Source organism: Hyla sarda, chromosome 1, assembly GCF_029499605.1.
Source record: "Hyla sarda isolate aHylSar1 chromosome 1, aHylSar1.hap1, whole genome shotgun sequence".
In the NCBI taxonomy this organism is placed as follows: domain Eukaryota; kingdom Metazoa; phylum Chordata; class Amphibia; order Anura; family Hylidae; genus Hyla; species Hyla sarda.
Window position 1 is genome coordinate 486,773,363 of NC_079189.1, and position 63,839 is coordinate 486,837,201.

The 63,839-nt window shown below is 40.9% G+C and overlaps 1 protein-coding gene across 3 annotated transcripts; it reads left to right on the forward strand.

Annotated features, from left to right (window-relative positions):
- Positions 1-3,610: 3,610 nt before the first annotated feature.
- Positions 3,611-59,876, forward strand: LOX (lysyl oxidase). Of its 3 annotated transcripts, XM_056537355.1 has the most exons (7): positions 3,613-4,515; positions 18,493-18,601; positions 43,947-44,084; positions 47,766-47,922; positions 55,513-55,608; positions 55,710-55,825; positions 59,422-59,876. In XM_056537355.1, exons 1-7 carry the CDS (start codon positions 3,846-3,848, stop codon positions 59,426-59,428), a joined length of 1,293 nt encoding a protein of 430 aa, XP_056393330.1. In that variant the 5' UTR covers positions 3,613-3,845; the 3' UTR covers positions 59,429-59,876. The 3 variants fall into 3 exon arrangements, with proteins under 3 accessions (XP_056393331.1, XP_056393330.1, XP_056393332.1); XM_056537356.1 differs by lacking the exon at positions 59,422-59,876 and having other exon boundaries at positions 3,611-4,515; positions 55,710-55,829; XM_056537357.1 differs by lacking the exons at positions 3,613-4,515; positions 59,422-59,876 and adding an exon at positions 13,009-13,666 and having other exon boundaries at positions 55,710-55,829.
- Positions 59,877-63,839: the final 3,963 nt, after the last annotated feature.

Sequence of the window (63,839 nt, forward strand, 5' to 3'; positions counted from 1 at the left end):
AAAAAGAGAAGCAAACATGAGAAAGATCAACAGAATGGCAGATAACCGACTTAAAGGGTTAAGGGGATAATAAAATGTCTGAAAGGATACGAGAATAGGTGAGCCCCCACAGCATTGGTCCGGAGATAGTATCCTCAGCGCACCTGGGGGAAAAAAGGGTATATCATCAGCATGTTACAGCGTAGTCAAGTAAAGACACTCTACATATTAGTAATGTCATATTCCCGGTTGAGCCCATGTGGTTCCAGTGTCTGTAGTCTATGTATCCAGTATGCTTCCCTCAACTTCAACAGCCTACTTCTGTTACCACCTCTCCTATTTCTATGAATCTGTTCTAATACCTGGAATCTAAGCTGTGATGGAGTGTGATTATGTGTATCAAAGTGGTGAGGAACAGGTAATAGTAGGTTTTTCCGTCTGATGGTAGATTTGTGCTGTGAGATACGGTCGCAAATTTTTTGGGTTGTTTCACCTACATATGCTAGGCCGCATGGACACTTCAATAGATAAATCACAAAATTAGTATCACAGGTAAAAAATCCTTTAAGAGGAATTGACTCTCCAGATCTGGGGTGGTGTGTGCGATCTCCTTTTATTATGCTGTTACACTGTATACAATGGAGGCATGGGAACGTGCCATTTTTACGGGGTTTTAACAGAGTTTGTGTGGAATGTGTATTGGCACTGCCTATGTCAGCTCGTACCAAACGGTCTCTCAAATTCCTTGGTCTTCTGAAGCATGGCATAAATGGGTCTTTAAATTCATTAACATTAGGAAGGGCTTGGTGTAATAATGGCCAGTGTTTTCTTATTATGCCATGTACTTTGTATGAAAATGGATGATATGTGTGAACAAACGGTATACGGGCTGTATTGTTTGATCTGGGGGTTCTAGGTTGTTGTGCCTTGGCGAGGACCCGCTCGGGGTAGCCTCTTGTTCTAAATTTCACTGACATTTCTTCTATACGTTGTTGTTGTATCTGTGGGTTGCTGACTATGCGTTTAACTCTGTGAAATTGTGATCTTGGAAGGGATTCTATTGTGGATTTGGGATGATAACTGGTATATAGGAGTAAATTATTGCGGTCCGTGGGTTTAGTGTAGAGGTCAGTGGTAAGTTGTCCCAAGGAATCAACTATTACGTTGGTATCTAGGAAGTCTATGTGATCTGAATGGTAGTGAATGGTAAATTGTAACTCAGGCCAAATTGAGTTTATGTATTCATGGAATGATTGTAGGGTGGGCAATGGTCCTTTCCAAATACAGAATATATCATCGATATATCTTTTCCAGACCAAGGAGTGGGTCTGGAATGCTGGGTCAGGGTAAATGTATTGTGCCTCAAACCAAGCCATATAGGCATTGGCATAGGGGGGTGCCATGTTGGACCCCATTGCCGTCCCTTGTATCTGCAGGAAGAAGTCATCCTGAAATAAAAAGTAGTTGTTGTGTAAAACTAGTTCCAAAATGTCAGTGCAAAAATCTATGGTATCGGGTGTGAAGGCGGAATTAATGAGTAACTGTTTGGTGGCATGAAGTCCTTTTTCATGTTTAATTGAGGTGTACAGGCTGTTTACATCCAAGGTAACTAGAATAGAATCTGGGGGGATATTAGTGATGCCGTGGATTAGTTGGATGAAGGCTGTAGTGTCGAGAAGAAAAGAAGGTGTTGTCTTAATGAGTGGTGTGAGGATTTTTTCGAGAGTAATGGACAGGGGTGAGAGTACGGATTCAGTTGAGGCTACAATTGGACGACCAGGAGGGTGTTGAAGATTTTTATGAATTTTCGGAAGTGTGTATAAGACAGGAGTTATTGGGTGTTCTTTACGGAGAAATGTATGGGTCTTGCTATCAATGATGTTGAGTTCTAGATAGTGATCTATACATTCTAGTATTTTGTGTTCAATCTTTTTTACGGGATCTGAATCAAGTTTCCTGTATATACTGGTGTCGTTCAATTGTGAATGAATTTCACGTATGTACTCAGTGGTATCCTGTACCACTATTGCTCCCCCCTTATCCGTTGGTTTAATGATAATTGCTTTATCATTTTGTAAGTCCCCTAGGGCACGTATCTCACTGGAGGTGAAGTTATTTGGGTAATGGAGAGTGCCTTTAGAGATTTCCTTGCGGAGAGAAGAAATATCTCTTTTAATGAAATCAATAAAAGTTTCAACAGCGGGTGGTCCTCTCGGGGGCGTGAATCTGCTAGGGATTTTTATCCCGAGTGTTTGGGTGTTGATTGGGGTCAAAGTAGTGGTTTGGGTGAGAACCGTACGTGTTTGACTATCAAAAAATGCTTTTAATCTGATATTTCTAAAGAATCTATGTAAATCCAAATCTAGTTGGAAAAGATCAAATGAATAAGTTGGACAGAAAGACAATCCCCTTTGTAGAAGCTCTATCTGTGTGGGTGTCAGTGTCAATTTCAGGATGATACCCGTCTTAATGCAGTCCCTTGGCTTTGTTGTATTCTGTTAATCTCTCTAGTTTGACCTGTCTTGGACATCTGACTCTTTCTGGTTGTTTGGATTTCATGTACCTCGCTTTTTTCAATTGCTGCCATCTCCCTACCCTTCCTTACCCCATTGTTGATGTATCTAGCTGTTTATTTGTGACTATTCTGAAGTCTTGAGAATCTGACAGTTAAAGGGAACCTGTCATCATGTTTACACTGTCCAAACCACAAGCCATTAGGGCAGCTCCTGGTGGCTTATCTCTACCTGCCAGACTTGATTGGTAGACCTCTCTATGCTTGTCTGAGTATAGAAAGAGGTCAAGGTTGGTGGGGCAGGCATAAAACTACTGAGAATGCCTCAATGACTCATGGTTAGGACCGCATGAAAGTGATGATAGGTTCTCTTTAATTACAAACCTCCTTCTGGGGGGACTCGGTAAAGACCAGAATGACTCCACTCTTAATTTTAGAAAGCATGAAACTAGTTTCAAAGCAAAGTTCCACTGTTCAGGGTATGCTGGCCTAACAAGTAATCCTATTACCATGTTAGGTATACCACCTTTAATGTTACCACTTGGGACAATCCATAGTCTATTAATCTGGCTGACAGATGAGTGACTATATATGACATCCTGCTGAGATGATTGTGCAGGGTCTTGATATTACAAAAGAGGGAACATTATCAAATTTGGCAATGGGTCAGGCACAATGTAACAGGTGGATGTAGTTGGAGCCATGGATTTCTAAGTTTATGGATCTCTAAATAGAAAAAAAGTATGTAAACTGAAATCTCTAAATGATTGACTTCATGAGCTGGAAAGTACACAATAAGGACCCATATTTCTGTCAGTCACAAGTATTGGAATGTTGTATAAGTGGTGATTTAGCAGCATTGTACAGTCTTAATCATTGTGTTGTTAAACATTCACAATATTTAAATGTAAATTATCTCTGATAATCTACAGTAAATCATAACATGAATCTTTAGTTTAGATTACAGTATACTGTATCTGCAAGTGTTACTGTATGACCACTGAATAGACAGTCCTGCCGATAAGTTTTACCCCACGTTCTCAATTGTAATATAAGAACAAATAACAGAGAGGGCAGACAGCCAATAAACCTTGTATAACTTTTATAAATTGTGCCAGAAACTATAAAAACTCCCATCACTCCTCCCCTCGGTTCACCAGTACAAGCACCAGCAAAGCTATAGAAATATGAGAAGTGGCTCACTCGTCTCCTTTGCCTAAAAGACAGACGTGCTGCTAACCCTTTCATTTACAATAACTGCTTCTATTCTCAGCTCTTTACTTTTTTCATTTACTTCCAAGATTTATGTCACTTTTTAACTGAAACCTTAATACTTCATATTTTCATTTGGAAGATGGACTCCTCAAAAGTCAGTATTCTTTTACTGCATCTTCTTATCTTCCTTATACATTGTATTTTGGAAGGCACCTGCCAACACCAGAGAATAGCTGGTGGTCCAAACCCATGGAGGCAGAGAGTGCAGTGGCAGAACAATGGGAGAGTATACAGTCTATTGAGCCAAGGCTCTGAGTATCAGCCATCCAGGAGAAGAACCTCTACATCTGGTTCATCTAACAGCCCCTTGGTGCTACTAAGCAGCAGAAATAGTACATCTCCAGGAGCTTCAGGGAGACCACAAGCTTCCAGACCTGAAAGCCCTCAGACTGAAGTTCGACAAACCACAGGAACAAATCAGGCAAGTGAGACTGCAGGTCGACTCTGGTTCCAAGCCGGAAGACAAAGAAGTCAAGGTGAAGATGCTTCTCCTAAACAAAGAAATACACAAGAGAGTGCTACTGATAGGAGACATGCTCCTTCACAACGATCAAGTCCACAGCAAACACAAAGAGTAAATGCATCTGCTAGCAACAGAGACAGACTGGACATGATGCAAGGAGATGATCCCTATAACCCTTACAAGTACAATGATGACAATCCCTATTACAACTACTATGACACCTACGACAGACCAAGGTCATCCGACAGGCAACGACCTGGCTACGGTACCAGGTATCACCAGTATGGTAAGACATAGCAATGCATGGATAAATATTATTGGATATATATCTCAAATAAAGAATCAATACTACATGAGAATATCAAGAAAACTAAATTCTATTACATAGTAATATTACTGTTTTGACTGATAACATTTTGACTCATTTTGAGACATAACAGAGCCTCAAGGGGGCTCCAGTACACTAGGTTTGTCTCTAAATGCAGACTATTATTGATATTAAATGTGTCAGACATGACATATCTGTCTTGTTATGCCATATACAATTGTAATATAAAAGACTACAAAGTGGGTGTCATGGACTGGTTTTATTAGTAACATGATAGATATAGTTCCAGTATTGTATGGCATACACCATCTTACATAGTTTTGTAACTCATTCCTAAACAGTTAATAAAACGGGTCCGCATGTTATTAAGTCTTTGTAAAGAAAATAGTTCAGTACACTACACTGAAAATCCTAGAGAATATAATAAAAGGAGTTTCTAATCTGGCAAGAATTCTTCTATACATACCGCACAGCTATGGTTGTTCTATATCTACAAAAAGAAAATACCTTCTTTTCTGCCAACTACTTATACAATGGAATTGCGTAAATCCCTAGAGTTTGTTATCAAGCACATGCTACCATGATCTCCAGACATACAAAGTAGAAATAAGATGTATACCGCAATGAGGGACATTATGATAATTAGGAGCAGTAAAGGGAGCAATGGAAGATCACATCTATTCTGTTCTGTAGAATGACCATACAACAGTGCCGTGACTACCAGAACTGTGTCCTATTGGTCCATGTACTTGATTTTAAACATCAGCACCCCTGAAGACACGCCAGTCAAAAAGGGGAGGTGCAGAAATAAATTGGGTTAGATGTGAAATTTGGGGAAATTCCCTATGGAGCAAGGATTAGACATAGTTGGAGATAGGGTTGATAGGGACAAGAAATTAAGATATTCTAATGTCCTCTATGTTTTTAATATCCCAGCCTGATAGGGTCAGATGACCCATGCAATTGGTAGATATGGTCATTGTGAATAAAGAGAAATTGTAGTTGTCTTTTCTGGCCCAAGAGAAATAACTGAAACAGGAGAACTTAGTTTACAAATATGTTTGAGGGGATAATGCTGTTAGCAAAACCTCAAAATGTTGACTGAATTCTTAAAGGGATTATCCTAGTATGATAAACTATAAGAAGCCTAAAAACCCAGCTATCCATCAAACTATTCCCCATTGCTGTGTTGATAGTAATTGCCCCTAGACTTCACCTCTTTTTATTTTATGTAACAGTGGTTGGGTAGAAACAGATGTCGGCCCTCTGTCCTCTATATCTATCATTCTCTTTCTAGAGATAGAGTCAGAACACCTTAATGGAAGCCTACAGAAATGATCAGGATGGCTATGGACATGCGCAGAAGGCTGGAGGTTGCCCTAAGAATAGCCAACTTTTTAAGGATGGCAGCATTTAGAGAATGCACTAAGCAGAAAGAGTTGTTGGAGAATGCAGTTCAGCTGGTCTATTAAGTGACTGTACCAATAAAGAAATACATAAATATTTATATAACTCAACGTGTGTATGAACTCCAAACTCCCATAGGTGCTGGGCAGCAATACACACAGTACAGTGCATGCATCCCCACTTAAGTACTGTACACTTGTCTAGACTGTACCCACCCATGGTGTGTGTGAGGGCCACAGAGTTATACAGTACCATGATGGTGTGTCGATACACTCTTTACGGTTTGCACTACATCTATGATTTTATGGGATATACAAATAGAAGGTTTCAGCAGCACTTTTGGTAAAAAAAAAATGGAGGCTCCAATTTAAAAGACTATCAGTGTCCCACAAAACAACAGTTAAGAGTGTATTGTACTACTATACAGGGTGGGCCATTTATATGGACACACCTTAATAGAATGGGAATGGTTGGTGATATTAAATTCCTGTTTGTGGCACATAAGTATATGCGAGGGGGGAAACTTTTCAAGATGGGTGGTGACCATAGCGGCCATTTTGAAGTCGGCCATTTTGAATCCAACTTTTGTCTTTTCAATAGGAAGAGGGTCATGTGACACATCAAACTTATTGGGAATTTCACAAGAAAAACAATGATGTTCTTGGTTTAAACGCAACTTTATTCTTTCATGAGTTATTTACACGTTTCTGACCACTTATAAAATGTGTTCAATGTGCTGCCCATTGTGTTGGATTGTCAGTGCAACCCTCTTCTCCCACTCTTCCCTCACTGAAAGCAACACCGCAGGAGAAATGCTAGCAAAGCTTCCAGTATTCGTAGTTTCAGGTGCTGCACATCTCGTATCTTCACAGCATAGACAATTGCCTTCAGATGACCCCAAAGATAAAAGTCTAAGGGGGTCAGATCGGGAGACCTTGGGGGCCATTCAACTGGCCAACGATGACCAATCCACTTTCCAGGAAACTGTTCATCTAGGAATGCTTGGACCTGACACCCATAACGTGGTGGTGCACCATCTTGCTGGAAAAACTCAGGGAACGTGCCAGCTTCAGTGCATAAAGAGGGAAACACATCATCATATAGCAATTTTGCATATCCAGTGGCCTACATGATGATGTGTTTCCCTCTTTATGCACTGAAGCTGGCACATTCCTTGAGTTTTTCCAGCAAGATGGTGCACCACCACATTATGGGTGTCAGGTCCGAGCATTCCTAGATGAACAGTTTCCTGGAAAGTGGATTGTCGTCGTGGGCCAGTTGAATGGTCCCCAAGGTCTCCCGATCTGTCTATGCTGTGAAGATACGAGATGTGCAGCACCTGAAACTACGGAAACTGGAAGCATGTGCTAGCATTTCTCCTGTGGTGTTGCTATCAGTGTGTGAAGAGTGGGAGAAGAGGGTTGCATTGACAATCCAACACAATGGGCAGCACATTGAACACATTTTATAAGTGGTCAGAAACTTGTAAATAACTCATGAAAGAATAAAGTTACGTTAAAAACCAAGCACATCATTGTTTTTCTTGTGAAATTCCCAATAAGTTTGATGTGTCACATGACCCTCTTCCTATTGAAAAAAACAAAAGTTGGATTCAAAATGGCCAACTTCAAAATGGCCACCATGGTCACCACCCATCTTGAAAAGTTTCCCCCCTCACATATACTAATGTACCAATAACAGGAAGTTAATATCACCAACCATTCCCATTTTATTAAGGTGTATCCACATAAATGGCCCACCCTGTATAGTGCCACTGAGGGAAATTTATCAAATCTGGTGGAAGATGTGGACGTTATTATTTAGCAAAATTCATAGATAAAGTGGCAAACATGTGCCAAATTTATCAAAATGTGCACAGACTTTTATGGCTCAACACAGAACTGCTCTACTTTAGTCTGGTTAAAATGTCGACGATAAGTGGCAGGAGAGCGACAAATGTATGAAATGTCTAACGTACCTTAATACAATTGCCGTATAGAGTTATATATGACAACCCTGAGATTACTTCTAAATTTGGCATGTGCGACATTTCTAGCAACTTTTGTGGGTACTGTAAGGATTTCACCCTGGGGATTGCTCTGGGATCGTCCTTGACACAGCCACAGGACACGTTTCAACTTCATTCAGCAGGCAAACAACAGCAGGCTTATCACCAGCTTTATTAGACAGGTTGCAGGATAAATAAAAACATAACACAGGAACAAACAAAATCCTAGACCGTCCAGTCATTAACTAAACAACCCAGCATGCCCTGAATATCAACTGGAGGGATTTTCCCTGCCAGTTAAAACATAAGTTTCCTGCAACCTTTTACTCATTGCTCACACACAGCGTTTGGAGCCTCTTGCTGTGTGTACTAAGACTCCTTGTCTTGTTCACTTCACTGTTGTGGGTGTCACTCACAGCCCTGGCTGTGTGCTCCTCGCAAGGACCCCTGCCTTCCCCCAAAGCCACCTTGCTGTCTTCTGGGGAGAGCCCAGCTTATTCTGTTTCCTTTCCTTATATCTAGACTTCCCACATTTCTGCTGGCCACATTACTTAGGCATCTGATGAGCATCTCTGCTAGCTCAGCTAGGGTAAAGGATTGGGAAAAACACCCTTTCACTGCCCTCAATCCTGCCCCAATGCCACAGTACGTATAAAGTTGCAAACAACCTTACGTCAGCAACTTCCAATTTTCACAAATTTATGATGTGCTAATGTTGCATGTAGGGATAAGAAAAAAAAGTTGCAAACCCCTTCAAAAAGTCAACTCCAGGCCTGACCTGGCTCACAAAGCTGCCTTTGGTAAGCACTTACCCAAACAATTAAAAAAGTCTCAACTGCAACTTTTGTGTTTTGCTTATGTGCTCCAAATTTATGAACCCCCTGTGCTAGTATGATAAATATGTAAATATATGGCAAGCTTTAATGATGGTAAACAGAAGTGGGGTGGTTATTGAAGGGGTTGTCTGGTATAGAAAACCCACTTTGTTTTACAGAGTCTGATCCACTCTTTAGGACCCTCATGCACATAGCAGGGAAGGAAAGGGTCTAAAACAAGCCTAATATTTCCCCTGCAGTGGACTTGCAGGGAAATTGAACATTTATCACTTAACAAAAGTAAACCCTGTGATAAGATTCATTATTTGGGGTCCCTTCTAATAAAAATCAATTGAGCATTGCGGACAGCTCCTTTTTAGCAGGGTAAAGGTTATACTAGCATGCCCTGAATACTAAGGCTAGGTCTATCATTAGAACTTTTCCCCTCTCACTACAAAACCATTGTAAAATCACTGCCTACAATAATGCAGTGTGGGGCTCTAGAATCTCATTTTAATTGCTGCATTATGCGATTTCTGAGCTACATTTTTCCCCATAGAGTAATATAAAAAAAACTTGAAAATGCCCTAAAGGCAATCTGTCAGCTCTATTTTCTGCTAAGAGTGACAAACGCCATTGGATAAACGTAAGGATATAAAAACAAGCTTTACCCTTTTTGGAGCTGACGGTGGATGTCAGCTTTATAAAACCATCTTTTTATTTCTCAATCAAGTGTCAAAGTGACGGGGCTGAGCTGCTGAAGTGTCACAGCCTGGCACGTCTCTTCTCACTTATCCTCACCTTCCAGCCCCTTATTGATTGGAGTAAAGAGCCCAATATAGTGAGTGTGTCCTCCTCGACTCTTAAAAAGGTAAGTTTGGCAACCACCATCAGCTCAAGGAAGGTTACAGTTTGCTTTTATACCCTAACATCCATGTCTGCATCTATTAGCAGTACATACAGCTGACGGATTCAGACTATTAAAGGGGTACTCCGGTGGAAAACTTTTATTTTTTTAAATCAACAGGTGCCAGAAAGTTAAACAGATTTCTAAATTACTTCTATTGAAAAATCTTAATCCCTCCAGTACTTATTAGCAGCTGAATACTACAGAAGAAATTATTTTCTTTTTGGAACACAGAGCTCTCTGCTGAATCACGAGCACAGTGCTCTCTGCTGACACCTCTGTCCATTTTAGGAACTGTCCAGAGTAGGAGAAAATCCCCATAGCAAACATATGCTGCTCTGGACAGTTCCTAAAATGGACAGAGGTGTCAGCAGAGAGTACTGTGTTCCAAAAAGAAAAGAATTTCATCTGTAGTATTCAGCAGCTAACAAGTACTTGAAGGATTAAGATTTTTTAATAGAAGTAATTTGCAAATCTGTTTAACTTTATGGCACCAGTTGATTTAAAAAAAAAAAAAAAAAAAAAGTTTTCCACCGTAGTACCCCTTTAAGGTGTGAATTTATCTACTAAGAATAGGTCTTACTACAAAAAGTCGAGGTATAGCTCTATGCTAATGTAAATTTGATCCTTGATATGTAAACACTATATGGGCAGCCTGTGTATGGTTGTATGCACACTCTGTACAGCTTCAAGAAAACAGGTGTCCACCTTTAAATTTGCTTGAATATTGTTGAACACTACAACTTCTTAGGATACAAAATGCATACAAAATGTATAGCCTTTTAAACTTAGGAAGAATTCCTATCATCAAACTATATTTTCTAAACTAACTCAGATTATATTTCCTAACTATCCCTAACACCCCTCCTGCCCTTAAAAAAATTCTGAGCTCTAAAAAGCTCTGTATCATACCTTTCCCTTTGCCCACATTGTGTGAGCTCCCGGCATAAGAAAGTGGGCGTTCCCCAGCAGGTGCGGCATCACTGAAGCCTGTGAGAGCTGTGCCTCGCCATGCCCTGCACGCACTTCCTGAGTTTGGACTTCTGCAAGTCCAGATGGAAGCCAGACTAACTGTTTGACTTGTGGCAGGAAACCGAACAGAGCCACCTAGTGGCCATTTTTTCAGTCACATTAAAAATATAAAAAGGTTGAGAATTTTAACAGCAAGTAAATAGCAAAGTGTCTTATAATTACATAAGGAACAATATATTAAAAGTTTAGTTTGGCGACAGGTACTTTTTAAGGTGTATGTTCAATAAATACTCTATTAAGATGGAAGCCAATAGGCAGTGGATGACATCCATCAGAGGCATGGAAGCCTTTGTCAACTTGGGCTACTCATCTTATGATATGTTGAGCAAAGAGAAAAGTTTGAAAAAATATTGACATGTTGTAAAGACTGTAAACAGTTCAAACCAGGAGGAACATAAACAAATAAAACAAAAAAAAAAAAAACACAGAGAAACAAGAAGAAATTGTATAAATATCCAGGGTATCTATAACTTCTATGTACAGTGACCCCCCGACCTACGATGGCCCCGACATATGATCATTTCAACACACGATGGCCTCTCAGAGGCCATCGCATGTTGAAGGCAGCATCAACACACAATGCTTTTGTATGCCGGGGCCATCGCATAAACGGCTATCCGGCAGAGCAGACTGCTTCAGCTGCCACCGGATAGCCGTTTATAGTGTCCCGTGTGGTCCACTGACGATCACTTACCTGCCCTTGGGGCTCCGGCGCTTCCTCTTCGGGATCCTCTGCATCGTCGGCGCTCTCCATCGTCATCATCCCGTCGCTGCGCACGCCGTCCCGTCATCCAATAGGAGCGGCGTGTGTAGCGACGTGATGGCAGCAACGGAGAGCGAGGATGCCAGGGAAGCACAGGCCTTGCCGGAGCGCCGGGGACGCAGCAACAGTGATGGAGGGCGACATCCAGGGCAGCGGTGACGAGCGGAGGCGGTCCGGAGCGGCGGGGACAGGTGAGTACAACTTCCTCTACCAGTGGTCTTCAACCTGCAGACCTCCAGATGTTGCAAAACTACAACTCCCAGCATGGGTGTTGTAGTTTTGCAACATCTGGAGGTCCGCAGGTTGTAGACCACTGTCATATACTTTACATTGCACGGATCCCTCAACATACGATGGTCCATTTGGAACGGATTACCATCGTATGTTGAGGGACCACTATACATTGTATACTATTTAACTTACACGAGCCATTGTGTTGCAGAAAAGTTTTTACTCCATCTGCACGTAATGTTCACTTTATCCTCTCAATATAACAGCTTTTCCCAAGGGAAGAGCTGACAACTATGATTTCACTATATCTTATGTATGTGTTTACAGCTCTGATGGATTATCACTGCCGTAATTCTCTTCACATATGGCCAACTTAATGAAAGATTAATCCGGCACTCCAATACTAACTTAAGGTCAGGATATAATGTCTGTTTCAAATACAAGCTTGTGGCTAACATTAGAGTGAAGCTCAAGAGCAAACCATCTGAACTAGAATGTGGTCTGGACGACAGAAACACGAGAATTTCATTGCACAGTAGTCTTAAAGATGAACCTTACATACAGTGCATTCACAAGGAAACAATCATTGTGAGATCTAATGTTAAAAAATCATTGCGAGATCCCTGTTAATGAAAAAAGTAAAGTCTTTCTCCTCTTTCCAGCCTAGCTTTCCCAGCTGCCAGATGTATCTGGATATGGTTGTGTTCCTTCATAACTACCCCCAGGATACCCTAGAAGTAACACACTGTTCTCACCTTTGCATCTTGAGATGTGCCTTTCACAGTGTGCGTTCAGGAGGCTCAGCATGCAGGTCTTTATGAGCTCAGGGGGATAAGCAGATCTGGAAGATATGTCAAGTCACAAGTTCTCGGTCTATAATGTGAAAAATAACATGTGGGCACTCAGCCAAAATTCTCTTTTTTCCTAGTTTAAAATAACATGGAAACTCTGCAACCCCCATGTACAGGGTGCAGACCACTCCCAGAACTGGTTTCTACAATTTACATTACAGGGCTGTAAAAAATTAAGCTGGGATACCTGGATAGCTGTTTAGCCCCTGCACTTGTATGCTCTATAACCTTACAGTTTGAAAGGGAGGTCTGGTAACTTTACTCCATATCCCCCTCCCCTTTCCTTATTACCAGCACCAGCACAATATTAGAAAGATGAGAAGGGTCTAGCCTCTCTAGCTAACTACTAACTTATATATTATAAGCTTCTTTTCAAGAACTACCGGTAATTCTTAGCTAATTTGTAATCTACTATAATTTTAGTCAGAGCATAGAACATGGGTTGCACACTAGGTGGTATATTTTTACTGCAGATTGTTGTGTACTTTTATTGTACTTTGGAAGGCAGTTGCCAGAACCAAGGAGTCCGCAATGGAGTTAGTGCATTTTGGAGACATAGAATACAATGGCAAAACAGTGGAAGAGTGTATAGCCTGCAGAGCCAGGGACCTCACTACAAGCCTCCAAGGAGACAAGGAGCTGTAGCTCATACAGCAAATAGTTCTACGCTTTTGTTGAGCACTCAAAACCAGACAGGTACTTTGGCGGCTATAAGACCTCAGTCTTCAATTTCTAACAGCAATCAAAGGGATGGCTCACAGCAAACAAACATACAAAGGCCAAGGGAGAATCCTAACCAACAATGGTTCCAGGCATCAAGGTCAGGATACCAAGGAAATGATGTGACAGGCGGAAGCAGAGATGGTACTCGGGAAAGACTTCCTGGTGCAGTCCATCCTTCACGTAGGCAACAGTCTCAGAGAGTCAATACAACAACAGGCAATACAGCAAGATTGAATGTGATGCAAGGGGATGATCCACGAAACCCCTATAAGAACCATGAAGAAAATGCCTATTACAACTATTTTAATACAAATGAAAGAAGGAGAACAAGCCAAAGATGGCCAATCTATGGCACAAGATACTTCCAGTATGGTAAGATACACAAGTAACTTTATCAATTCAATCAGTACACTACAAGGACACTTAGTCCAGCATGTATCTCTATATTATATGTGTGGTAGGAGGCATTTTTAAACTTTAGAATAAAACATGGTTTGCAGAACTGTCCTATATATATCCATGTGTTAACGAAATATGAGCTAGATACTTATCTAGGAGTTTTTATGGTAGCATAAAACAGATATTGAGGGGCATTTATGAAAGTTTGCTTAGGTATGCAATTTTTTTTTCACTTCCATTCTGCTTATGTGCGACAAATTTACTATATTGTTGCACAGCGTTAATAAATTTTCCGCAGGTAAGCAAAAGCAGGAGTTTTTTCTCACCTAAGCGAAAACAATAGTCAGTTTCTGTTAGTTAAGCCAAGGTTCGGCTGGAGTATATATAGTAGGTTTTTAAAGCCTTAGCGACTTTTTTGCGAATGTTGCGGTTGATAAATTTCTGACTATGGCAAGTCAAAATAGTAAAAACGCTTATGTACGCCAATTTGAAAAAAACAAATGCTTCTCTCGCGGCAATTTTATGCGAAAAAACTCAGGTAAATCGGTTGATTAATGTCCGTCATTGTCTCTAATAGTTATCACCAGCTCTTCAAACCGAGCCATTCAAATCTAAATGAATGAACGGGGTATTGATTAAACAGTCCTTAAAATTTCTATCCACCAGAGGCTACCACTGTCTATACTAGAAAACAATGGTAAAGAAAGTTTGGTTTGGTCTAGATTGGTTGCAAGAGATATAGAAAAATTCCAACAATTCTCCTGAATAAGTTTATTTCGTGATTTACTGGGTTAATGCTATGATATTATTGGAAAGGGAAGGAAATTCCCTCTGCAAATCTGTAGCTAACATAAAACTTAGATTATATTATATTGTATTCCTAAAATGAATCAAAAAATATACAGGGAGATCATAGGGCACATTCCTTCATGTATTTACCAGTGTTAGTTGTATTGCATTCCACTTTGCTCCAGCTATGGTAAAAGAAACAAAGACTTAAAAGAAATGTATTCCAGGCTTTACTCCTACACATCTAACAAAGAGTCCTTCATGAACCAACTGTGTGCTATACATGACTGTATGATCATTTTATTCCACCTCTCTTCTACTACAAACATAACATTGTATGCTGGTCATATACTTCGGTAAAACAAATACTCCAGACACATTTGATACAACTACAAGTTGAAATTCTTTATATCAGGTGAATAAATATCTAGCGCTTCTATTACTATTAATCTTCTACTGGCAAGTCATGCTAGGACAGGTAGTTTGAGGACAGGTGTGTTGAGTAAATGGCAATTTATAGTCTATGGAAGCAGGACACCTGTCTAGTGTATTACACATTTGTGGTATGTGTGAACCCTGCAGACAGTATTAACCTCAGGTAACTTTTAGACTGTAAACTGTATCCTGTTATTATAGAGGAACATTATGTAAATTATTTTCCTCCAGAAGGAATAAAACTGTCTCTCTACTGCTCCTTATTATAGTTAGCCTTCTTGAAAGTCATTAACGAAACATGACAAAAAGTTTTAGGCAAACTTCAACCTACTCTTCAAGGACGAGCTACTCACTCAAGTAGCTGTATTTCTTTTAAAACAGATGATAGAATATATGCTCTGTGACCTAAGTGCAGCATGCCACACACAAAAAAAAATCACAAGGATGAAGTCTATCACTAACTCCCTCTAAAAAAAATATATGGGCCCCTACAAAACATTCAGATTTTCTCCCTACCCAATGGCTTATGTGAAGGTTGGGGATTAATGCCCTCTATTGCAAACGCCGCCATTGCAGGGAGGACTGAAGAACCTGATAGCCACACACACCACTTCTAGACCCCAAGGAGGGACTACCTAAAAGGGTGCTAAACCCCCAAAATATCTTGTGACAAATAAACAAGGACAATAAACACACCGACAAAAATGTAATAAATAAATAAGCATGTTCACTGTGACAGCCCCGGCATCTGGCTGGATCTATGAAAACTCCTTGTACAATCCTAGCCAGGAAGCAATAACAGCTGTGTGCTTAGAAGGTAAATGGCATGCAAAAGTGCCATTATCCAGTGGGGTTCCATCCGCAGTGAATTCAGATACTTCATGGCCAATCCCCACTCCTGGGGGACCTCTGTACCTCAGGTTTTCAATGCACTCAAACCTCATGTTTTTGATCAATAGGCCTGGGTTGCCTACAGGAAGTCATTGGGACAGCCTGAATGCACCCAGCACATTACCCATCCTACATTAGCAGCCCTTACCACTAATAAGAACTGATACTATGCTTTATTTAAGCCAAAATCCCCAAAAACAACCTGTAGTATCTGTAGGGGTTCTTATCCCTCATCACTGAAGCCTGTGAGAGCTGTGCCTCGCCATGCGTCGAACACACGCACTTCCTGAGTTTGGTCTCCTGCCGGGCCAGAAGAAGACCACATTACCTGTATGACCTGCGCAGGGAACAGAACAGAGCCACCTAGTGGCCAATTTCAATCACATTAAAAACATATAAAGGTTGAGAATTTTAACATCAAGTAAATAGTAAAGTGTCTTATAATTACATAAGGAACAATATATTCAAAGTTTAGTTTGGTGAGAGGTTAAAGATTACCGCCAGACAATGCTCCATGGAAAAAAAGATATGTACATTAGCTCTCCTCCAGAAGTAGAGAAGTGGGCTATCTAGTGTCACCTACTGCAGGTAGCCTCCTTGTTAATCAATGCCGAACCCATTAAAGGGTTTTAATCATGACTAAGGATTATAAGTCAAACCAGAATCTCCTGCACAATCTGTGGACATCTGTTTTGTGGATTCTTGAACAATTAAATCCTTCAGCTGTCTCTAATGTTTAGATAAGTTTGTATCATATATTAAAATACTCTTGCAGTTAGGAATGTTAAAATTATTGAAAATGTAGGACTTGTCACTATTGTGGATGATCAGTGTTGACAACATGAGGTCATAGTTGCGAATTAATCTTATGATCAAAAGACATTTATACTTCTGACATGTAACAACAGAATAATTATGTTGAATAAAACATTAACTTGAATGAGTGAGTTTATACACTCCCACTGGCTTTCCTCCAGGAAGATATGTTACCCATGACTCTTCACCTCTATTAGTGAATGCATAAAGTATGCTGGATGTTTATACAAGTGAAATTAATTGCTTACAATACTCTCATACATCCTATTAAACATCTGGTGGTGGAGTGTTATCACATAATAATAAGACGTTCTGTATATTCATATCTCTACTTTGTGCATGTATTTGTACTTAAATAGTTCCCCAAAAGGGCAACCATAGAATCAATGCAGAGCATGATTTACATATTTAGGTTAGTCTACCATGACATGAAACAATGGTTTTGAGAGACAAGCCAGCTCAATTAGGAAAACTATAAAGGGCATGGTTCAGTAAAAAAGATTTCGTTATTTTAGCTAACTATGCTCATTTAATTTTTAGCTAACTATGCTCATTTAATTTGAAAAGAAAAGAAAAAAAATCCTGTACTTACCCTACTCACTCCCCCACTGCTGTCTCAGTGTTGTCCCCATTGCGCTTTCCTGTGTCAGTTCCAGCACAAGGACCTTACCGCTGAGCCAATCATTGGGCGCAGTAGTATTTCACTGGCGCAAAGTAACACAGTGGTGTTTTATTCTTCTTACACTGTGGATATTATCCCCTTAACAACATCAGACGTAAATGTACGTCATGGTGCGGTGGTACTTAATGCACCATGACGTACATTTACGTCATGGGCATGACCGCGAGCACCGAACCGGTGCTTGTATCATGCGCAGCAGGTCCTGTATGCTATCAGCAGCTGGGGACCCGCCGGTAATGGCGGACATCAGTGATCGTGGCGATATCCGCCATTAACCCCTCACATGCCGTGATCAATACAGATCACGGCATCTGCGGCACTTAATATGGATGATCGGATCGCCTGCAGCGCTGCCGCGGGGATCCGATTGTCTGTAATAGCAGTTGGAGGTCCTCTCACCTGCCTCCGGCCATCTCCTGGGGTCTTCTGCTCTGGTCTGAGATCGAGCAGACCAGAGCAGAAGATCGCCGATAATACTGATCAGTGCTATGCCCTATGCACAGCACTGAACAGTATTAGCAATCGATTGCTATAAATATTAAAGTGTAAAAAAAAGTTTAAAAAAATAAATAAAAAAAAGAATAAAAATTTGAAAAATCCCCCCCCCCAACAATAAGGTAAAACGTCCAATTTTCCCATTTTACCCCCCAAAAGCGTAAATAAATGTCCGTACTATTAAAAGTTTATGTTAATGAACAGCGTAAACATAAAAAAAAAGTTAAAAAATTACTGCTTTTTTGTCACATCATATCCCCCCCCCCCCCCCAAAAAAAAAAAAAAAAAAAATGTATTAAATGTTTTATATACGTAAATGTGTTATCCATAATAAGTACAGATGACGGTGCCGGACTGAAAGCCGTGGTCTGCTGCGGTTTCAGTCTGGCAACAAAAACGGATACAGTCCAAAAATGAGCCCGTCCGGCTCACTGAATTGAATGAGGTGCGGCACAGGTTCGGTGGGGATACAGCAGTAACCAGTTTTCAAATTCTCCTGCCGGATCCGTTTGCCGGATCCATAAACTATGATGTGAATGCAGCCTAAAGGAATAATTGCAGCATTCCAAGGGCAGTGGAAATTGTCTCTGGTCTTTTTTTTTTTTTACCTTTTAGAATAATAGACACAAACACAAAACAATACTACACTGATCTTGATTAAAAATGTTAAATAATGTTTTCCTCTCCTCAGGGCTCCCAGACTTGGTTCCAGATCCCTACTACATCCAGGCCTCCATTTATGTGCAAAAAATGTCCATGTACAGCCTGAGATGTGCAGCTGAGGAGAACTGCCTTGCAAGGTCAGTCTAACTATAATTTTAAAAAGTGATAGAATTCATACAAACACATTCCTTGATGTTTAATCTCACTAACTAGGCATCCTAAGTCCATTCTATGACCGTTCGTATGCCCAGATTCTGGGCATACAGATTTGGTAGCTTTAGCAGAATCTATTGACATTACTCTGATGTATATAAGCGTATTACACTGATTAAGGCTGAAAATTTACATTGCAGTCCGGTATCTACAGAACGATATTTTGGGAAGACCCATCCCACAGGGTTATTTGAAATGATGGGCATGTAAACAATAGTTCAACTTAGCTGAAGACGTTATCCAAAAACTATCAACTCACCACATCAAAAGTTCCACAGAGGGTAAATAGGGTGGAGGCAAAGCACGCCTGCTGTTCAATTCCCTCAGGGGCTAGGGAGCTCTGTCCTTGGGATCCCAGTATTCAGACCCCAGTGATGGACACTTGACAAAAAAAAATATTGGTTACAACTTCCTATACTGACAACATCAAATGGAAATAAAGTGCGTAACATAAAATTCCGACAGGTAAGTGGGAGAGAAGGGGAGCAAAAAGATTACATTTAACTTTGATCTGATACACTTAAACATGTAATTATTTGTGACAATAAAAACAATTGAAATTTCCCACGTCTGTGTGTTGACTTGTATTCCAAAATGGTCAATGGGGGATATTTATCATTTGTGGCTGCATTTATCAAAATGGTACACAGACTTGCACAAATGAAAAATCACCTTAGAACTTGCTGTAGGGTGTCACTTTTCAAAAACAAGGCAGACATGGTATGAATTTGCGTTTTTTTTTTTTAACGCTTGCACGCTTTTTTTGCACCTTTTTACAAAAGGGGCACATTATAAATATCTTCCACTGTAACTGATAACAATGATTCACTGCATTTCACAGTTAGTGTCTATTGTAAAATTGTGCAAAATGTTTGCGCAAAACTGATTACAAATTACTGCCAATAAAATGTCAGGAAGGCAATAATAAATCTCCCCTTATGTTTATATATAATGAATAGACCACACACTGTAATTAGAAACAAAAACTTCCCTTGTAGATTAGTCTTAATTGACAATGTAGGAAACATAGGCAAATGGCTGCAAGAAAAGACCACAAGATCCATCAAGTCTGCCCTCATATCACTTTCTTATCATCTTGCATACGTATATGTAAATTATTCAACCACATCTGCTGGAGGTTTCTTTACTGCCTACATCCAGCAGTCGTATGGCAGAAGGATATATATATATATTTTTTAATTCCTCAGGAAGTCTCGGGCTCAGAAGTTTCTGGGAAATGGAAAAAAAAAATATCCTACTGCCGGACCACTGCTGGATATAGGCTTTAAAGGAGTACTCCGGTGAAAAACTATATATTTTTTTTAAATCAACTGGTGCCAGAAAATTTTACAGATTTGTAAATTACTTCTATTTAAAAATCTTAATCCTTCCAGTATTTATCAGCTGCTGTATGCTCCAGAGGAAGTTGCATTGTTATTTTCCCCCTGACCACAGTACTCTCCGCTGACACCTCTGTCTATGTCAGGAACTGTCCAGAGTAGGAGCAAATCCCCATAGCAAGCCTATCCTGCTCTGGACAGTTCCTAAAATGGACAGAGAGCACTGTGGCAAGGCAGAAAATAAATTTAAAGGAAAATACCTTCTTCTGGAGAATACAGCAGCTGATAAGTACTGGAATAGAAGTAATGTACCACATTACTGGGCATGCTGGGAGTTGTAGTTTTGCAACATCTGGAGGGCCACGGTTTAGAAACCACTGTAAACTGTGGCCCTCCGGATGTTGCTAGGCAACAACTCACCTAGCAGGACCCGGATGTATTGCTGCCGCCGCCGCACACGGAGGATCCTCGCATGGAGGATCGCGCTCCGGGATCCAGGATCCAGGTAAGCGACCTTTGGCGCCGACCTTCCCTGGACAGTTCCCCCGTTTTGCCCGGATAGGTGGGCAAAGCGGGGGAACCGAACTTTAACCCCCCCCCCTCCCCCGGTCTGCTATCGGTCGGTCGCTCGGCCGACCAATAGCAGGGATAGGAGGGGTGGCACCCCTGCCACCAAACTCCTATCCCTTCAGGGGGATCGAGGGTGTCTCGGACACCCCCGATCCCGCTTATTTTCCGGGTCACCGGGTCACCAGTTACCCATATGACCCGGAATCGTGCAGATCGCAGGTCTGAATTGACCTGCGATTTGTGCCCATCGCGGTTATGGGGGGGTCTCAGGACCCCCTCGGCGATGTGCCGGGATGCCTGCTGTTAGATAACAGCAGTCATCCCGGCCCGATCACCGCTACCGGTGACGCGGCGCTCCCGGAACGCAGCGACGTACATGTACGTCTCCACGCGCCAAGTGACACTTCGCGGCGCTGTACATGTACGTCGCTCATCGTGAAGGGGTTAAAGCATCTACAACTCTTACAGTGAAATAATATTGTGAGATTACTTCTTAATTTCTCCTTTAATTAAAGTGCAAATCCCAAGTTTTAGGCCTGTGCGCTCTTCATCTCCAGTGTGAGGAGACGCAGGCCACGCCAGGCGGTACAGTTGTCCAAACAACTGTAAACAATCTGCAAAGTTCCTTCTACGAGTCCTATTCATCAGAAACGGTCAAGTGCATGGAACTTTACTGGTAAGTTCCTGATACAGACAAAGGTGTCAGCAGAGAGCTCGGTGGTCAGACTGGAAAGATAACATTTTGGACATGCTCTATTTCATCACTGTCTTATACAGGAATGTTAGATTAGTTACAAGGTTGAAAATAAAGCACAATTCCTTTAGTCAGTCAGTCAAGGGACCTGATAGGTGCCAGATCAAAAAATATCCTTGAATGAATGATCAGACGGTCATCGAAAATTACATGAAATTCCCTTGTAAGGGTAGACGCACACCAGGTGCATTTTCTGCAGAAAATCACACAGTAATTTTATACAGATACTGGGGGAGATTTATCAAAACCTGTGCAGAGGAAGAGTGGTGCAGTTGCCCATAGCAACCAATTAGATTGCTTCTTTCATTTTCCACAGGTCTCTAAAGAGGCCTGTGGAAAATGAAAGAAGCAATCTGATTGGTTGCTATGGGCAACTGCACCACTCTTCCTCTGCACAGGTTTTGATAAATCTCCCCCAGTATCTGTATAAAAAGCTTTGCAGATTTTGTTGCAGATTTGCTAAGGACTTGAGGGGAGATTTATCAAAACCTGTGCAGAGAAAAAGTTGCTCAGTTGCCCATAGCAACCAATCAGATCGCTTCTTTCATTTTTAACAAGGTCTCTGCAAAATGAAAGAAGCGATCTGATTGGTTGCTATGGGCAACTGGGCAACTTTTGCTTTGAACAGGTTTTGATAAATCTCCCCCTTGGTGCATATTTTACCTTCCTCATTGATTTCAATGGGGTAATTTGCAACAAATCCATAAAAAAAGACATCCTGTAGATCATTTATTTTGCATTTTAGGCAGAAACATGTCTGTGTATAGATGAGATTTCAAATATTGCCTCTACTTTTCTACTTTGCTGGTACTGAAATCCGCGGCAGATTGTGCGTATGATTGATTGTGTGCCCATATTGGTTCCTCAGCTCAGTGTTACACTTCTGGAGGGAGATTTATCAAAACCTGTTCAGAGGAAAAGTTGCTGAGTTGCCCATAGCAACCAATCAGATCTCTATCATTTTGCAGAGAGGCCTTTTCAAAAATGAAAGAAGCAATTTGATTGGTTGCTATGGGCAACTCAGCAACTTCTCCACTGGACAGGTTTTGATAAATCTCCCCCCTGGTCTCCAGAATCTTTACAATCAATTGCATTGCATGCTAGTAACAAATTTTAGCTTATAAGGGTACATCCACAAGGGTGGGTTACACACAAGTTTACCGCTGTGTAATTTTCCCAGTAGAAAATATGTAGCAGGCAACACTGAGGTCAATGTAATCTGCTGTAGATTTTCTGCTCCAGAAATTCCACTGCGAAAAATCCTCAGCGTAAAACTAAAACTTGCGATGGGAAACTTGTGGGTAACCTTCCCTTGTGAACGTACACTTAGGGTTTCTGTATGATCACAAAAACACAGATTTAAAAAATGTCACCGTTCATTTGTAATGAAACACATCCATGAGGCAGACTTCAACTCACTCACCGGGGAGTCTGTGAATCCCATTGTGGTCCCAGAAGCCAAGAAATCAGCCTTCCCCCAAATCCCGGCCCCCTTCACTGCCATCTTAATTATTGCATTCATATAAAAAATTGGGTAATTAACTTACATCTTGTTATTTCCATAGTGGGGCTCAACTTCTCCTTCTAAGGGCCCCAACAAGAACTCTCTTGCCAATAAGTCACAGTAAGAAAAATAGGAAAGCCAGACAGAAATAATAAATAAGTTATTGTAGTTAGACTACTAAAAACTACTAGTCTCTAAGGGCAGACCAGGCTAAACCCTAGGAGAGAATAAGGATCTGGTATCCAACCATAAATTGGTCTTAAACAAGGTACAACAAGACCGGGGCTAATGGAATCAAAAGTGGGCAAATAGACAAACAGAAGGACAAAAGGGAAAACACATGGCAGCATAAAAACATATTATTGGCAAACTGAGCTGACAGAGATCAGAAACCTAAGAAGTTGGATATGGATATTGTTGTAAACTCCAAACAGATGTCTCTGCATTGTACATTATGCACAATTTTATGTCTGCTGACAGGAAAAAAATAGGCATGGTCATGTGGCTTGATATTTTTTTGAGTCCTTTACAAGCCCTAAGTTTTACATATTGACAGGTATCAGCTATTGTTGACTCCTGTTCCCTCTTTTATGGCTGCTGGAGGATGGACAGTAGAAGAAAAAGCTAGAGGAACATAACCAGGAACATAACCAGGAAAACAGGGGAAAAAATAGACTAAGAATTTGCTGAAGAAATGTAACGGGAGGAAAATGGGAGAAAACGCATCTTAAAGGGGTACTCAACTGGCCAGTTGTTACAGTTGCGCTCCGGCCGAAAACTCCGTCCGTGAGCGCTTCCTGTCCGCGCTGCTGACAGGGCTGAGATTCGAATCGCGGGACGTGCCCACATGAGAGTCTCAGCCCGTCACTCACCTACTTGTGTCTCTGCTCCCTGGTGTCCCCACAGCTCTGGCATGCGTGCCTCTGCTTCCTAGGGTGCGCACGTGCCGGAGCTCTGTTTCTTAAAGGGCCAGTACCAATTAATTAAAGTGCATGCACCTGACCCCTGATCCATAAGTATCTGCTCCTCCCTGTGCCAGATCTTTGGTTGCCTAAGCGTTAGTGAAGTCCTGTTTCCCAGAGTCTGCGTATCTATTCCTGTTCCGTCCTATCCTGTACCTGTGTTCCTGCCCTGTCCTGCTGTCATCCTGTCAGTCTCTGCCAGTGCCACGTCACCCCCCAGTTACCTGTGTGGACAATCGTGCCAGGGGTAGCGACCTGGGTCCCACCTGCTGCAGCAAAACCATCCCATTTTGCGGCAGGCTCTGGTTAAAACCAGTGGCACCTTAGACCCCGCTCCCTGGCACGGCTCAAATCTCCTTCCACACAGGCCCAGAGGATCCATCACCTGTAGTCCACCTGCCGTGATTCCTAACACCAGTGTTCTGGCTGCATTCAGAACATTTAGTTCCGAACGCTGTGCGCGCGCTGCCGTGGCCGTCCCCGGCAGTGCGCGTACATCGCTCGGAACTAAATGTTCTGAATGCAGCCGGAACACTGGCCTGTGGAGTACCCCTTTAACAGTTGACTGATGGAAAGTAACAGGGGGGAGGAAACAATAGAAAGAGCAATGCAGAGTCTAGAACATTCAAACATTCCTGGTAGCAAGATAAAATAAAATGGAGAAACATTAAGAGAAATAATAGTAAGGATAGAATGTTACATGTATGGGTACAACCTGCAAAATAAAATAAAATAAATAACACAGGATTCCACATTATTCAATGTATTTCTCATGAAGAGTTGGTTCTCCAGATCTCTACTGAAATAATTATTCTGATAAGACAATAACTTTGTTGCAGGAGGCTTGGAATGTTTCTCAGTACGTGACATAACTTCATATTTCACATCAAACATCCAGCTAAATTGTTTTAAGGCGCCCAAGGCAAAGTTTGCAAAATGCAGGTTATTTAAAAGATTAGATTTCACTTTGTACCATAATGCTTATGCATAAGTATTAACTTGATAGAACCACCTTTTGCGGCAAGTCTATTTGGGTATGGAAATGTTTGTCTATTCTTCTTGGCAAAAAAGCTGAAGCTCAGTCACATTGGATGGACACCGCTTGTGCATAGCAATTTTCAAGTCTTACTATCGATTCTCAAAGAATTTACAGTGCCTTGCAAAAGTATTCACTCCCCCCCCCCCCTTGACTTCGCAACCCAGAATTAACATGGATTGTTTGAGGATTTTGATCATTTAAGTTACAGAACATACCCACAACTTTGAAAATGTTTTTTATTTGATTTATTTATTGTGAAGCAAATAACAAATAGGACAAAATAACAGGAAAAGTCAATGTGCATAACTATTCACCCCCATAAAGTCAATACTTTTTAGAGCCACCTTTTGCAGCAATCACAGCTCCAAGTAACTTTGGATAAGTCTCTATGAGCTTGCCGCATCTTACCACTGGGATTTTTGCCCATTCCTCCTTTAAAAACTGCTCCAGCTCCTTCAAGTTGGATGGTTTGCGCTTGTGAACAGCAATCTTTAAGTCTGACCACAGATTTTCGATTGGATTGAGATCTGGGCTTTGACTTGGCCATTCCAATACATTTACATGTTTTCCCTTAACCCCTTAACGACGCAGGACGTATATTTACGTCCTGCGCCGGCTCCCGCGATATGAAGCGGGATCACGCCGCGATCCCGCATCATATCGCGTGGGTCCTGGCGCTAATCAACGGCCGGGACCCGCGGCTAATACCACACATCGCCGATCGCGGCGATGTGCGGTATTAACCCTTTAGAAGCGGCGGTCAAAGCTGACCGCCGCTTCTAAAGTGAAACTGAAAGTATCCCGGCTGCTCAGTCGGGCTGTTCGGGACCGCCGCGGTGAAATCGCGGCGTCCCGAACAGCTGATCGGACACCGGGAGGGCTCTTACCTGCCTCCTCGGTGTCCGATCGACGAATGACTGCTCCGTGCCTGAGATCCAGGCAGGAGCAGTCAAGCGCCGATAATGCTGATCACAGGCGTGTTAATACACGCCTGTGATCAGGATGAGAGATCAGTGTGTGCAGTGTTATAGGTCCCTATGGGACCTATAACACTGCAAAAAAAAAGTAAAAAAAAAGTGTTAATAAAGGTCATTTAACCCCTTCCCTAATAAATGTTTGAATCACCCCCCTTTTCCCATAAAAAAAATAAAACAGTGTAAAAAAAATTTAAAATAAACATATGTGGTATCGCCGCGTGCGTAAATGTCCGAACTATAAAAATATATCATTAATTAAGCCGTACGGTCAATGGCGTACGCGCAAAAAAATTCCAAAGTCCAAAAAAGCGTATTTTGGTAACTTTTTATAACATTAAAAAATGAATAAAAAGTGATCAAAAAGTCAGATCAAAACAAAAATCATACCAATAAAAACTTCAGATCACGGCGCAAAAAATGAGTCCTCATACCTCCCCGTACGTGGAAAAATAGTTATAGGGGTCAGAAGATGACATTTTTAAACGTATAAATTTTCCTGCATGTAGTTATGATTTTTTCCAGAAGTGCGACAAAATCAAACCTATATAAGTAGGGTATCATTTTAACCGTATGGACCTACAGAATAATGATAAGGTGTAATTTTTACCGAAATATGCACTGCGTAGAAACGGAAGCCCCCAAAAGTTACAAAATGGCTTTTTTTCAATTTTGTCGCACAATTATTTTTTTTTCCGTTTCGCCGTGCATTTTTGGGTAAAATGACTAATGTCACTGCAAAGTAGAATTGGCGACGCAAAAAATAAGCCATAATATGGATTTTTAGGTGGAAAATTGAAAGGGTTATGATTTTTAAAAGGTAAGGAGGAAAAAATGAAAGTGCAAAAACGGAAAAACCCTGAGTCCTTAAGGGGTTAAACCACTCAAGTGTTGCTTTAGCAGTGTGTTTGGGGTCATTGTCCTGCTGGAAGGTGAACCTCCATTCTTGCCTCACATCATGCACGAGTGGTACAGATTTTGCTCAAGAATACCCCTGTATTTAGCACCATCCATCTTTCCTTCAACTCTGACCAGTTTCTCAGTCCCGGCTGCAGAAAAACATCCCCACAGCATGATGCTGCCACCACATTTCACTGTGGGGATGGTGTTCTTTGAGTGATGTGATGGGTTTGTGCCAGACATGGCTGAAAAGTAAAATTTTAGTCTCATCAGACCAGAACACCTTCCTCCATACATTTTGGGAGTCTCTCACATGCCTTTTTGCAAACTCACAATGTGCCTTTTTGTTTTTAGCTGAAAGTAATGGCTTTCTTCTGCCCACTCTGCCATAAAGCCCAACTCTATGGAGTGTACGGCTTATTGTTGTCCTATTTACAGATACTCCAGTCTCTGCTGTGGAACTCTGTAGCTCCTCCAGGGTTACCTTAGGTCTCTGTGCTGTCTCTCTGATTAATGCCCTCCTTGCCCGGTCCGTGAGTTTTGGTGGGCGGCCGTCTCTTGGCAGGTTTGCTTTTGTGCCATGTTTTTTCCATTTGGTTATGATAGATTTGATGGTGCTCCTGGGGATCATCAAAGATTTGTATATTTTTTTTATAACCTAACCTTGACTTGTACAACATCGTCCCTTACTTGTTTGGAGAGTTCCTTGGTCTTCATGGCAGTGTTTGGTTACTGATGCCTCTTGCTTAGGTATTGCAGCCTCTGGGGCCTTTCAAAAAAAGGTGTGTATATGTAATGATAGATCATGTTACACTTAGATTGCACACAGGTGGACATCATTTCACTAATTATATGACTTCTGAAGGTAATTTGTTGCACCAGAGCTTTTTATGAGCTTCCTAACAAAGGGGGTGAATACAATCGCACATGCCAATTTTCTGTTTTCTAAACAATAGTTTTATTTACATATTTTTCTCATATAACATCACCAACTTAGACTATTGTGTTCTGACCTATCACATAAAATTCAGATTAACAAAACATTGAACTTAAGGCTGTTATGTACCAAAATACAAAAAAAAAAGTCAAGGGGGTGAATACTTTTGCAAGGCACTGTAGGTCTGGGATTTGACTAGGCCATTTTAGGGCATTAATATGTTTTGCTCTAAGCCATTCCATTGTAGCTCTGGCTGTATGTTTAGGGCCATTGTCCTGATAAAAGATGAAGCTCCACCACAGTCTCAAGTCTATTGTAGAATGCATTACACTGTAATTGGCGCCAACCATCTCTCCATCAATTCTAAACCGTTTCCCTGCTCCTGCTGAAGAGAAACATCCCCACAGCATGATGCTACCCCCACCATGTTTTACTGCTGGGGTTTGTGTGCTCAGGGTGATGGCCAATGTTAGGTTTCTGCCACACACAGCATTTGCAGTTTATTTTTGGTCTCATCTGACCAGAGCAACGTCTTCCACATATTTTTGTCTCCCACATGGCTTGTGGCAAACTCCAAATGGGATTTCTTGTGGATCAGTTTTAACAATGGCTTTATTCTTGCCACTCTACTTTAAGGCCATTTGTGGAGTAAATGACTAATAGTTGTCCTGTGGACAGATTCTCTCACCTCAGCTAATGATCCATGGGCCTCTTGTTGCTTTTCCGATGAATATTCTACTTGCTCGGCTTGTCAGTTTTCGATGGACAGCCTTGTCTTAATAGGTTTGCAGTTATGCCATATTCTTTCTATTTTCTGATGATGGATTCTATGGTGCTCCATGAGGCATTTTTTCTAGTCATGCCCCCTCCCATAGACATGAATGGAGAGGCGTAATGTGATGTCACTAGGGGCGTGGCCGTAACGTCACGTCCCCTTCTCGGAGGCAGCGCCCGGCACAGAATGCCGGGGGCTGAACCAAGATCGCGGGGGTCCCCAGCAGCGGGACCCCTGCGATCATACATCTTATCTTTTGGACAGAGGACAGTATAAACCCGGAATACCCCTTTAAAAGTACAGTGGTTAATGATAATTTCTACCCTGTAGTCTTCTAGCTAGTATTGCATAAGCGTGATATAAAGCTATCCATTTCCTATCCTATATATTTTGGTTTACACAAAAAAATAATTCTAAACATGTCTTCTGAACTGAAAACGTAAAACAAACAAAGAAAAAGGCATAAAATTAGGATAGGTTTGCTGCCAAGTTTAATGATGCAACTACAATTTACTAGCCTCAGAGGACTTTCTACGTGGCTTTGTTCCAAGTTATTCCACTTGATCATCACAGCTGAGTCCAGCAAAAAAAATAAAAAATTACATTGTTACCAATCTGTCTTATTTCTAACCATAAGAATTTGTGACTACAGGGGTCCCACAAGAGCCCCACTGTGTCCCAGATAACCCACAATAGAACACACACGATCCTTTTCTACACATATTCTAGATCTTAAGAAAAAGGAATTTACATTTTTAGTAAATCAGCTGATTAAAGAATGACAACTAATATAGTATAGGCATGAATGACTACTGAAAATAGGTATAATCCTATTCATACATCACAATAAGACCAAAGATGAATGTTGGGCTTCGAGATCCTTGGTCACCTATGGGAAAAAAAACATTTTTGCATCACCTGAGTGCTTTTTTATGGTAGTAGTGGAGGATGGAATGGAGATCTATCCTCTTCAGCAGTGAAACCCACTTTTGTCTCAGACGCAATGATCAGTCAGAGATTGGTCTGGAGGTTGTGTGGGTAACGCCATGAAATAGCCTTCACAAAGGAATGTCACACCAATCCTACTCCCAGGACTATGGTGGAGGGTGGCATAATGAACAGTATCCGGATCCTCTATTCTTCATTCCAGGTATACCAACAGCTCCATTTATTTGGTTGTGGAACCAGTGATATGGCCATTTATCTGAAGTGTCCAAGGAGCCATTTTTCAACATGACAACACCAGACCACATGTTACTTCTGCTACTGTGCGCAGCTTGAATGCCCTAAATGCTACCATGGTCTGCAGCGTCTCCAGACTTGCCCCAATCAAGCACATCTGGGACGTCATGTTGGCAATTGAATAGGGAGCTGTCAGCAGCAGATGATTTGTGCGAACAGATGCTTTCTCATACAATCATTTAATACCTTATTGATAGCACGCCATGAAAGTGCCTGTATTTGTGCATGTGGCATGCATACTCGACACTGAATAAATTGAGATGCTTTCAATATTTTGTTTCCATTCTTTAATTATTTGCATATTATTAACTTGTTTATGAATCCGGACTATTCCTTCTTAGTGTTGCAATTTTATTATTAAGCAGTATATTTCAATATATTATGTTTCTGACTAGACAACTTCAGCGAAAAATATGGTATTGCAGTGAATGTACAAATGAATACAGTGAAACCTCTTTAACCTGTTGGGGAGGGGGGGCGTACAGGTACTTAAGAACGGAGGGCGTACCTGTACATCCACCATATTTCCGATCACCGGCGTTCGCCGGGGGAGTGATCGGAACGGGATGCCTGCTGAAATCATTCAGCAGGCATCCCGTGACATCGCCCAAAGGGTCCTGAGACCCCCCCCCCCATATCAATTCAGACCGGTGATTTGCGGAAATTCCGGGTCATTCGCGTCTCCGTTGATCCGATGACCTGGAAGAAATATGGTTACGGATGGCGTAACACACGACACTCACCACCCTCTACATGTAGATGGGAGGTGGCATTGATGCAACCTCCCAGAGCCCTGTGATTGGACGGTCTGTATGACCATCCAATCACTTGTAGTGGCGGGAGGGTATCTCTTCCCTTTGTCCTCCCGAAGCCCCCTAGATCTCTTCTGTGCTCTGTTCTGCCCACCAACAGCTTGTAGTTGGTGAGCAGAGCAGAGAGACTGAGGAGATTCTTCAGTGATCCCCCCATACTGTGCCATCCAGTGCCTCCAGTATCCCCCACTGTGCTTCTTCTGTCAGGGATAGCAGTTTATAGGCAGGGACAGTACTGTGTAAAAAAAAAAAATATATATATATATATATATATATATATATATATATATATATATATATGTATATATATATTTTTATTTATTTATTTATTTTATTTTTTTGCAGTGCTCGCCATCTGAGTTCTGAGGGTGCACAGCACCTTTTGTTGTTTGCCCCAGACCTTACCGGGGTGCTGCAGCTTATTACCATCTTTTATTTTTTTTATTCACTAACTGTGGCCTTATAACTGTGGCCTATAAGAGAGCGGCCAGCCACTGTTAGTGAATTTCCCACCCCACCGCTGATCAGTGCCATCCCACTGATCAGCGTTTTTTTGGGGTGCAGCGCTTTTTCGGGGATACAGTATTAGAAGTTTGTCAGAAAGCTCCACTCACCAGTTCGGAAGGATAAAATCTTTAAGACTTTATTGGTAGCTTTAAAACATTGTACAGGCTCGGCATACCAGCAGGGGAGATGATGAAGTTAAGGATAGCAGTAGCTACTTCGCGCCGTCTTGCGCTCACACCTCTCCTATACATAGGTTGCGTTTTCAGGCATATCAGGGTTTTTTATTTTCTTGTTTTTTTTTTCTAGCACCTTTTTTGGGGATTTGCGGTCCGTGCCACCAGCAGCAGGTCCGTGCTGTGTGGACAGACCCCCTGTGTGCGCCTGCCCTGCCGCTGACCGCTGCAGTAATATATCACTGATCAGCGTATTTTTTTTATGGTTTAGGCAGGTGCTTTTTTTTCCCTCCCCCTTTTTTTGTGCGCCCCCTGCTGCCACTGAGCCCTAATCAGTGGCACACACAACTGATTAGGTATCTCTTCTTTGGGGCACGTTTTTTTTGCGCTAGAAGTACACCCTTAATTTTTTCTTTGTTAGTGGGTGGGTTAGAGTAAGTTAGGGTAGGTTAGGGATAAAGTAGAAGCCCCCCACACATACACACATTTCAAACACACACACACACACCCCAGAAAAGTTAGGAAATGGCCTGCAGGGCATTTTTAGCAGAGGAGGCATATGCCTTATTTACCTCAGACACTGAAAGTGCCAGTGATAGCGAGGAAGACCCCACTTTCCTGTTGTCTTCCTCGCTCTCCTCATCATCAAGTTCTGATGATGAGCCCCATGGCAGCGGAGACGCCAATGTGTGAGGCTACAAACCCCCCATAAAACTGACCCTGTGCCCCATACTAGTATGAGCAACCCTATCGTACTAGCATGCCAGCCCACCAGGAAAGTCCACCAGTACCCTTTACCGGTGAACCTGTCTTGATTGCACCAGAGAACTATGAGCCCGTGATTCCTGGGTTTGTTGGAAACCCAAGAATCAAGATTGACATTGCTGGCTTTACTGAAATTGACTTTTTTAGTTATTTTTTCAGTGAAGACTTTGTCAATCTGATGGTGGAGCAGACGAACCTGTACGCCCAACGGTTCGCTGCTGCACACCTGGGCTCCATTTTGGCTAGGCCCAATGGATGGTTTGCCGTCAATGCAGCCGAAAATAGGACATTTTGGGCCTCGTGCTGCATATGGGTCTAGTCAAAAAACCTAGTGTCAGGCAATCCTGGAGTGGGGACGTACTCTACCAGACCCAACTCTATAGTATGGCAATGCCATAGGAATGTTTTGAGGCCATACGGATATGCCTGCATTACGCTATATAATGCAGCATGGCCCCCCCAAGGTGATCCTGCCTAACACCGCCTTTGCAAAATCAGACCGGTCATAAATCACTTTGAGGCCAAGTTTTTGGAGGCCTGTGTTCCCCAAAGGGAGGTCTTTATTGATGAGTCTCTCATTAGTTTTAAGGGGAGATTCATTTTCCACCAATATATCCCATCTAAGCGGACGAGCTATGGTGTGAAACTTTATAAACTCCGTGAGAGTACCTCAGGGTACACTTACAGGGTTAGAGTGTACGAGGGTCTAGATTCCCACATTGAACCCCCAGAATGCCCCCCATTCTGGGAGTCAGTGGGAAGCTTGTGTGGGACCTTTTGCACCCACTACTGGATAAGGGTTAAAACCTTTACGTGGATAACTTATATACCAGTATCCCTCTTTTCACATCGTGCGGAAAAATCAGAGAGGCCTCCCGACCTATCCCTTCCAGGCACCAATCCCCAGAGGGATTGGTTAATGGAGGGATGGCCATCCAAATAAAACATTCCCAGAATGATAAAGAAGGGCGTAGGGTTTGTGGTGGGCACACGTTTTACTTTTGGCTATGCTCTGGGTACACAGATGGTATTTCAGTTAGAAAATATCAATTTTCATTTTTCACAAACTACTCTTTCCTGAAAAATAAATATATGAAACACCCGTCCGTTCCAAATGTCCACTTCACCCCTGAAGGTGGTGTACGGTCCGTAATGGTGTCACATGTGGGTTTCTTTTTGTATTTTCCTCTGAATGTATGTAACCGTCAGCTACTGAAATGTCTTAGGCCTCAAATGCGAACATAGCTCTATGAGTCTTGAGCCCTGTTATGTGCCCATACAGCACATTTGGGGTATTTCTTTGCTTGGGAGAAATAGGGCTAAAAATTTTGGGGGCATTTTTCTCCTATTAGCTCTTGGGATATAGCAAAATTTTGGTTAACACCAGCATTTTAGTGAAAAAAATAAAATTTTTCATTTTTACAGGCTACTGTTCAAATAACCTGTGAGGTGTAAATACTCATTGTACCCCTTGTTATGTTCCTCGAGGGGTGTACTTTAAAAATTGAGGTCACTTGCCGTTTTTTTTTCTAGATTTTATGTCAGAACCTCTTGCCATTGCAGGGCAAATCACCACCTTAGGCCTCAAAGGTTCTTTGTGCTCTTTCACTCCTTAGCCCTGTTGTGCGACCACACAGCACAATACATCTACATATGTGGTATTTCCTTACTTGGGAGAAATTGGGCTCCAAATTTTGGGGGGGGGGGGGGGGAGATTTTTCCTCCTATAATCCCTGTTGAAAATGAAAAATTTGGTCTGACACCAGCAATTCAGTGTTAAAAATCAGAATTTCATTTTTACAGCCCACTGTTCAAAATACCTGTGAGTTGTAAATACCCACTGCACCCCTTGTTATGTTCCTTGAGGGGCGGTAGTTTCCAAAATGTTATACATGTGGGGGGTTTCCACTGTCCTGGCACCATGGGGGCTTTGTAAATGCACATGACGCTCCTACTACTGGAGACCTGTAGTGTGCCCGCAGAGCACTTTACATAAGGGGTATTTCCTTATTCGGGAGAAAATGGGTTACAAATTCTGAGGGAATTTTTTCTGATTACACCTTGTGAAAATGAAAAGTTTGGGGTGACAACTGCATTTTAGTGTTAAAAATCAAATGTTTCATTTTTACAAACCACTGTTCAAAAAACCTATAAGGTGTAAGTACTCGCTGTAATGCTTATTATGTTCCTTGAGGGGTGTAGTTTCCAAAATTCTGTCACATGTGGAGGGTTTCCACTGTTCTAGGACCATGGGGGCTTTGTACATGCACATGGCCCCCAACTTCAATCCCAGACAAGTTCTCTTTCTCCAAAAGCCCAATAGCGCTCCTTCTCTTCTGAGACCTGAAGTGTGCCCGCATATGGGTATTTCCTTATTCGGGAGAAATTGGAATGCAAATTTTGGGGGGATTTTTCTCCAACTACCCCTTGTGAAAATTAAAAGTTTGGGGTAACACTAGCATTTTAGTGTTAAAAATAAAATTTTTCATTTTCATGTCAAACTTTAACGAAAAGTTGTCAAACACCTGTAAGGTGTTAAGGCTCAATATACCTCTTGATCCTAAGGGGTATAGTTTCCCAAATAGTGTGCCACATGGGGGATTTTGCTGTTTTGGCACCAAGGGGGCTACCTAAATGCGACATGCCCCCCAAAAACCATTACGGCAAAAGTTGCTCTTTCCCTCCTGAGCCATGTTGTGCACCCGCAAGACACTTTACATCCACATATGAGGTATTGCCATACTAGGGAGAAATTGGGTTACAAATTTACCCCTTGTAAAAATAAAATAAATGGGGCTACAAGAACGTTAGTGTAAAAAACCTGAGATTTTGAGTTTTCTCCTTCACATTGCTGCTATTCCTGTGAAACACCAAAAGGGTTAACAAACTTTCTGGATGTCATTTTGAATACTTTCAGGGGTTCAGTTTCTAAAATGGGTTCTTTTGTGGGGGATTTCTTAGAGAAAGGTCCCTCAAATCCACTTAAAAATGTACTGGGCCCTGTTAAGATTTAGCATTTTTCATGAAAATTTGGAAAATTGCTGCTTTACTTTGAAGCCCTAAAATGTCCTCAAAAAGTAAAAACGTGTCAACTTTATGATGCAAACATAAAGTAGACATATTGTATATGTAAATCAATATATAATTTATTTGGTAAGACCCCTTTCTTTACAAGCAGAGAGTTTCAAATTTAGAAAAATTTTAAATTTTTCATGAATTTTTTTACATTTTTCACAAATAAATGATGCAAGTATCAAAGGAAATTAGAAAGTAGAATATGTCACGAAAAAATTATCTCGGAATTAAATTCATAAGTAAAAGCATCCAAGAGTTATTAATGCATAAAGTGACAAAGGTCAGATTTGCAAAAAAAATGCTCTTGTCCTTAAGGTCGAAATGGGCTTCATCCCCAAGGGGTTTAAAGACTACCCCTTTAAGAAGATCACCCCCTTAACAACACAGTATGCATAGTAGGTATTTACTTTGAGAAGCCTACTTACAAAGACTACTACTTTTTAATGAAATTTGAGTGGTCTTCTCAAAGAGGTTTGACTGTGTTGAATGTGACATCATATGATTTTTTATGGTATGTGTACTAGAATATTTCAGAAAACTTCTAAATAACATTTTGTTGGTGTTTGCAAAAAATAAGGAGTTTATGCATAATCTCAATCAACTAGTTATTTTTTATATAACCATACTTGGTACAATAGCAATGGTACAGGTACATACATAGAGTTGCCCTTCCAAGTAGTAAGAGTGTAGGTTCGGTAGAGATGCCCATGCCATTAGTTTTGGACAAAGTAAGGTGGAGTGATGCACCTTACTTCTCAGCAGGCTTTCCTTTGCATACAGTGTTGATGGACTACAGAGATAATAAGGGTTACTACGTCTTAAGACCTCAGAAAAGGTTGATATGACTTACGCCACCGATTTGACTTTGGAGCCTTGGTAGCTTTTTTAAAATTAATTATTATTGTGTTGTAACACTCTTGAATACGGCTTGCTGTGCCTTCAGAGACCTGTGCTCATTCTACTGTACTTTATGATCTAAACATGCTTAAATGTATTGACCACCGGCTGTTTATATGTCACCTTATATGTCACCTTTACCTCTTAGCCCAGCTTTGATGGCAGCAAGGTTGGCTCTGTGCCGTTGTAGATCAGAAGAAAAATCAGGGAAGATGAATAACCCACCGCAATGCCAAGTTATCTCATGCAGTGTTGAATAGACAGTAGAATCAGATGCGGTCACTGCATAGTGTGCTAAGATGGGTTAAGGAGGTGTCCAGAGTGGTGACAGTCCTGCAGGGACTTGATGTACTCTTTCAACTGTGAAGCAGAAGAGAAAGGCAGGTCAGGAAACAGTTCCTTGATCTACATTTCAACAAATGCGCTAGGGTTCTGACGTTCAGTCCGCTTGGGCAGACAAATAAACTGATATTATTTTGGTGTAATCCGTTTTCTAGATTATGGTTTCAATGCTTTCTCTGTTCCACCTGGGCCTAAAGTGAGCTGATAGACACTTGCATCAGAGCTACTGTGTCTTCGGGTACGTTCACACACGCGGATTTTAGCTGCAGGTCTGCTGGTGAAGGCCCTGCTCTATGCTGGCTTTACATGTACCTGTTCGTAGCGGCAATACGCCGCTACCAGCAGACACAGTGCAGTGATGTTAGCGGCGTACTCACACATTGCGGCCGCTCTCCCTGCTCTGAGCTAGGCAGAGAGCTCCCACGATGTGTGAGTATACTGCGACTCGCACATCGCAGGGTGTCTGCTGGTAGCGGCGTATTGCCGCTACGAGCAGGCACATGTAAAGCCAGCATAAAGCGGGCCTTCACCAGCAGATTTGCAATGTAAAATACGCTGTAAATCCGCGCGTGTGAACGTACCCTTCTAGTGCTGAGACTAGTGCAAAGAGCCGTTTTATATAGTTTTGCAGGCATGGATAACTTGAAGGTGTGTAGTAGAAATGAGCAAACTTTTGAAAAATTCAATTCGGACGATTCGCCGAAATCTCCGAAAAAATTTGATTCAATGTGAATTTATTTGCGATAAATCTATATTAAAAATGGCTATTTCTGGCCTACAGAGAGTCTCAATAGGGGTGTAGAACACTTTGCTTTGTTCCAACACGCATATGGAGTGTGCTGGGGTAGTGAAATAATACTGTTATTCAGTATGACATGCAGATTACCGGCATCGCTTTTAGAATCACTGCCGCAGAGCGGCACAATGACAGAGCCTGGAGGTGGCATCAGTATGAGGAGACCATATAGTGGCTGAATGACACAGCGTGGAGGAGTTGGCAGCATTTGGAGATCATATAGTGGTTGAATGACACAGCCTGGAGTTGTCGGCAGCATGAGGAGACCATAAAGTGGCTGAATGACACAGCCAAGAGCTGGCAGCAGCATAAGTAGACACTAGGGCTTCACAATCCCCAAGATTAAAAGATGAATTTTGAAATTTAAATTGAACATTTATGGTAGATAGTGCTAACATAAAAAAAAAATTTGGCCCAGACCCAGCAGCATCAGTAAACCATATATTGTCTGAATGACACAGCCTAGAGTTGGCTGAAGCATGAGGAGACCATATAGTGTCTGAATGGCACAGCCTGGAGTTGGTAGCAGCATGAGTAGACACTAGGGCTTCACAATCCCTAAGATTAAAATATGAATTCTGAAATTTAAACTGAAGATTTTGGGTAGCTAGTGCTACCATAACAACATTTTTATTTCCAGATTTTATTCCCAGGCCCAGTAGCGTCAGTAAACCATATATTGCCTGAATGACACAGCCTGGAGTTGGCTGAAGCATGAGGAGACCATATAATGTCTGAATAGCACAGCCTAGAGTTGGCATAAGCATGAGGAGACCATTGAAATTTATGATTTTTACATTTAAATGTAAGATTTTTACATTTAAACTAAGGATTTTGAAATTGAAATTTAACTACTCTGCCTGACATACTTATTGCATATATGAGGGGAGTACAATATGCTTCACTCCGCTTAAAACAATATTTGTCTAGAACAGCAGCAGGTGTGTACTATTAGCTGTCCTTTCACAGCATGTAGACCGTGGACAGATTAATATGTACAAAATAGTACACTACTTAGATGTAGGTATGTGGTATGCACTTATGAGGGCAGAAAAATGTGCTACAGTTTACTTGAAAATTCTTATTTTCACTTGTGTCCCAGATTCCAAAATTCCTTTATAATCTGAAATTGTCAGAATACCACCTGACATTCAAAATAATAAAATGTTACATACATTCTCTGAATTAAAGGATCCTTCATTAGATGACAAAATGAGTATTGTGTGTTCCAGTGACATTAGCTCATCGGAGGAACAGGAAAACATGATACAAGTTAATTCTGCAACTGAAGAACCACAACAACGAATGAACGACTTAAAGCCTACTGGAATTGAGGAACTTCAAAATGGTAAATCTACCACCTGGGATAGTCAGTCAATTCCAACAGCCGGTGGTCAATATCCACAGTTCCCTGTTTCTACTAGTCCTTGGCAATACTCCTTTTATTACTGGTCTGGAATCAACATGGCAATAATGCTGGGAGAGTAAACCAAGGATACCCACACGTTTCCTACAATACACAGTCAATATATGGAGACCATATAGTGGCTGAATGACACAGCATGGAGGTGGCTGAAGCATGAGGAGACCATATAATGTCTGAATGACACAGCCTAGAGAGTTGGCTGAAGCATGAGAAGAGACCATACAGTGGATGAATGGCACATCCTGGAGTTGGCTGAAGCATGAGGAGACCATATAGTGGCTGAATGGCACAGCCTGAAGTTTGTGGCAGCATGAGGAGACCATATAGTGTCTGAATGACACAGCTTGGAGTTGGCAGAAGCATGAGGAGACCATTGAAATTTAAGATTTTGAAATTGAGGATTTTGAAATTGAAATTTTAACTCCCAAGTTTTAGTGTCCCAGGCCCTGGCGTGTGGGTACAAAGGACCAAATCTAACAATGAGTCACATGTCACATGGCAGCACAATGATAGAGTCTGGAGGTGGCATCAGTATGAGGAGACCATATAGTGGCTGAATGATTGCCTGGAGTTTGTGGCAGCATAGGGAGACCATATAGTGTCTGAATGCCACAGCCTGGAGGTGGCTGAAGTATGAGGAGACCATATAGTGTCTGAATGGCACAGCCTGGAGGTGGTTGAAGCATGAGGAGACCATATAGTGGCTGAATGCCACAGCCTGGAAGTGGCAGAAGCATGAGGAGACCATACAGTGACTGAATGGCACAGCCTAGAGGTGGCTATAGCATAAGGATACCATATAGTGGCTGAATGCCACAGCCTGGAGGTGGCAGAAGCATGAGGAGACCATATAGTGACTGAATGGCACAGCCTAGAGGTGGCTATAGCATGAGGATACCATATGGTGGCTGAATGGCACAGCCTGGAGGTGGCATCAGGAGTCCTGAACGTGACCCTAATGCAAGAAATTTCTGAAACTGGGGACCACCACCATAAGTTTTGCAGTGTCCATGGCAGCACAATGAGAGAGCCTGGAGGTGATAGCATAAGAACGAGGAGACCATAGAGCAGCACAATTAGAGAGCCTGGAGGTGGCAGAATCAGCATGAGGCGACCATATGGCAGCACAATGACAGAGCTTGGAGGTGGTAGAATCAGCATGAGGAGACCATATGGTGGCACAATGACAGAGCATGGAGGTGGTAGAATTAGCATGAGGAGACCATAGAGCAGCAGAATGAGAGCGCCAGGAGGTGGCAGCATCAGCATGAGGAGACCATATGGCGACACAATGACAGAGCATGGAGGTGGTAGCATTAGCAAGAGGAGACCATAGAGCAGCACAATGACAGAGCCTGGAGGTGGTAGCATTAGCATGAGGAGACCATAGAGCAGCACCTGGAGGCAGCAGCAGCAGCATGAGGGCCATGCCAACTGAAGGTTGAGTCTGAGGAACCCACCAACTGTTGAGTGGGGGTGTCGGATGTCCTTTGGGATGAAGTGGATCACCGTGTGAACCTCACTTGGGATGAAGTTGATGACCGAAAGAACCGATCAATCACGGCTGCTGGGTTGCTGGTCGTGACACCGACCAGCAACTCCGACTGACACACACCCCTACTCTGCTGCGACCTCTGCCTGCCCCTGATGAATTTAAGCCTCTGCCACTCCTCTGTGCATGTCCTGGCACTACTCTGCCTGACATACTTATTGCGTATATGAGGGGAGTACAATACGCTTCACAACGCTCAAAACAGTATTTGTCTAGAACAGCAGCAGGTGTGTACTATTGGCTGTCCTTTCACAGTATGTAGGCCCTTGACAGATTAACAGCTATAAAATAGTACACTACTTAGATGTACGTATGTGGTATGCACTTATGAGGGCAGAAAAATGCCGTACAGTACGCTTAAAAAAATGTATGTTTGCACAACACCAGCAGAACACAACAGTACTGCAGCACAAAAAAGCTGTGTACTAAACACATAATTTCACTCTGTCAAAGACTTAGGAATGGACTGCTGGGTATTATATCACCTACAGACTAGTATAACCAGCAGATGAATTGTTGTGGAACAAAGACACAGAATTGCGCTGAAAAATTCTTCCTGCCTCCTCTGCTAAGGTTTATGAAGTTGAGGCAGCTTGTTGAAATGTATGAGGCAACACACAGCTCTATGCCCCTCTCTGTAATACAATGCTGAAGAAAGTAACTGGGAGGTTTATTTCTGCAGTAAAAATCCTTTTCAGTGAAAAAAAAAACTGCTCTCTGTCCACCAGAAAGCTGTGTAATGGATGATATGACGAGATGCAAAATGGCTGCCGAATATATAGAGCAGTGACATCACAGGGGTGATTGGCTGCTGATAGGCTGCATCCTACATGTGATTCAGGGTCATCCCGCCTACTTCCCTTTCCGTCTTCCCAGAGTTCCTTGCCCCATGTACTGACATGTGGATCTGCCATTTTAGATGCCCTGGAGCCTGGACCACAGGAAATTGAGTTTAATGAAGCAATTCACATAATAGAATCGCCAAGATATTCACATTCATTGCAAATCGAATATTTCATGAAATTCGTAAAGAATTCTGGTTTGTCAGCTTCGATTCGCTCATCTCTAGAGTGCAGCACTGACCTCCTTTAGTGGGAGTTTAGGGATGTCAGTGTCTTCCCCAGTGGGAGCTGGTCATCTTGTACAGTCATAGAGTTCGGGAACGCTACAGCATGGCCAGTGCTATTTTACTCCTCTGCACAAACAGACTCATTTTAGATGGTCTTTTCCATTGCTCTGATCTGTTTAAGGAGGCATCCTGCGAGTTCTCGAGTAGGTTACCGGTCTTCGGGAAGCCAGGATTCAAGTCAGGATACTGGTAATGCAGGTTCATAGCTGGAGCACCACAGCCGTGTGATCACGTGATCACTCATCTCAGCCACCAAGCCATACCCCAACTAGCTATCATTTTTAAGTAAAAATGTTCCTTGCAGAGAAACATTTTTAAACTAGAGTACAATTATTACTAGTGTGCTTTTGGAGAGTTGCTTTTTTTCCATATTTAATATCTACAAAGAGTATATGTGTGCATAATGACAGAAAGGAAAAGAGGAGACGGGCATTTTTAAATAATTTTAGTTTCTGACTAACCTGACTGCAGTATGCCTGAAATTGAATTACATAACTGTATTTCTTTTGGCAACATGACCTCTAGCAAGAATGTGCAGCAGCTGATAAACCAGACTTATTAGTAAGCCTATGCATTGTGACAGGAGCACAGTCAGAGAGGTCTGTGATGTGTGGTACAGGCATTCAGATCTGCTCAGATGCCCAGACACTCCAGATATTGATAAGTCTGTTTCCCATCTACATGAGTTTTAATTTTGTCTATTTATACCACAGATTAGATTGAGCTCAATGGAGGGCAATTGTACAGTATATTTGATAGGGGCCTTCTGAGAAGCTTCAGGTTCCACAAGCACCAGTAGCAAGTTTACAAAGTTCAACAATAAGGCATTTATATACTTAAAATTCTATATTCAGCAAATAATGGATTCAGCAATAAAAGCATTTAGTTGCAGATTGAAATAAACACTTTCTGAGCTAAGGGGATGATAGCTAGTCCTGTACCATCTATCAGGTGGTTGTCTCCCTTCAAGGGCTATAGTTAGGATTAGCCCTACTGATCAGCACAATGATGAGGCTGTGACACTAATGTTAAGGCTACATAGACACTGCGGCTCTTTTACACAAGTTGCTTTGCCTGGTATTGCTGCTTGACTGAAAACTGTGGCCCCATCAATGTGTTGATATTCATAGGTGCCAGAGGTTGGACATTCCCAGATCAAAGAGTAACTAGTGGCTAAGCCATCAATGGTAATGTCTTGGAGAACACGTTTAAGATATTTGTACCTGTCTAAAATATGTAGTTCTCACCTAGTTGTAAAGCTGTATTTTCTCTGCATCCAATTAGGCTCATAATAGATCATAATAGTACATTGTATTAAAGTTATTATACAATACAATTTCGTTGCAGTTGTTTGCTGGGTTCTGTATGTTAAGATCATTGTCTCTGAAAATAAAGATGAAACGGTTTCACTAGAGCTTCATAAAAACAATAAAAAATAAGTACTACTATTCTTTTTGATAAACCTATCTAGTCATGATATAAAGGAATATAAACCTTGTGTTCTATGGTGCACTATGTTTACAGTTTACTGAAAGCAATCTGCAATGTAAGGCCAAAATTACTTATGTTTAGCAATCTGGTATAGATGCAATCTGGTGTGGTTGCACCAGATGTTTAATGTAGCAATATCTGATCTGGCACAGCGCCATCACAGGGCAGCTATGCCAGATTGTCAAAAGGTCTAACACTTTAGTGATCCAGAGTTCTGTTGCACCTAGACATATGAAAACCCAGCTGAAATACATATATGTTTTCTTCCTTAATGAAACACAACAATAACCTGAAATTACTATGGCCAAATATCCAGTTTCCACTCATTTTTAACACTGGCATGTGGTTCCTACATCATAGTACCATACCATGTTTTAATAATGCTACAATATATAATGCCAACCATATACCTATAGTACCACTGAATAGTGTTTACTGTACTACAAATACCAACTAAATTGTGACTAAGAACAAAGAATACTAGTTATTCATATTAAATAGCACAAATACAATAGCATTAGTCACACTGCTAATGTCATTAATATCTAATGGTGCCAACTACAATCTCCCCGTAACAATACTATTTACCACCCCTCTGATAGTTTCCATTCACATTGCCAGTTACAACATAAATACAGTAGATATGCCAAAAATAGCACCCACCATTTTTTCTATCCTGTTTTTCTCTTTCACCTTTAAAATTGACCATACACATGTAAGAAGCCCCGCTAACCCCCCTCTCTGGGAGCAATCATGCTTCCACCAGTGCAGCCTGTAGCCTCAGGCCCCGTGTAAATTTAGGGAAATGTATAATGTTCCAGATATCAACTGTTGGACACATGGACCTCGAAAAATAGGGCAATATATTATAAATGACTATAAAGCTGTGGTCAGAAAATTCTAAAATAATTGAAACTAGACGCAATTCTACATTACGAGTTATAAGATGTTATACAGTACCATGTGTGCAGTTCACAGGAAATGTGTGGTTTTGCTGATTTTTGTGGGGGAAATTTACTCAGGTGTGGAAAAGCCGAGACTTCATCCAAACTGCTCCAGTTACGGTAGACGGAAATTACTCACTTCATATTTTCTCTTCCTGGTAGGTTTTCCCTGAACTTGAGGGTATGTGAATCATATTGAATCATTTAGGTTTATGGCGTTAATACATTTGTATTCAGTTGTAAATGTGTTATAGAGATTTCTCCACTGATGTCACCCAACAGTGGTTTTGATGTGTCACATCTTACACCACATTTATAGTAATTCTTATTTTATGTCTTTCTTTTGCTTTCATAATAACGCAGCTCGGCCTACAGCTCAGATGTGAGAGATTATGACCAGAGGGTGCTCCTCCGCTTTCCCCAGAGAGTGAAAAATCAAGGCACGGCTGACTTCCTGCCAAGCAGACCCCGCTACTCCTGGGAATGGCACAGCTGCCACCAGTAAGTGCAGAAAGATTTAAAAATGTTACATTTTTGTCTCACTACCAAAGAAGTGTATCTGTAAGTAACTAATAACCAACATAGACAGGAACTTGAAAATTATCCTGTGTTATATACAAAGAATAAAAAATGCAGGTACTTCTGTTAGCTTTCAAATATACCTCAAAATAGCACCTATTTGCTTTGAGAATGAAATTAACCCATTGATCATTCATGCAGACCTCCCTGCCTGACACTCAAGCTATATAAAGACTCCTACGACCCACCATTGTTTATTGGACCAATGGGCAACCATATGAAAGTTTCTCGATTTGAGAACCTTTTTTCTTTTTTTTTTTAAAGACACACAGATGAGACATCTTAATTTACATCCCTTAACAAATACAAAGCCCAAGCAGATACCTTAAATGAACAGACCTGAGAGCAAAAGCTATAAATTAAGAGCCCGGACCAGACTCTCTCCTCTACTGTAGAATCTAGCAGCTCTGCACTCCAGCTTCAGGACCTGCACAGATATGGTCACATGAACATATCCGTGCAGGTGCTTTTATAGTGACAGGTCCTGCACACAATTGTGCCCTTCTTGTTTTATTGGCGCAATTCATAGTATTGCAATTTTAAAAATTGCATCTTTTTTGTAAAGTGGCAATTCAGGCATTTCCAGCCTTACCCATTCTAGTAGGCTACTCCACATATAAAAAATAAAATAAAAAAACTAAAGGTCTGTTCATATTTGCATTAGACGTTCCATCTGTATATCTATCACATTTGATGGCAAGAATAAGACAGAGCCTCAACAGACCCGATTGTAAGCGAAGGGGGATCTGTAAGCCGCCAATGATATCTGCTGTATAATTGTTCAGGCATCACATTGTGTCTTCTATTATAAATTGAGATGCAAACTGACTTTAAGTCAATGAAAAATGTAAAAATATTGGTTTATTAATATAACAGCCTTTATGAAAATTGCTGAAGATAATCAGGCGAGTAAAGCTTTATTTAAGAAGCAGGTTATTTATAGGCACAGTAAGAGAAAAACATATTTAGGTAAAGTATTTCCAAAGTTATGCCCGATACTAATTCCGTTTCCATTGCACTCCTGTGCACAATGGAGGCGGGGAGCCGGCTCATCCAGCTCCCATACCCAATTAATATTCACTCCCTTGCCCACCCCCTTTCATGACATGTGAGGGGGGTTTGGAAGCTCTGCTCGTCACTTCACCCAACTATACCTAGGCAGCGGTGCTTGTTTCCCTCCCCCCCCCACAGGCTCTCACGTCACAGAAGGGGGCGGCTGGGGAGTGAATATTGATGAGGCAGAGGAGCTAGGTGAGCCAGCTCCCTGCTTCTATTGCGCACAGGAGTGAAATGGAATTAGTAACGGGCATTACTCTGGAAATACTTTACCTAAATATGTAAGTAATCCTTTTTGTAGTTATTTACCTTCACTATAACCCAGTATATTGGGTTTAGTGCAGGTGACCCAGCTGTCAGATTCTCTTAAAATACTAGAGGAAGTGATTTAATAGTATTATTCACATTATATTTGTGTATTTTCAAATTCTCTTAAAATACTAGACAAAGCGATTTAATAGTATTATTTCCATTATATTTGTGTTTGCCATAATATTATCTAAATGTATATTCATGCACTGATATGTGGTTATATCTGTATACAATCTGACTTCTGTCACCAAAATGTTATGTGCAATTTACATATAAGAAACCCCAAATTGTAAGATAATATAGGTCATTTTGCAATAAAACTTTAGCTCTAGTTTTTTGCCTGTGTACATATAGAATCAGGATCTTTCATAATATTCTAAGAATAGTACCCATACTCCTAGATATTACGTAAGTGCTGCCTACATGAGAAACCACATTTCTGCCACATAAATAAACTAGAACCAACAATGGGGCATAGAAAAAAAAACCTGGAAAACCAGTCTTCTTTTAGCTATACAAACATGCTTAGAATTTTTTGCTGTCTTGAGAAGAATTTCCATCCAATTTTGCTGTGCCATAAAAGGGGTACTCCGGCCCTAATACATCTTATTCCCTATCCAAAGAATAGGGGATAATATGTCTGATAGAGCACCCACCTTTGCGAGCTCTCCGCAGCGATGGAGGCTCAGTGTGCAGCGTGACGACCACGGGGCTGGGGTATCATGATCCCAAGACTCCGCCCCCATGTGACATCACGCCACGCCCCCTCAATGCAAGTCTATGGGAATGGGGATAAGAGGTATTAGGGCCGGAGTACCCCTTTAAGGGTATGCTTTTGTCAAAGCTTTGTCACTCAACCTTAAAAAATGTTGTATTTCATACTGCTATCATAGCTGGTTTAGAACAGGATATTATGGAACTGCTGAACTTCTGAACATCTGGATTTATTCAGCTAAGTGCAGATCTGGTGGCCGCACAATTCATTTTCCTATTTTGAGATCACTTCTTTGCTATGTTGAAATACTTGATGGTGCGCATCTATACTTCCAGACAGTTAAATAAACCTTTTTTCCAGTGAATGTACAGCCAGTTACATTTGCTTTCCTCATTCACCAATACACTGTCTTCTACACGTATGCTCATTTTTTTCCAGCAAGATATAAAATGAACATTCATAGTCTAAAAAAGCAGAAAAACAAAAGCAGTAAAATGTTGCTGTGCAGAAAAAGAGAAAAGCAATGGATGGTTAAGGTCTATTAGATTGGACAACAGAAGTACTTTGTCTTTCAAGTTCAGTTGCCAAAAGCAGTCCATGGCTGAGAATGTGGAAGTGCTTGTTTGAACTGCCATGATGATACGCCAAGATCCTAAAACCGGGATCGCGGAAATTGCGTTTTATTCAGAGTGACTGCATAATTCGCCACGATAAAGTAAGAAAATCTGCAGTGAAAAGTAGCTGCATTTTAGCAATGGGCTGAGCATGTTGTGGATAAAAAAAAAAACCCACAGCCAATTAACTTTTTTCCTTAACATGTGGATAGTGTTTGTAAATTGCTATGAACTTGTAGTGTGGCATCCACACTGAAATCTGCATCAAATCCCCTGTTTCTTACCTAACATTACGGGGATGCTCACACAGAGAAAGAACACATGTATAACATCGGACTTAAAGGGGTATTCCGGCCATAGAAATCTTATCCCCTATCCAAAGGATGGGGATAAGATGCCTGATGCGGGGAGTCTGCCACTGGGATCCCTGTGATCTCCATGCAGCCCCCATATTCTATACAGGGCTGCTGCTCCAGTCTTGGAAACCTCTGCGTTTTGGGGACTGGGGACGTGACGTCCTTCCATGCCCCATCCATTCATGTCTATGGGAGGGGGCGTGACCGTCATCATGCCCCCCTCCCATAGACATGAATGGAGGGGGAGTGGCATGACGTCACGTCTTCAGTCTTGGAAACACAGAGGTTTCTGAGACTGGAGCAGCAGCCCCACATAGAATGCGGGGGCTGCACGGAGATCACAGGAGGTCCCAGTGGCGGCCCCCCACGATCAGGCATCTTATCCACTATCCTTTGATGGGGGATAAGATGTCTATGGCCGGAATACTTCTTTAAAAATAGCTCCAAAATTTTTTTTTCAAGGTGTTTTTTATTTTGGAATGTTTTTTGGGGAGGTTTTTTTTTTTACTACAATAAAGAAACAGTTATTCTGTATTCATTTCATCGACAGACATTACCACAGCATGGATGAATTCAGTCACTATGACTTACTTGATGCATCGTCACACAGAAGAGTGGCTGAAGGGCACAAGGCCAGCTTTTGTCTGGAAGATACCTCCTGTGACTACGGTTACTACAGGCGATTTGCATGCACTGCACATACTCAGGTGAGAATTATGGGGACCTGTGAAATCAAATTAGTTAACTCAATTTTATTAGGCAATAATACGTGAAATATAATATGGTCTGTATTATTGACTACTATTTTGTACTATCACTTTGTACTAGTAATCTGGTTTAGGTATGCATCCATTCAATGATTATTTAGGTCTTATTGCTTCAATACCCTCTCTTTTTCTACATGCAAATGAAATTGTATATGGATTATAGATCCAAACAAAAACTGCAAGATTTCAGAATTATTTTAAAATATAGATAGTACAATAGAAAAAAAAAACATTCCCATAAATTCTTAAAAAATATGTTACATAGTTACATAGTTAGTACGGTCGAAAAAAGACATATGTCCATCAAGTTCAACCAGGGAATTAAGGGGTAGGGGTGTGGCGCGATATTGGGGAAGGGATGAGATTTTATATTTCTTCATAAGCATTAATGTTATTTTGTTCCAGGAATGTATCTAATCCTGTTTTAAAGCTGTAAATTGTTCCAGCTGTGACCAGTTCCTGAGTTAGACCGTTCCATAAATTCACAGTCCTCACGGTAAAGAAGGCGTGTCGCCCCTTGAGACTAAACTTTTTCTTCTCCAGACGGAGGGAGTGCCCCCTCGTCCTTTGGGGGGGTTTAACCTGGAACAGTTTTTCTCCATATTTTTTGTATGGGCCATTTATATACTTATATACGTTTATCATATCCCCCCTTAAACGTCTCTTCTCAAGACTAAACAATTGTAACTCCTTTAATCGCTCCTCATAGCTAAGATGTTCCATGCCCCATATTAGTTTAGTCGCGCGTCTCTGCACCCTTTCCAACTCCGCAGTGTCCCTTTTATGGACAGGTGCCCAAAACTGAACAGCATATTCCAGGTAAGGCCGTACCAATGATTTATAAAGGGGGAGTATTATGTCCCTGTCCCTTGAGTCCATGCCTCTTTTGATACATGACAATATCCTGCCGGCTTTGGAAGCAGCAGCCTGACATTGCATGCTATTCTGTAGTCTGTGATCTACAAGTACACCCAGATCCTTCTCTACCAGTGACTCTGACAGTTTAATCCCCCCTAAGACATACGATGCATGCAGGTTATTAGTACCCAGATGCATAACTTTACATTTATCCACATTGAACCTCATTTGCCAAGTGGATGCCCAGACACTTAGTCTATCCAAGTCATCTTGTAACTTATGCACATCCTCTATAGACTGTACTGTGCTACAAAGCTTGGTGTCATCTGCAAAGATAGAAACAGAGCTGTTAATACCATCCTCTATATCATTGATAAATAAATTAAACAACAGCGGGCCCAGTATGTTAAAGAAAATTTGATTAAACAATTAATTTGTCATTTTCTGATTACACATGCTATCCTTTATAGTAGTCATGGGTATAAAGGAGATGACTCAAAACCAACTCAAAATTAGTTCAGTAAAATATCTACAAATTCTGAACATTTTGGGAGGAATTTATTTGGACCGGCAAACAGAGTTGTAAATTGGAGGGGCAAAGGGTTATGCAGTAATAAGAGAGTAGTGGATGCATGGAATATCCTTCCTGCAGAAGTGGTAGCTGCAAATACAGTGAAGGAGTTTAAGTATGCATGGGATAGGCATAAGGCTATCCTTCATATAAACTAGGGCCAGGGTAGTATTCAGAATATTGGGCAGACTAGATTGGGCCGAATGCTTTGTATCTGCTGACACATTCTATGTTTCTATGGTTCAGTAAAAGAATGCAGGCAGATTTGTAAAGAAACACAATTCTCTTAACATCTTTGGCGTATCTCATGCACTGTATGTGCGCCAGACTGGAGAAGATTGCTGGCATAACTTGTACCAATTTTTGGAATAAGTTATTACGAATCTGCCGGACTGTGGGAAGCCACGCCCCCTTAAACAAATCCCCATCTAATTTCCATAAGTGGTGTAAGGGGTGCAGAGAGGCAACAAGTTTACACAAAACCGCGCACAAAAATTGTGACTTTTGTAGGTCAGAAATCTGGCCCACAGCCATAAGTTCCCCCCTCTATTAAGTTTTAAAATATTAATATAAGATGAGAAATATTGTAAGTAGACAGTATATTATTTCTCATAATATCATAGATGACTGAAAACACCGATTTTTGTTATATTCAGAATTATACGAACTCTTATTGTCAAACTGACAAGAATGGAAAGAATAGACTTTTCTGCTCGCAATATCAAGCAAGAGTTACTTGGCTTCATGTAATATGCACATTTTCCTATGCGAGGTGAAACCTCAGACGCTATTTGATCAGAAGCCATTTTCTATTCAAGCCCAAAGCCAAGAATTTTTAAAAATCCCCTTTTGTAATAGCATCTATCACATCTGCAGGAAAGCATGCATGTCCCACTTTCTGTAAACCTCTACCGCCTCACATTACCCTGAAACTACACCGCATGAAGTTTCCTTGTCTTGCTTTGCAGCTATAGTATATTATTATTTGTTATACACAACTACTTATATATAAAGGGTGGAAAGTGTATCAAAACTGGGAAAGCATTTCTAGTTATTCCAAATGGGAAAATGTGTGTGTGCCTGTATGTGTATATATATTATACTTTATATTAAATTTGACAGATGTATTACACCTTCAACATCTATAAATATACATATATATTAAACACAATGGGGAAGATTTATCATTGCTTTTAGAGCATTTTTTTGGTCTATGTTTAGGCGCAGTTTAGGCGCAAGCAGCATGTTTAGAGACTTTTATGCTTTTGATATAGACAGTTTCACTCTTTTTGCCTACCCATAGAACTTTTTCTTTTTGACCATACAGTGGTCATGTATTTATCATTTGCGACTTTTGTCAAAAGTCGCTATTTTGTGCGCAAAGGTACTTTTTTTAACGCGCAAAGCTACGCCACCTATTAGTAGGAGTGAGAATCACTTCTATCTTCCACAATTCAACCTTAAACCTCTTGTGGACAACAGCGTCCCGCTCCCCTTCTATGACGCACTCAGGAGCTGAGTGCGAGTCATAGCTGGGTGGTCCTGGTGGCTATCTGCTACCAGGACCCATCTCTAATGCCAGACATCACCGATCACAGTGATGCCCAGATTTAACCCCTTAGACACCGCAATCAGATTTGATTGTAGCGTCTAAAATGCAAGTAAAAATGTCACGGCAGCTCTGTGAAAGTAAGTAAAAACACCTAACCTGGAAAAATCAGGACCCGGGAAAGTGTCTACTTCCCTCCCTCACAAGTGTCTAGAAAGAGTGTATGTGGTAGAGCTTTTCCCACCACAACAGAGCTGCGCAAAATTCATCATCCTGCTGCACCTTTTTGATAAATAAGATGCACGCTAGTCAAACTCACCACCTAAATAAACGTGGGAAAATAGCTCTACTGTAGACATTCTTTGATAAATCTGGGCCAATGTTTGTGTGTGTGTGTATGTGTGTGTGCGTGCGTGTGTATGCTCCAGCATCACGTCCAAACGGCTGAAGATATTAACATGAAACTTGGCACACATGTTACTTATATGTCAACAAACATAAGGATAGGTGATTTAACCCTTACTCACCCCTATTTGACCGAGTCTGGGTTTTTGTTTAAAGTCTCATGCAAATCAATGGGAAATCAATGGGAAATGTATGTTCCCACATAACTTCCATACAGCTGTAGATATTTCAATAATACCTGGTACACATACTACTTATATGTCAAAGAAAAATATATCATTAAATTATCCCTTACCTACACCCTTACATAAAAGATGGGTTTTTGTTTTAAGTCCCATGCAAGTATATGGGACTTCCGGTACCTTACTCCACAAGCTACGCTCTGCATCTCCTGGTGAATGTGTCGGTCTGGCTTGCAAGCCACACACCATCTCACAAAGATGGGTCGGGATATGGGGATGGGATATGAGGATATGAATTTGAGATATGAGGATTGGATATGGGGAGGGGACATGACAACAATATATGAGGATGGGATATGAGGTCGGGATATGAGGATATGAATTTGAGATATGAGGATGAGATATGGGGAGGGGACATGACAACAATATATGAGAATGGGATATGAAGTCAAAAGCTTCCTCCTTTGTTGATTTTCCTCCCCAACAAGGATTAGGAAGGAAAAACCAGGCAACGCCGGGTACTCAGCTAGTACCATTATAAATAGTGGTACATATCTTCTGGTGTGTGGTGATAAAAACATAATAAAATGCTGATCAGAGGGGATTCAGAGAGGATTAATGTTGCAAAAATCCTTTTCTATGTGTTGCCAGTGTTTACTTCAGTGTTTTTTCACCAGCCTGCCTCCAGCTGTTGCAAAACTACAACTCCCAACTGGAGGCACAAGTGTTACAAGCAGCCATCTAGTTGCTGTATATCTATAGATAAAAAAAAAAATAGGTAAAAATTTACCCGATAAAGTTCATTGTGGTTTTAGGACATCCTAAATATTTCTTTAAAATGGGTATTCCCAACAAGCTGATCACTTGGGGCCCCCACAAATCAGGAGAACAGAGGAAAACTATACTCCTGAATGAATGGAGCACACAACCTTCATTCATTTCCTATGTGGTGTCCAAACACTGTCAAACTCAGGGATTACAAGCCCTGTACAGTGGTGTAGAATATATTCTGGTGCTATTTAAATAAATTAGTATTGCCCCAATCAATATATTTCAGTGAGTTAAAGTACCCAGTCCAGCCCACTGATAAAGGGTTACTCCGATTTTGTAAAACGCATCTCCTATCCTGTCAAGCTCCACGGGACTCTGGCTTAGGGGCACCGTCTCCCGTACCATTGTCCGCCAGATCGAGCCCTGCTCTGCTCAGATCTTTTTTTTCCACTTAGGCCTAAACCATGGGAAAATGGAAAACTCCCTTCAGAGAGGTTGGGTCTGACTGCTGGGACCCTCAGCAATCTCCTGAACTGGCCCAGTCTGTCTCCCCGGTGAATTTACGAGTCTTGTCTTCTCTACTGAGCGCTCGGGCCTCCGCCTCCAGAGATGCGCTTGGCTGAACGGGCTGTCATTCCTGTTCACTAAAAGCACATCTATGAAGGAAGGAGCCGGAGTGCTCAGGGTTGAAGACACAACTGGTGGTTCAGCGAGGAGAGACAGGGCCCAGTTCAGGAGATCAAAGGGGTTCTAGCAGATGGACCCTCAGTAAATAGACACTTATCCCCTATACTGTGGATAGGTTTAACCAAATCAGAGCACCCCTTTAGGCATGTTGGGCTGTTAACATTTTGCTTTTATACACCCAGCATATGCCAAAATGGAAGCCTTTTGGCATACATTGAGCAAGTATGTATCCACATTTTTTTTTTTAACTCTATAAAACATATAGCCTATACAATTAGAAAGATGATAGCCTTCCATCTAAGACATACATCCTCCCAATGTATACCACTTATGATCAAAACAAAATAGAAACAGCCTTAGACAACTTTTTGAATTAAAGGTTCAAAAGAAACAGTTTTTGGTCTTTTTTAAACAAATGGATTTGTCTAAATAAAGTATACAGGTGACAAGCTCTTATGAAGGCATTGCGTCAACTTTTCTTGTTTTTCCAGTCCATAATGTAGCATGTAATGTACTGGGATATGTCGATTTATCCTACAAAAACCTTTTAATCTTGACATGTCCATATAAACAAGGCCAATGTTTACCTAACATATCTCTTTTAATGAGCTGGTTCACATTACATGTTGTCTACATATCAGGCAGACTGTCTGCAGTAGAACATGAGTAAAGGAGCAAGTGGATGGCTGGAGCACTGTAAACCTGCTGCAGGAGGAGCTTTTATATTCTAAAGTAGCAATCAGTTACACTTATTAACATTAATAAAAAATTAAATGTTAATTAAAGGATCCGTGGGCTAGGCTATTAGTATCAGATCAGTTGAGTACATGGTTGCAGCTATTTTATGGAAAAATATGATTAAAGAAAAGGCCACAGTGCTAGCCTGAGCTGTGCATCTTCTCCCTGGAGTCTATAACACCAACTGATCTGATATCCATCACCAATCCTAAGCATAGGACATCAATATTGTGATCCTGAAAACCCCCAATAATCAAAACCTTGACTTGAGCTGGTTTTAGGGTTTAGCAGCTTTCCCATGAACATTTAATAAAAGGCCCTCAGAATAGGAACCCTAGAAGTAGGGCTCAAGTCCTGCAGGAACGGATGGGAACTTTTTCCACAGCAGGAACACTGTTCCCATTAGCAGGACCTGCCCTTGAGTGGAAATCTTGAGTGAGTTCCACTTTTTCCCCAGGACTTGACCCCTGCCTAGAAGCAAAACAAAGGTACCCACTATTTTATAATTGAATTTCAGTATAATGTTGGAAACATATAGCATTATCATTTGTATACTGCATAATGTTTGGGCAATCTATGACACCAGTTTCTGAATTATATTAACTCCCTAACGACGCCGGACGTATATTTATGTCCTGCGTCGGCTCCTGCTATATAACACGGGATCATGCAGTAACCCCACATCATATCGGGTCGGTCCCGGCGGCCATCAACGGCCGGGACCCACGACTAATGCCGGACATTACCGATCGCGGTGATGGCCGGTATTAACCCTTCAGACGCGCCCATCAAAGTTGACCGCCGTGTCTGAAGTGAAACAGAAAGCATCCCGGTAGCTCAGTCCCGAACAGCTTGCAGGACACTAGGAGGATCACTACCTGCCTCCTGTGTGTCCGATCGCCGAATGACTGCTCCGTGCCTGAGATCCAGGCAGGAACAGTCAAGCGCCGATAACACTGACCAATGCCATGCTATTGCATGGCAGTGAACAATGTTATAGTCCCCTCTGGGGGCTAGTACATTGCAAAAAAAAAAAAAAAAAGTGATAATAAATGTGATTTAACCCCCTCCCTAATAATAGTCAGAATCACCCCCCTTTTCCCATTAAAAAAACTATGTAAAAAAATAAAAATAAACATATGTGGTATCGCCGCGTGTGTAAATGTCCGAACTATAAAAATATATAGTTAATTAAACTGCAAGGTCAAAGGCATACACGTAAAAAAAATTCCAAAGTCCAAAATAGCGTATATTTGGTCACTTTTTATACCATTAAAAAATTATCAAAAAGCAACAAAAAGTCAGATCAAAACAAAAATAGTACCGATAAAAACTCTAGAATCTAGAAACGGAAGCCCCCAAAAGTTACAAGATGGTGTTTTTTCTTAAATTTTGTTGCACAATGATTTTTTTTTTCTGTTTTGCTGTGGATTTTGGGTGAAATGACTAATGCCACTGCAAAGTAGAATTGTTGGCGCAAAAATAAGCCATTATATGGATTTTTAGATGGAAAATTGAAAGGGTTATGATTTTTAAAAGGTAAGGAGGAAAAAACGAAAATGTTAAAACTGAAAAACGATCCTTAAGGGGTTAAGAAATTATGTGAGCTTAAATTTACAAGTAAAACTGTCAAGGTGGTGAGGCCTTATTTTACTTCTTTAAAGGGTGGTTTTGCTGTTTTATTTATACTTCTTTTAGCAAATACCTCATGTTGTACCTAGCAAACGTTAAAAAATAGGTTAAGTTGGTAATCATATGTTCTTATATAGGGACTGAGTCCTGGCTGTTACGACACCTACAACGCTGATATTGATTGCCAGTGGATTGACATCACAGATGTAAAGCCTGGAAACTATATTTTGAAGGCAAGTGGAAACATTTTGTACATTCCATTATAGATCATATGTTATACAGGGCAGCTAGGACAAGACTTGGATACTAACGAAAAGATAAATGCATTTCACAGGTCAGTGTGAACCCAAGCTACTTGGTTCCAGAATCGGATTATTCCAACAACATTGTCCGCTGTGATCTACGATATACTGGTCATCATGTATACGTTTCTAGCTGTACAATTTCTCCGTGAGTATATGCTTTTACATTATAATCATAGAAAACCAGAGATGTATATCATTTTCAGAAATTCACTGCAACATAAAAAAAATCATAAAGCTTTCGAACATACTTCTGAACCACTGGTTTGATAGATTTTTACTTACTGTACAATTGTACTGTATTATGATATGTGAAGATTTCCCTCCAGGATATATTGAAAATGTAATAGACGTAACCTTTTCATTGATGGATATCCTAAGTGTTATGAGGGAGCTTAAAGGTTTAGCAAACTGAAATCCTTTAAATAATGAGACATGACTCCATTGTAACACAATAAGAATACGACTGGCTTAATAAGCTTTCATTTAAAATCCTACAAGCAATGGATTTCATTCTGTCTGGTTCAGATATCTTTCAACTCTTTTCCTGGATAAAGTCCAGCTAGAAAAGTATTCCTTGTCTAGAGCTGGTATTATTCCTCTGACTCACTCCTCAAAAACTTCAGCACTACAGCTGCCTCTGTAATACCTTTAAATATTAGTTTATAGCTGAACCTGTGGATGCAAGGCACAAATAAAAGGTCAATGAAAAAAAAACGGGAGAAAAAATACTTAGGAAAAAAACAAAACGTTTTGATCCCACTCCATTATTCATATGGAATCCTACATATCTCCTTAATTCCAGACTACAATTGAACCCGATCAAGTGCTGCTCCCTTACCTGCACCCCATCATTTACTGTACGAGGGCAGAACAGGAAAGGGGGTCCACAACTTGTATTACTTGTGGGCCAATGTCAGACTCACAACACAATCTCTACACTACTGATGTTACTGTTATCACCCACACAACCTGTAGCCTATTAGGGCATGCAGACTTCATAGAGCTATATCTCTGCTTTGAATCCTCCACTTTCAGTCAGGTGAGGAACTGCTCTTGCCAATAAGATTGCTCTACTAGAGTTTACCTATCCGCTTAGGACATAATTGCTGCCATGCAATGTTACACATTCATCAGCTGCAAGGAAAAGGTCTGGTTGGCCATAGATTCCTCTGGGAAATTCGGCTGTGTGCTGTGGTTTGTGGAAGATGGCTTCCATCCTTTAAACTAGGGCAACTGTAATATGTCATAAGTATGCTATCGGCTGGGGCTACAATGCAATTTTGGCCATGACAGGGGCTGAGTAAATCAAAAATAGTTGTGTTTCACGCATTGCAACCCAAAAGTAGCGATGACCCCAACCCAGCAGTCACAAGAATCTGTGTTGCAGAGTTACTATAGATTTCACTCATGTTACTCTCAAAGAGGTGAAATCTGCTAGAAAACCCTCAACCAATCTGCATCATAACTGGCATGATGCAGCACCTATATAGAAATGCTGCAAAGATAATTAAAGATCTGCTTATGAATACCTACAAAAGGGGGACATAACAGCACTTGGTGTATACAGCAAACATAAAAGGGCGAACATGAAGTTAATAGATCCTAAGGGTTCATTCACATGAGCGCATATTGTTTCAAACATACAGTGTGCTTCCTGCTGCAAATTTGAAAGGGGAGGGGTCTCCATAGCAGATTTTTGGCAGTGGAATCTCTGCTGATAAAAGCCTGCCACAGACCCTATTGAGTTGGAGCAGAGTATTTGCCCCGGGCAGCCCGTGGAGAGCCTGCTCCTTTCAAATTCGTAGCAGGAAAAATGCTGCAAATTTGAAACAAAATACGCTTGTGTGAACGCAACCGTGATAATACAGATTTAAAAATTGTTCTTTACATAATTCACACATATCACATTAGATCATCACACTTACTAGAGACACTATTCTGCGCTATTTTTTAAACAGGCAGAAATAGGAAAGCAATATGCTCTAAAGCGTGATGTAAATTTCCCCATCTGGCGGATTAGGATTACTAAATTATACAGGAACGTGTGTGACTTTCAACAAGTATGGTATCTTTCATCATCCATAATAAATCTTTTAATGCTAATACAACTGGAGTCCTGGAAAAAAAAAAAATTTCTTCCAGACCTATTGCATGTTATCTTGCTAAACAGCTACCCAAAGATGCAGGATTCTTGTACTTATCTTGGCATATGTCAGTCTGAGATGATTATACAGAGAATCTCAGTTTCAGCATGACTTTGCTTATTGTCATTTGAATATCTTAGCAGCTTAAATAATATGTTATCCTTACATATCACTCATCAACAGGAAAGGTGTTAAGTACATGATCAGGAGAACGCTGGGTCTCATACATCCTGATTCTCCATTGCCTTTTTGGGAGAACTGCAAATGCTCTGCTATTTCAGGCAGTCTTATAACAAATGAATGGATTGGCAGAGCCCATGCTCAACCACTGGTTCATTCACAAGGGCCCCCCAATGCCATGAAAGGTGGGAATCTCAGCTGTTGGAACCCCATTACTCAGATACTCATCCCCTAATCCTGTGAATACATTTTAATTTTGGGATAACTTTTTAAAAAAGGGTTTTTATAACAATAGGAAGACACATAGGGGAGATTTATCAAAACCTGCACAGAGAAAAAGTTGTCCAGTCACCCATAGCAACAAATCAGATTGCTTCTTTTATTTTGCAGAGGCCTCGTTAAAAATGAAAGAAGAGAGCTGATTGGTTGCTATGGGCAAATTTTCCTTTCGACAGATTTTGATAAATCTCCCCCATAAAGTTCCCAATATAGTAAACTATACATTTTGTAACATACCATAATAATGGCACGTTCAATGATCTACCTACCCTAGATTTAGACCCTGCTATGTGGACATTGGAGAGACAGGGGCCAACCCTGGATCTTTCAATCCCTTAACAGCCATGGCAAGTGTGTATAGGGTAAACCGAACACCCAGCCCACTTGTCCTAGGCAGCTAAAGTTGACATTATTTTTTGCTATGGGACTCCTTCTCTTCTATATACATCACTAGTCACATCCAATAACTGCAGTATTCAGTTGATGCTGGCTGTGCAGATGTGCTACCACAGTCCCATCAATATGGATGACGCATCATGAAGTCAGGAACTATCCACCAGAGTGCCAAGTTTATTACTTTTATGCTTTGGGAAAGCTTAAAATGGTTTTTCTCATCTTAAAAGAGTTTGGAGATTCAAAGGCAAATAAAACTTTATTTTTCTTCTTTATTGGGCAATATGGTGACATAACATTTTATAGTTAACAAGACTTCTACCTATTCTATACCAAACACAGTTATTAAAAGGCATGAACAAGGTTTCATTTGGAGAAAATGTTTATGTAAACCATTTCATTATAGTCTTGTTTCCATGTATAAAGCCAGTGCCTTCTTTAGGAGTCCCCTACGAGAGTGCCTCGCTGGCAGGCACAGAATCATTTCTCTTGTGAAGTTGTGAACGTCAAGTTTCCATTTGGATAACAGAAATTCATTCTGATCACTTTGTGCTACATAACGCCAAATAGTTTCAGTGATCTGAAAAACAGCATTACCACTTGTATAAAGAGTTGGGGTGACCATGCCAAGCCCATTGTGACATGTTCATAAATTATGAACAAGGCCAGATGTTTTTTTTTTTTTTTTTTTTACTGTTTGTCAAGCATGTAATGTTAAAACGGAATCTGTTATTTTTTTCCACAGCTATTAGACTGCAGTAAAGAAGTCATTTCAAGGTTCGATTATGCCGGAGTTACCAAGTCATTGGATTCAATTGGATGTAAACACTTTTCAATGGAAGCATATGGACTTTGACAAGGCCATAACTGGATTCTAACCACATGTAACAAAGTTAGCACTATTTTAATATATAGATCTAGTTGATCTGTGTAGGAATAATTAGATTATTTTTTTTTTGATACAGAAGAATAATTCAGTGAAGCAAAACGATTCTGTATCTGTACACAATAAGACCCAACTTGTTTACCCTATATGGAGTATTCAGCATTGTAACAACTGAGCAAAAAAAAAAAAAGGCCAAGTGTAAAATGTTTATGGCCAACAAAGTGAACTACTCATGTTCATTAATAGTACATTTTAGGCCTTCTTAGTTGGTACATCTGGTATTGTACGAACAAAAACAAGCAAAAAAAAAAATAAAAAATCTACACTCACAAGGGAAAAAAAAAAGCATACACTATATGCAAAATAGTTTTGATCATACCTATGCTATGAAGATGACATATGTTACCTTCACTAGTACACTCATAAGCTTCCTAAAAAATTATACAGGGGTGAAGCCTTTTCATGCAGTAAAGTTATTTCATAGTTATTTTCAGTTTTGCTTCCGTGTGGCTGGAGCCCGTTTTCAGAGTTATGTGGTTATTGCATAATCTTACTCTGGAAATAAATGAATCATCAGACTGCACTACTGAAATGAATAGGCACTACTGGATCTGAAATTGGTTTTCACTGCAGCAGTCATGTGGAAGCTATGAAATGGTGTTTTCCCTTAAACAAATGGCATAACTAAGCGAAGGAATCTCTTAGGGGGCCTCTATATATATTCTTCAAGAACAAGTGTAGTTTGGTGTTACAGAAAAATTGACTACAGGTGACTTGAGAAATATATTGTGTTCAGTTTTTCCATTCCTCGTATGTTACCCTATAAATATTTATCCATAATTTGTAAGAAATCCCCAGCCCTGGCATTCAATCACTGGAGTAATGGTCCTTTTAGACAGGAAGATCCGTGCCAGATATGAGCACCAATTTAGAATGTTAGGAGTGGTAGTGCTGTAATTCAGGTTATGGAGGAAGCAATAATGAAGTCCAGGTAGTAGTAAAGATCCTCAGCAGGATCATTTATTGAAAAAAAACAATAAAGATAAAAGATTACGCATTTCAGGAGGAGCCCTCCCTTCCTCAGATCAGGGAAGGCTCTTCCCGAAACACGTAATCTTTTATCTTTATTGTTTTTTTCAATAAAATGATCCTGCTGAGGAGCTTTACTACTACCTGGCCTTCATTATTGCTTCCTCCATAACCTGGATTACAGCATTACCACTCCGAACAGTCGCAGCGCCGGGTTCAAGGGTTCTTTTTGCCGCACCTTCAGCTCACATATCTACAGGACGACTTGGGTCGACTCCTGCAACCCACTGGCTTGACAGCGTCTTTAGGATTGATGGTACCCCATGTTGTTGGGGTTATATGCCCATTACCACCGTCTTGAGGTGAGCGGTCATCTATAAGCCCTGTGGGGTCATCCCCATATTCCCCCCACCTCCTACATATATATTGGGGTAATTCACGAGGCGCCGCCCTTTGGTCCTTCTCTTTTTCTCTTTTATACAGATTTAGAATGTTGGCGCTTGTTTAAAAAGTCAATGGATTAGTTATTATGTGTGTTGGCTGCACATCCCTCGTTTACATGTGGAGATGTGCTGGCAGTAAGAAAATGCATAAAATATGTGATCAGCTGGCAAACAAGCATTTGAAAGTTCATTGGCTAAAGGCTGGACCAATCACACAGGGCAAAATCGGTCTATTTGGCCGATAATCGTCCCATGGAATAGGGCATGGGCTCCAGCGTTAAAGCTTTAATACAGCCCTCCATCAACAATGTTTCATTTATAATACCAGTGTTGTTTTACACAGCAGAAAAGCCACTCAGTCCCTTAAGACACTAGGGCATGAAGTGCAACTTAACTCCTTGTTATGCCTACAACCAGAATTCACTATTGGAAGGTGCTTCATAGATCAGATTGATATAAAAAAATAAGCAATTTTGCAAATAGACTTGATTAAAAAGCCATTTTTTTTGGCCCACAAACACTCCTCAGAATTAGATCCTCATGGCTGAAGACAAACAAGTTCTAATCCTGCAGTCTCGTGTTACTCTCTTCAATCTGTTCCAATGACTATGTAAAACTTGACTGTGGCAATAGAATATATAGGGACTGGTTGTAGTCTGCAACCATGGAAACACATAGGTCTGTTTACAAGCTGGATAGAAGAAACATTGGATATTTTTAAACTATTTGCAAAAGTTGCTCAATTATTTTACATTTTTATTTTAGATACAATAAAAATGTCAGCAACTTTGCACATAGCAGACTGGTGTATAACAATGTGTGTTACCACAAGGGTACTGTATTCCAGTGTAGTCACCTGCTGGAGTAAAGAATTAGTCACACTGGTCAAAATGTAGCCTAAAAGACATCACCTAGAATTTGTAAATATATCCTAAAAATATATCCAAAGTTTTAAAATAGAATGCACCTTTGTGTAGAATAAAACATCTCTAGAGGGCATTTGGGAATGTATATGAAATAATAATTTGCACAAAGCACAAACACAAGTGCTATATTAGATTATAGAGTATAGTACTGTCAATCTAACAAATATAATGACGATGTGTGTTATATGAAAGCTATCCTCCTTGTTCTTGCCTGGTTCCATCTGGTAACCTTCTTGTTCTTGCCTGGTTCCATTCTACGGTTGTTTTCCCATGGTGCATTTTTTTGTAAAGTCTGTTTTAGGGACCTCATTTTCAAATACCCTATAAAAATTTTGTGAAATGATAGAGAGGGATGGTGTCACTCTTCTAAATGGGCTCTCTTTGCAGTATTCCATTTCCCCCCTTGATGGTGCTGCAGGGGCAGTGAACATTTGCCATTTGGTTCCTTAACAAATGACAACTGATCATGCATTGGGATGCCCTGTGATCACCTTAACATTAGGAGAACCTAAAGGACTGTGTGCAGAGGACAGGCCCTAAATTGGGTTTTCACAGTTTCATAAGATTAATGGCCTTTGGTATTAGATTGGCTGAGGTTGGACTTCTAGCACCACTTACAATAAACTGTTTGATGGGGCTGGAGAACTTGTTTGCCACAACCTGTTCAGCGTTGACCAGCTCTCTATCTGTACTTTTAGTAGCAATGGAGCAGGGTACTGCAGTGTTGCCCCATTCCACTGAACAGGACAACATTGAAATGATTTTTATTGTCACTATGGAAAGTACTGACATACAGTTAGGAGCAGCGGTGAACACTAAAGGGGCTGTGGGAACTACACAAGCACTGAAACATCAGCTTAGTCCGATCTAGTATGATGGCCTTTCCAGGGGACAAGTTATTAATTCTATAAAGCAGGATAGTCCTTATGGTATGCACTATAGCTTGAACATTTATTTGTGTTTCATTTTGACCAGCTCAAATTTATAAAACCAAAAGTTTTTCACACACAGGACCAAATGACTCCCACGACATTACATGCTTATAGTCATTTTTCAGTTTATATTTCATACAATAAGTCTTTTTTGGTACTCAATATTGCATGAGACATCACTATGCAGTGTCAAATTGTAAAGGAAAAATGTTACAGAACTTTGTTTCCATGGAAGAAAGTGTGTTAAATGGTGCTTATTTGTAACTTGAATTAAATCCATACGAGCCTATGCTATTTAAACAGAGAGCTGTATGTTTATTTTGCTATACTGTAGATTTGGTGACAACTTTGCTTCTGTTTCCTGTTCGCTTATACAATGAACTTTAAAACGTTGTTATCCAGAAGTCTCATATTTATAACACAGGCTACTTCTCTAGCATACTTTCCTGGTTCTATTTTGCCTGCCTCCACTATGGTCGCAAACTTATGTGAAAATGACTTGAATAAAAGAATTTCAAGTGTTTCATAAGTAATAAGAAGTGTTGTTTATAAGGAATAAGGAAACTTTAATAATTCAGCACAAGCCTAAAATTCTTCAAAATATTAGCTTCTACTTGCATAATACATATAAGTGTCATGATGTATGCGATGGTGTTATATACCTTGTCTTATTCAGACTGCATTACAGAGCCTTAGGCACTTCATGTACTGACTTATTGTACCTGAACGAGGTATCTATCTTGAGTGACCTAAAACCCTAGGAAGTTCTGTTCCTGTAGGTTTATAGACTCTCAGTGGGATAAAAAAAAAGTCAGGTATATACCCACACACCTATGCACATTTAATGTGATTGGTGGGTATGTGCAAAACGTTAAGATATGCTGTTGTAGGAGAGCCTATAAACCACCAATGAAAGACTTTCTATGGTTTTTAGTCATTTAATAAAG

Bases quoted from the DNA above. Each gene is read 5' to 3' on its own strand.
- LOX (XM_056537355.1), top strand. From the start codon at position 3,846: ATGGACTCCTCAAAAGTCAGTATTCTTTTACTGCATCTTCTTATCTTC. The intron at 18,602-43,946 runs GTCAGTCTAACT...ATAATAACGCAG, and splicing joins GAGGAGAACTGCCTTGCAAG to CTCGGCCTACAGCTCAGATG. The intron at 55,609-55,709 runs GCAAGTGGAAAC...TGCATTTCACAG, and splicing joins CTGGAAACTATATTTTGAAG to GTCAGTGTGAACCCAAGCTA.